Consider the following 72,089-nt stretch of genomic DNA (forward strand, 5'->3'; position numbering starts at 1 on the left):
TCTGGATGCATCACAGTAAACCTGGAAGTCTTTCGTTTGATCTGGCAAAATCAACACGGGTGCTGACACCAACCTTTGCTTGAGCTCTTCAAAACTCTTATCGCACTCAATTGACCATCTGAACTTTGTTACTGACTCCACAGTGCTGGGCTCTACTGCTACACCTTGAGCATTGATCACATGACCGAGTAACTTCACTACACGAAGCCAAAAATCACACTTGCTGAACTTGGCATACAACTGGTGTTCTCTTAGCTTCTCTAGCACAATCCGCAAATGTTGCTCGTGCTCTTCTTCTGACTTGGAGTAGATAAGAATGTCATCAATGAAGACAACCACAAACTTATCCAGGTATTCCATGAACACCTTATTCATGAGATTCATGAAGAATGCCGGGGCATTAGTAAGTCCAAACGACATTACCGTACATTCATACAAGCCGTAGCGAATAGTGAATGCCGTCTTGGGAATATCTTCTTCCCGAATTCTCAGCTGATGATACCCTGATCTCAAATCAATCTTGGAGAAAACTTTGGCTCCCTTCAACTGATCAAACAGATCATCAATCCTTGGCAGAGGATACTTATTCTTGATGGTGACATCATTCAAAGCACGATAGTCTACACATATTCTCTTAGTTTTGTCCTTCTTCTCAACAAAGATAACCGGGACACCCCAAGGCGAGGTACTCGGTCGGATGTAACATTTCTGAAGCTGTTCATCCACTTGCTTCTTCACTTCTGCCATCTCATTAACTGCCATCCTGTAGGGTCTCTTATAGATCGGTGCAGTTCCTGGTACCAAGTCGATACGGAACTCGATCTCTCTTTCTGGCGGTATCGTTGTGAGATCATCTGGAAACACCTCCGAATACTCACAAACCACTGGTATGTCTTCCAACTACTTCGGATCTTTGACTGTTTCCGAGGGTTGCTCTTCAGCTTCCATCTGGTTCAAACAAGTCCTAATTATCACTGACTCCGGCGACTGATATGTCACAACTTCACCACCTTTACTAGTTAGGGTGACGCTACGCTTGGCACAATCAATCACTCCTTGATACTTGGTAAGCCAGTCCATTCCCAAAATAACATCTAGGTCTTTGGATTCGAGAAGGATGAGATTGGCTAGAAAAGATGTCCCTTAGATCTCTATGGGCACATTAGGGCTATTGTCACACCCGGAGTTTTGTCCCAAGCCTAAGTTCGTAAAAGAAATCCGTAAATAACAATTGGCTTATTTAACTCAGGAAAAATCCCTCTAAAAGAACTTAATTGATTTAAATCGAGGTTCGCAAATCGACTAACTAAATTTAAACTCAAATTGCAGAAGTATAAAATTTGGCCAAACAAATTAAGTTAAAACTCGGCAAAAGTGGGGCTTTCCTTTTTCCTTCCTTTTTCCTTTCTTTTTTCCTTTCTTCTCAAATTGGGCCGAAGTCCAATTTTCCTCCTCCCTCCTTTTCTTTTTCCTTTCTCTTTTCCCCTCTCCCTTCCCGGGCCGGCCCAACCGAGCCGGCCCACCACTCCCTCCAGGCCGGCCCAGCCGAGACGCCCTCTCCCGCGCGTGCCTCCTCCCTCCCCCTGGGCCGCCGCTCGGCCCAGCTCGCCCGCGCCGCGCCGCCGAAGTCTGCGTCGCCTCCCCGTGCCGGCCAAGTCCGACTCCATCGCGCCGTCGCGCCGCCGCCGACTCCAACTCCTCCGCCGCAACCGCCGCCGACGAAACCGGGTCGTTGCTGACCCGGTCGCCTCTCTAACCACCGCCTCCGCCCTAGCCGGCGCCGACACCCTATAAATTCCCCTCTCCCATGCCGCCTCGCCGATTTTCGCCCGCCACTCAAGCCGCCGCTCCTCGCCGTGGCCGATCGATCTCCGCAGCCATCGCCGATCGACCGCGCCCACCACCGTCACCACCTCCGCCTCGACCTCGCCGACTCACCCGCACCGTCGCCACCACCGGTGAGCGCCTCCTTCCTCCTCCCCTCTCTCTTTTCCTACCCGGCCGACCGCCACCGAGCCGCACGCCGTCGCCGGACGTGTGCGGCGCTCGTCGTCGTCGCCGCCCGTCACCATCGTCGTCACGTTCGCGACGCCGTCGTCAAGCCGCCACCATCCGGGCCCGTACACGCCCACGCTTATCGCTCCTCGTCGTCGCCACGCCAATCCGTCGCCGCCGCTTTGCCCGGCTGCGCCGCGTGCGCTGCCGTCTCGGTCGTGCGCCGTGCGCCGTCGCCGGACGTCGGTTGTCGCCATCGCGCCGTCGCCGCCATGCCGCGCGCCGTCGCCGCCCGCCGGTTGCCACTGTTGGCCGAGCACACCCCTCCCCACTCCCCAGTTCTCTCTCTCTGACCGACGTGCCCCAACCGTCGGCCACCCCTCCTCCTCCTTTCCCCTCTCCCCCTCTCACTGCCAGGCGGGCCCGGGTTGTCAGCCGCCGGTCGCCCCCTTCCTCCCTCTCTCCTCCCGTGGGGCCCAGCCGTCAGCCTCTTCTCTCCCCTCTCTCCCACCGACAGGTGGCCCCCACCCGTCAGCGCCGCCTCCTCTCTCCTCGCTGACGTCAGCAGCCCTATTAATTGCGCAATTATTGATTTAGGACTTTTCTGTTTAGTTAAAAAACCCAGAAAACTTCTAAAATTCATAAGTAATTCATCTAGTCTCCGTTTAGGTCCATTCAAATTTCATTAAACTCAAAAAATTGTCAAGAATCCATTAAAAATACTTTCTTTTGCTGTTTTAGTAGGGTTTGTGCCTGTTTTATTTATTTTTGTGCTTTGTTGCTTAGATTCGGACCCCGCCGAAGAGCCGGTTTACTTCGAGATCGTCGCCGAAGTACCCCAGGGGCCAGAGCAAGGCAAGTGGCACTCATCTTTGATCATATTGAACCCATTATTGCAAATTCCCCGCTTTGTTTATTCAAATATGCATTGTTGTAATTAAAGTATTTACTGTATTTATTTTCTTCGGGTAATCCTTATTATTATGCCGTTGATAATCCAACTTTATTCATGATGGACCAGGGGTAACTTGATTAGAGTTAGGCCTAGGTTAATGCTTAGCCGTGCTTAGAACAAGTAGCTCATGGGATCACATTTAATCATGCTTAGTTCTGAATAGCTGTAATAATGATTCATCACCCGGTTTGGGTTAATGTCCACTAAAATATTGATAACGATGGGCTGTGGGTGCATGGTTTTGAGAGTCGCACCCATGGCAATTAAGGACCGGTTCACGGGAAACCCTGGAAGTAATTAAGTGCTAACCACATGCCAAAATGGGTAAGGTGGGATTTGAAGCATGGCTTCGAACTATTTGATGTACCAAGGCAAGGGTAGGCATGATGGAGTATGGACGGGTAATCATGGTGTAACGAAAGCCTCTGCTGTTTCCGGATCTACCAAGGCACAAGAGGGGACTGCCCCGACTTGGTGTAAAGGAGGGGGTGAAACCTGAAGTACGGTGCGATTAAATAGGGAGGGTTATGTGACGGGTCCTATCCCGGTGTGATTAAATATTGTCTTTTTGTGTAGCCTGGCTAGTCCTAGACAGGGATTTTAATACACAATTAAGTTCAGAAATTCGTGTGAGGAATTTCTGGGCGTGACAGCTACAAAGGTCCGAAATCATACTATGCCCTAGAGTACTAACCCGCATCGGGTTTCTTAACTCTTCCCTTCTTAACCCAAGCAATCCCACAAACTTTTTTGAAATAAAAGTGTGTAGCACCAGAATCAAAAAGTACTGTAACAGGTAACGTACCCAGTATTACTCCTAGCGCAGCCTGTGCTTCTTCTGCGGTGACGTGGTTCACACGAGCTTGCACGAACCTCTGCCCGCTGCACTTCGGCTTCGGGCACTTGTCGGCAAAGTGACTTGGGTCGCCACAGTTGTAGCGTTAGAACCTGTATCCTTCCTAGCGGGAGGAGGCTGAGCTATTGGTGGAGGTGCATTCTGTTGCCGAGGAGCGGGTGCAGGGAGAGCACACTGAGGTGGAGCACGATGGGACGAGCCACCACTGTAGAAGTTGTTGGGGTTGTAGGGACAGTGTTGGTGGACAATAAAGGTCAATTGCCCATGCTGCTGATTCTGAGGATGGGGGCCGGTGTGGAACCAGGGCTTCAGCGAGTGCGGCTGGTTGGACCTGAATTGGGAGGCCTTCCTCTTCTTATCCATCTGGAGATGCTGGTCCTCCTGACGGATGGCCTTGTCGACCAGCCTCTCACAGTCAGCATAATCACCCGAAAGCAACTGCTTCTTCAACTCATCATCCAAACCTCCGAGGAACTTCTCCTGTCTTTCGGCGTCAGTGCGGACATTCTCGGGGGCATATCGCGCTAGGCGATTGAACTCATGAAGGTACTCTGTCACTGTCTTGGTACCTTGTTGCAAAGCGTGGAACTCACGCTTCTTCTGTGTGACTATCCCGTCAGGGATATGAGCTTTACGGAAGTTGAGACAGAACTCCGCCGATATCACTTCTGTGGTAGCGGTGCGGGTAACCAGGAAGTTATCCCACCAAGCAGAGGCTTGACCGATCAGTTGATGCGTAGCAAATGAGACTTTCTCTTGGTCAGTGCACTGCAGTAAGTTGAGCTTCTTCTCAATGACATGGAGCCAATCATTTGCCTCCATGGGGTTGGTAGTGCTTGAGAAGGTTGGGGGACGGACGCGGAGGAACTCTAGTAACTTTGACTGCACAGGGGGTGGTCCATGCTGCTGTTGGTTGTTCTGGTGCTGGTTCAGAAGCTGCTGTAGCACCTATTGATTCTGTTGTTGCTGCTATTGCATCTGCTGCATCATGAGGGTGAGCATTTGTGTTTGGCCAGCGAGGATCTGAGCAACTGACGGGTTCTCTGGTGGAGGAGGTGGAGGTCCTCCGGTGCTGGACTGGTCGGTGTCGTGGTTACGTTGCGAGTGTTCACCATCTGCAGGAGCGGGAGGGAACAGAAAGGGAAAGAAGAAAAAGAAACGACTAAGCAAACAGGGGCTTTATTTAATTAATGAACTGTAATTGTCTTGCTTAAGAAATACGCTTAAAAACCACACAACTCCTGGCGGTACAACCATAACCCCACTACTGCTATGGTTCACCACTAGCCCCAAGCGAAGCAAACCTAACACACCAAAACTAGCACACAACGACTAAGAACGAATCTAAAGGTGACGTCTAGTGCGTGGAGGGAGAGCGACGGTCGACGGCAAGACACGGATCTTCTTCCTCGCCTTCGGATCGGCTCCTAGAGTTGTTGGGGAGACCGTCTTCATCTTCACCAGAGGTGGACTCACTGCTACTAGAGACTGAGACGGCACCATTGCGGTTCCTCGCAGTGTTGAAGGGGGAGACACCTTCCTCGGGCACTGGAGTTGGGGACGTCGACATCATCTGCATCAGTGGTCTTGGTTCATCCGGGGCACCGGGGTAAGACTGAACTCTTGGTGACCCACGGGTTCGCTTCCTTGCCGTGGTGCGAAGCCTTGCACCACCGGGCTCTAGGAGTCCTTTGAGCCTGGCGTTCTCCTTCTTCAAATGGTCGATCTAATCCTGCAGACGGACGATCTGAGTGAGCTTGGCGTCGTTCAAGGCCTTGGACGCTTCATGGAGGTCGTGATGCATCTGGTTGAGGCCTTGCAGCACCGTGCACATCCTATCGAAGGTAGGGTCTTGCTCACTCCGGGCAGACCGAAACCTACTGACCACGGAATTGGGTCCACGACCAGGGTGATACCGGTATGCCGAATGCCGAAATGTCAGGTCATGCCTGGCGCTGAGCGTTGTCATCAGACTGTAGGCGGCCTCTTGGCAGGCATGCTCATGCGAGCCTCTGGCTCCTTCTGCTTCCAAGTTAGGGAGGTAACCGGGGATTCCGTGTAGCTCCAACCTGACATGGTGGGGAAACTCGCCTTCGAGAGGATGGATCGTGGTGTACTCTGGCTCATAGGGGTATCCTGCCGTGAAGGACACTCTTGTCAACTCTGCCACAAATCCAGCCATTCCAAGTCCACGATGATACAAGGGGTGGTTGGCCATCTAAAGAACACAAGGATTTGGAATCAATGGATGCAAAATTTTGTTTCAAGATAAATAAATCATAAAAGAAACAAAGTAAATAAAGTTTTACCCATAAATCAATTTACTCACGCTTTTCAACCAAAGGGGTTTTGTCTTTTTAAATGACTCACGCTTTTGAAAAGCACTAACCCCTTTTCAAATCAACTCTAACTTTCACAAACTATGCACAAACATGAAAAGCAGAGGGCTCTTAGGGTTTCCATTGGGCTAATCCTTCAGTCAAAGGTGGCTCTGATACCAACTTGTCACGCACAGAAATTCCTCACACGAATTTCTGAATTAATTGTGTATTAAAATCCCTGTCCAGGACCAGCCAGGGTACACAAAAAGACAATGTTGATTACATAATCATCGTTCTTAGAAACAACTGAAAATAACACTTATTCTAACGAAAATGCAGCGGAAAAAAAAGTAGACTAGCTCCAGTATTTACGACTCCAGTCCACAGGCAAAGCTTCGACGGCAGACCAGCTCACTCCTAAGAGTCATCTCCATCGGACTCAACTTCTAGCTCTGGAGGGGGAAATTGGGCAAGGCTGAGTACAAACCACCGTACTCAACAAGTAGCACGGAAAAGAGGGTAATAAATGATGCATAAGGACTATCAAGGACATGCTTATGGTTAGTTGCAATAAAGCAGCACTTAAATAAATAATAGAGAATAAACCGAATAAAGGTAATCAAATACATTAAAGGATAAATAAATAACAGTTGTAAAATACCACAAGATTGTCCAACGTTATACCATGTTGCAACAGGCCCGACCACTACTCAATGTTACACCACGTTGCAGTAGTCCTAAGTGAAAACCAATTTACTCAGGTCATTAAAGGTTCACTAATCACAGTGAAGCTGGGAGTTCGCCCGTAGCCGTGGGCACGGCAATTCGAATAGGTTATACTCTAATCAGAGGTGTACTACTGTACCCACAAGACACGACTCCACTACACTTGAACGTGCGCCGACATACCACCATGGTATACCGGAAAGGAGACCATGATAGGACCCGTCACATAACCCTCCGTATTTAATCGCACCGCACTTCAGGTTTCCCCCCCTCCTTTACACCAAGTCGAGCAGTCCCCTCTTGTGCCTTGGTAGATCCGGAAGCAGTAGACGCTTTCGTTACACCACGATTGCCTGTCCATACTCCATCACACCTACCCTTGCCTTGGTACATCAAATAGTTCAAAGCCATGCTTCAAATCCCACCTTACCCATTCGGCATGTGGTTAGCACTAACTTACTTCTACGGTTTCTGTGAACTGGTCCTTAATTGCCTTGGTTGCGACTCTCAAAACCATGCACCCACAGCCCCACCATTATCAATATTTTAGTTGACATTAGCCCGAACCGGGTAATGAATCATTATTACAGCTATTCAGAGCTAATCATGATTAAATGTGATCCCATGAGCTACTTGTTCTAAGCACGGCTAAGCATTAACCTAGGCCTAACTCTAATCAAGTTACCCCTGGTCCATCATGAATAAAGTTGGATAATCAACGGCATAATAATAAGGATTACCCGAAAAATAAATACAGTAAATACTTTAATTAAAACAATGCATATTTGAATAAACAAAGTGGGGAATTTGCAATAATGGGTTCAATATGATCAAAGATGAGTGCCACTTGCCTTGCTCTGGCCCCTGGGGTACTTCGGCGATGATCTCGAAGTAAACCGGCTCTTCAGCGGAGTCCGAATATAAGCGACAAAGCACAAAAATAAATAAAACAGGCACAAACTCTACTGAAATAGTAAAAGAAAGTATTTTTAATGGAGTCTTGACAATTTTATGAATTTAATAAAATTTGAATGGACCTAAACGGAGACTAGATGAATTACTTATGAATTTTAGAAGTTTTCTGGGTTTTTTAACTAAACAGAAAAGTCCTAAATCAATTATTGCGCAATTAATGGGGCGGCTGACGTCAGCGAGGAGAGAGGAGGCGCGCCGATAGGTGGGGGCCACCTGTCGATGGGAGAGAGGGAGAGAGAGGCTGGCAAGCGGGCCCGGGGGAGGAGAGAGAGGGAGAGAGGGGCGAGCGGCTGCCAGGTGGGCCACGGGGCGAGGGAGAGAGGGTGAGGCCGACGGGTGGGGCCCGTCGATCAGAGAGGAGAGCAGGGGAGCGGGGAGCGGCTGCTCGGCCGACGGCGGCAACCGGCGGCAGTGACAGCGGCGGCGCACAGCGCGACGGCACGACAACCACGCGGCGACGGTGAGGCGAAGGCGAGGCGGAGGCGGACTCAGGCGCGGCTGGCGCAGTGGGGTGCCGTCACTGACAGGCGGGCCTCACCTGTCAGTGGCGTGAGGAAGGAGGGAGGAGGCGCGCGCGGGAGAGCTACCGGCTCGGCTGGGCCGGCCTGGAGGTGCGGAGGGATGGGCCGGCCCGGGAAGGAAGAGGGGAAAAAGAAAAAGAGAGAGGAGGAAAATTGGACTTCGGCCCAATTTGAGGAGGAAGGGAAAAAGAAAGGAAAAAGAAGGCAAAAAGGAAAACCCCACTTTTGCCGAATTTTAAATTAATTTGTTTGGCCAAATTTTATACTTCTTCAATTTGAGTTTAAATCCAGTTAATCGATTTGCGAACCTCGATTTAATTAAATTAAGTTCTTTTAGGGGGATTTTTCCTGATTTAATTAAGCCAAATATTATTTACGGATTTTTTTTTACGAATTTAGGCTTGGGACAAAACTCCGGGTGTGACATACATCGTCCATTAATGTTTGTGTGTTGCTAATTGCTTGCTTACCATAATATTTGGCATGATGTTTTAAATTTGAATCATACCGATTTGTTGCACATATTACTGGATTATTGCTTGTTTATAGAGGGCATGGCTGGCATTACCTGAGGCCAGTCAAATTTTAGATTTTCTTTTTTTTAATAAATAGATATCCGTAACGGGTATAAACAACTAGCCATGACAGATGGGAGAGTATCGGTCACGATTCTAGATGTACAGACCGTGACAGATACTCTCCTATCGGTAACGGTCCGCAATCTACAACAGTAATAGATAGGAGAGTATCTGTCACGGTTCTAGATGTACAGACCATGACAGATACTTTTATATCGGTCACGGTTCTAAATTTTGGGCCGTTACAGCTAACTATTGGTCACGGGTATTCTCCGCATACCATGGTGTCCTATATCATTATCGGTAACTGTTCAAATTGATGAACCGTTACGGGAATTGTTTATCCATAACGGTCCGTTGACCCGTGAGTGAAACATTTGGGTTTCAGTAACCTTTTGTCCGTCACGGCCCACGTACCTGTGAGTGAAACCTGTTGCTGCCCGTTATGGATAGAGGGTTCCGTAGTAGTGAGTAATGTTTAGCCAATAGGTTGAACAATTGGCTCTTGAATACTTGGATCTGCTAAGAGTCCGATACAAATAATCTCAGGTAATCAAATAAACAGCGAATCATATGCTACGATTGGCTAAAACCAACTAAAATGTAATACTCATAAGTGGATGTGACATAAATAAGTACTAATCTAGATAAAGCCAATTAGTGTAAAGGTAATACTGTAAGACAATCGACTACTCTATTGATAGAAGTATAATGAGTATGTAGATTGGCAAAGGTCATCTAGGCTACCTATCTTAGAATAATCATAGAAGACCGGACCAAACCAAGACAATTCAAGACTATTCATAGAAGCCACCATAGTATAGCAGCTCCCAATTAATATATATAGATTACAGTGTACTGTCAACAGAACTATTCGGGACAATATTGCCAAACCATATATTTTATTGGTAAGTAAAGGCCATAAAAAATTATACCTTTGCTCTTATTCATGAACTTTTAATCTATATTATTCTCTATTTGGTTACCAAAATATTTTCTCATTTCCTTAACTGTAATTGGTAAATGTTGTTATCGCCATAGCTTTAGCATGAGCACGTTATTATTTTTTTTTTTTGCAAATATGTCTGTGTTTGGCTTTCTTGTAATAAAAGCCAAAAAGATGACCTATGAGAATTTAACACAACTAAGGCAATCTCATCTCCCTCCGATTATTAATCCGTACCCTCTACCTTCTTCAAATTCCCATGCTCATAGGTTGTCATTTTTATATTTTTTAAATCCCCTCTTGTTCTGTAAATTAATTCCCCGCTGGTTGTTGAGAAGGTTCTCTTTACCTTTTGGATGGTGGACGTAAGACCATTTGGTGATCTGCACGGGTGAACACTATATCCACCTAGAGCTTTTTCTAGTCGTCGTCAAGGTTCTCTTCCCTCTGGCTGCTGCCTTGGAATTAACTAATAGTTGTTCTGTTCCTAGTCCTCATATTTTCCCAAAACTATATATATAGAACGTTGGTTTCAATCTGACTGATCCTCTGTATGCCTTTACATATCGTAGTCCTTTGAATTTTCCTCCTATATATATTTTTCTCATTAATATGTGAATTCTATATTTCATGTACATATCAAATGTGTGAATTCTATATTATCCTATAAAATTAAAGACACATTATGTTGTTAAATACTCCATAAAAGTTTTTTATTTGACCCTGTTTACTTTGTATCTAATGATAGCTTGCCTTATTCAAATGTTTTGTACAAATATGTAAAAATATTAATCATCTTGAAGTAACTTTGGTAACGGATCAAATGATAACACATGTGGTCAAACATAAATCCAAAAAAGAAAAAGAAAATGCGAACGGAGCACTATTAAAGTGCCCGAGGCCATGCTAATATTTTTATAAATCACACATCGGGTAGTACACTTACTTATGGTTATGTTATTTGTTGTTGCTACGGCAAATAAAAGTCACTAGATTTATCAACAAGATGTCTCTATAGGACGAGAAAAGTCACAGCAAATCCTTATGGAGTAAAAATTACATAGAGGGGCACATGCCCCATTACAACACAAACTTCAATCAACTGTCTCCATCAACCCTCCCATATATTTGTGAATTTGATAATAATTGAAGACAAACAAAGTTTTTGTCATTCGTGATCTAGATAGAACATTTGGATTTGTGCAATGTACGGTGATGTCATTGCAAGTACATGCATGTTTTGCATCAGCCAAACTTTTAAGGACAATGTTTATGTAAACACTATAACAACCATCAATGTTGATTTCATACTAGTTGTCAATGAGGAATTTGAGTTGGTAATTGCCGTTTTCATTGATGCCATGTTCAAATGCACTAAAAAATCGCCAAGAAAGCTTGCTAGTGGTGAGGTGGAGATTGATACAGATCTTGAAGAATAAATGTTTTATGAACTTGTGCACTGTTTGGTGGACATTGCTATTATATCATGTCACATTTGCATTTATGACTTATTCCCAACACAATGATTCACTGGATTGATACGGGAAAAAAGATCTTCTATGTATTGCAACTATAGATACCGGACATACCATTTCGTCAAATGTGATCCTTGTTGAAGCTAGCAGGATCAACTCTTGAAGGTAAGTTAAAAGGGAATTTGTATATATGTTTTTTCAGTTGCATGTCCTACTATTCATGTACATAGGTCAGGGCATGCATGAAACCATCAAAATAGAAGGCATCACATAAGATAAATAGTTGTTTTGTAGGTTCGACTATTGACTGCGAGTGTGATCACAATATTAGTAGTTACTCCTTTTTATGGGAGAAAATAGAAAACCCCAAAATGTTCCACTAGGACCATCACGACTGTTGTCGGAGAAAAGACCAAGGGAGCTATTGAAAACCATAATAGAAAATAAATAATTGACTACAAAGTATGAATTTTTTCTGTATTTTCACTCGATACAAACGCATCAAATTTTTTCATTGCATCTTTAAAAAAGCTGTATACTCACTCTACTCATAAATATCTAGTATTTCAGATAAGATGTGATATCTAAATCTAACAAATATTTTCTATTAAAATAATTTTGCAAATCAAATACTTTATCGTATTCTTTTGAATATAGCAAATCACTCGTATGCACAAGGCCACACTAGCTAAAATATAAGAGCAACTCCAAGAGTTCCATATCCCAACTTGACATCTCTATTTTTTTTGACAAATTGAAAAAAAAAACTGCCTCCAACAGTCTGTCCTCCGGCTTCCCAAAATTTAGCAATTTTCCATATCCTCTCATTTGCACGCATATTTTCGGAGTCAGCATTTCACTTGGCATCTAGAAAAGTATGACGCAGGATTTCTCTCACTCGTCCGCCAGGAACTTTCATTGTCCTGGCGATCTCTACCTCCTACAGAAAAGTGCGATCTCTACCTCCTGCCGACGCCAACCCCTCGCCGCCTGGTGCTGCGCCGCCACCACCCGGCCTCGCGCCCGCTGCTGTGCCCCGGCCACGCGTGCCTCGCTGCCGGCGCCTGGCGCCGTGGCCCACCCCCAACCCTCGCCCTCGCGTGCCCCACGCCCGCCCTGGCTTTGCACGCCCGCATGCCTCGCCGACGTCGCACGGCACCGTGTCGCGCCCCCGGGCTTAGTGGATGCGAGGAAGAAGACAACATGGCTCCAGGCTTAGTGGATGCGAGCTCTCTCTCGTCACGACATCAGCTACCAATAGTTTTGAGGCCTATTTCTGTTTTTGGCAAGTGGATTATCCCAAACTGTTGAAGATAAAACTAATTTTCCTTTCCCATATTGTTTACAAGCTTGCCAAAATACAGGATTTGGAAAATGGAAATTGGGAAACTCTTGGAGTTGCTCTAACTACCTATAAATGTGAGAATCCATTTTATATCGTGATAAATTTTCAAATATTTGATATCATTATTTGTGCAAGTGGTATAAATGCAGCAGGGAAAATACACTTCTCTGTATTATAATCTTTCACAATATAGAACATTTTGGAACTTTCACAAGTATAACTGTGAGTCACCATGTTATTTAGTAAGATATTCACAAATATATTGTGCAATATTTTTTCCCAATATCACCTAACTGTAGTGATTTCTCAAATTTGTTCTGTATTCACTAAAAGCACATGAGAAATTCACATACACAGACAATATTGTTCTTGTCGGTCATAAGTATGTGAATTCTATAGTTGCTTGTACAGATCAAATGTGTGAATTCTATATAATAATATAAAATAAAGGACATGCTGTTAAATACTCCTTTTAGGTTTTTTATTTGACCCTTTGACTTTTTTTCTAATGATAGTTCGTCTTATTAAAATATTTTATGCAAATATGTAAAACTATAAGTCATCTGAAAGTAACCTTGCTAATAAATCAAATAACATCAAAATAACTAGTACTTATGTAATTTTTTTGAATAAGACATATGGTCAAACATAAATCCAAAGTCGGTGTCAAATAAGAAAAAGCGGAGGTAGCAATATTTAACCTCCTAAAGCTTTTCTAATATTCAAATTAATCACTCATTGGATAATACAATTACTTGTGCTTATGTTATTTTTTATTGACCCAAGTAAAACACAATAGATTTATCTACAAGATTTCGCTATAGGATGAGAAAAGATCATAGCATTTGCTTGTGGAGTCAAAATTTAGAGACGGACACATGTGCCCTGACAGCCCACACTTCAGTCAATTGTCTACATCAACCCACCAAATAATTGTCCATGTGCTAATAATTAACGACAAAAAAAGTTTGTGTCGTTGGTGGTCTCGGTAGTACATTTGGACTTATGCGCAATTACATTTCGGGGGGATGTTATTGGAAGTATTTGTATGCATTCCATAAATTTTTTTGTGCATTATGGAATGAGGTTTAGTATGTCACGGTATTTGCAGCATCTGGTCATGCATCAAAAAGGAACACATTTTCGAACACAATGTTCATATAAAGAGTATCACAACCATTAAGGCTGACTTCCTAATAGTTAACAATAGGAAATTTGGTTAGGTAATTAGTGTATTCATTCATACCATATTCAATTGCACAATAAAATCATCAATAAAGTTTGTTAACAGTGTGGTGGAGATTGATATAGATGTTGAAAAATAAATGCTTTATGGACTTGTGCAACCTTTGGTAGACATTGCTACTATAGCATGCCACATATGCATTAATGACTTATTGCCAACACAAATATTCAGTGAATTGGTAGGGGAAGATCTCATACGCATTAATGACTTATTACCAGATATGGGTTTAGGCTAGTCACGGATGATCCGCTCCATAGTAGTGAATATAGAATTGCCTAACTCAGGTCAGGAGCACTAGATCCACCACCATAAACACTACATAAAAACATTATATAGAAGATGAAAAAAAAGGAGATACTGACTACATGGCAAATCTACAAAGACAATACCCATGGCACGCATGCACTTATCTCAATTGATCAATCAACTTTAATTGACCAGTGTGGGTGCCACGTGGGTGGTGGGCTTGAGCCCTCTTACCTGCTGGATCCCTGTGAAGAACAAGAGGGGTGTATGGGAGAAAAGGAGGGGAAACAAGAAGAGTGGAGGATTTAAGGAGAAACAAGACAATTAGTGCCCCTCCCCCCCCCCCCCCGTCATTCACATATCTACATCGTCCTATATATTTCCAACTATATACAGACGGAAAATAATTGAATTATTCACCATACATTTTTTTCCAAACGTTGAGATCAGATCACATATATGTTTAATTAAATTTCTCTCCTTCCAGCTGTCATGTACTACCTGACCAGTTATGCAACTATTACTCAGATAGTCAGAAAGTATAAGATAATAACTTGGTAAATTAAATAATTAAGGAATGACTTGGTGTAGTAAAGCAGAATCAAGTGGTTACAAGGCTATACAAACATCAAATTGTAAGGTTAGTGCAACCTAAGGAATCAAAATTTTTTTATGACTATTTGTATAACATGCAAGAAAGGGGTGGGTATCCACTCGAGGAATCAAAATCCATTTCCATGACGCATGCCATATTTTATTCTCCACTTGCATATATCATCCATCAATAAGACACAATAGAGAGATCAAATAAATTCTAATGAAACCTGAAGTAAAACACATCAACTACATATGGATATTAGCTCAGCTAGAACGGTGGTTGGAATGGAGGGCCGCCAAACCTAACGTATACAGCTGAGGATCAAACGGAAAAATCATTTATTAATGATTATAAAATAATTTGTGACTAATTTTTTTATATGGGTATTCTTAGCAGTCTCAAAGTAACGGTTGGACAATAACCTATGGTGAAAACCCAAAAAAAATGCAAATTTAAGTCTTAAAATTCAAATTCTATCTTATAAGCACAAGTATAAGCGAAAACGATAAGGGTAGAGAGGAAAGGCTAACATATACTAATTTCTGATTAAGAGATGTCATCTAATAAAGCAAAAAAAATATTTAGTCATGATATTGGATTTGTTAGTTGCTTCAACTAATTTCCACAATGCTTCCAAAATATATTCCCTGTAAAGGGCTTTTTCCTCTATTGTGTTATGACAACTGCAAATTACTAGATAACCAGATTCTTCGCTGATTGATCTACTTAACTATCTATCCAGAAATAATTCCAACATCAATATGTACTCACAAACTAACTAGAAAGCATTAGGCTATATGTAGTAGAAGGCATAGCAGGAGCAGATCTAGGAGGGTGAAGAAGGGGTGTTAATTGCCTTCTTACTCCTTCAGCCCCCTCCATACTCTTCTTCCTTCCGGTCTTTCTCCTGTACCTCCCTTTTATTTTCTATCGGGATGTCCATACCCCCCCCCAACCAAAAAAACAATCTAACACGTAGGGGGCTCGAGCCCCCCTCCAGTCCAATTGGTAGGGGGCTTGAGCCCCCCCCCCCCCAAAGCACCCACGATGAGACATAGTGCAATTCAATACTAAGATAAAATATCTACTATATACTTATTGCTACCAAACTCTTAAATATCAAAATAGCAACTTTGTTGGTTATGCTCTTCTCTCTGCTATTAGTTGGATATGCCACAGGATTATCAAATGATTTTTGGAATTTTCAATGTGAAGGGGAAAACTACACGGCAAAGAACATATACAAAGTTAACATGAATTCATTTACAAGGACATTGTCACTTAAGGTCTCCTCAACCCTAGATTTTTATGCTAGGCTAATGATCAGCAAAGCAAAGGAGGTGATGTATGCGGCTGGATCTTGTTGTGGTGACATTAATAGAACTATATGCAAGAGTTGTATTGACAAGACAATACATGACGCATTGATTGTTTGTGCTTTAAATATGGAAGTTAGCTACCATCTTTTATAAATTTTGTACCCTTACAATACTTATCAAAATATTCAATTTAATATTTCTGATGGCACAGACAAGATAACAATACTTTGCGACCCATCCGCTGTTCAGAACCAATCATATAACAAGTTTGTTCTGTCACTTGCTTCTATCATCATAATCAATCAGCAAACTTATCTACAAAGTTTGCGACACGATCGGTGAATTTCAAAACAAATGGCTTCAACTAGACCATAAACAGTCTTATAGTGTGCTCATCTGAGTTTGCACGTTTGGAATGCCAGATTTACTTGGAGAATCATGTTCAACTATCAGGGATTAAAAGGCAAAAAAATATCAACAATATGGTGTGGTTCTCACTATAAGTCATATCCTTTCTTCACTATTCTTACTTACTGAAAATAGTGGTGCCAAGTCAAATGATCAAACGTAAAAAAAAAGTAGGATTAGATTTGTAGTTAGGCTTCAAAAAAGATCAAATAAGCAATCCTCCCTAGTGGAAATAGTGGAGCCAAGTGTCGTGGTTATGACAGTAATCCTAGCATTACTTTCCTATAGGCTTGACAATGGATGGGTCGGGGCTAGGTTGAACTAGAACTGCCTCGACCATGGCTCCAAATTGAGGCCCTGGCCCAAACGGGGCCTCGATGGACATAGGATCGACGAGATGCAGAATCAACAAAAAACGAGATGCAAACAATCATATTTCGTGGTCTGGTGGTGGCGGGTGGTGCTGGGTGGGGGTGCGATGATTGTGGCTGCCTCTCTTGCCCTCTATTGTGTGTATGTGACTCCAAGTGTGTGTGGCTGGCAGCCCTGGTGGGGTGAGTGAACTGTTTCTACTTTCTAGGGTTTACTTTCTAACTAGGTCAAAGGTTGAAAAAAATTACTATCAATGGGCTGTTTGTTCACTAGTATATACAAAATCCCCTTTGACTTCACACTGGTGAATGGCGGCCCTGGCTAGCGACAGTGCGTAACAACAGAATATCCAAATGAAAAGGGTAGCTTTGTCCTTGAGATTTATCATTGTTGAGCCTAATTATGTCTAAAGAAAATAGCAAAAATATCCATGGATATATATGGTCTCCGACAGCACAACATATTAACAAACACCGATACTACATACATTAGGTAAAGTTATAAACAGTGCTATTACCAAAAATAAAAGGTGTTCCTCGATTGAGGAACCAATTCAAGCTGTTAACCACTTTGATATTTCCCTGTTGTAGCATAACATAGTTAACCCCGTCCAACCAATGTCATGCCTGAAGAACCCTTTTGGCAATCGACAATGTCGAGTGCATCATGTGCTTTTGCCCTTGCTTCTTCAATATCCTTGTGGCCCAATTTCTATAAAATGAAGCATATATATATAGTTGTTTCTTTTGCTCCAATTGTTTCCCATGCATATATGCCTTTTAACTACTCACATCTACAAATATATCATATTGGACAATTGTGCTATTGTCTATGCCTCAATGGACATCTGCCCTCGAGATATAGTAAGGAGAGAGAAAAAACAATAAATGGATATCATCGCAAGATGAGGTGGGCCGTGATATTATCAGTAATCAATTTCAAATAAAAATATCAATTATGCTGGCAATTTTTGCTTTAGATAGAGAATAATCATGTTGGCAATTTTTGCCCTCTAAAGAGCATATTTCAAAACATATACATATAGCACTACAGGCTGGTGTTTCCTCAAATAAATATTATTTTTAATGTTTATTTTTTTAACCATTTAGAGCTTACTTGAAGTTGTGTTTTTAGTCTAGCAACTCATGCCCAAGAATCTTCACACAAACTGCTTGCCCATTTTGTCCTCCCCAATACAACAGTAATTTCTCTCACAAGACATATTTCTGATCATGTTCCCTGTGCTGTTAAAATTGATACAAAGATACCAAAGTCTCCCATATTTAGGTTTGAAAATTTCTGGGTGTAAGTGGATGGTTTTTTTTTTACATTGTGCCTCAGATTTGGTCCTTGGACCCTAGGTTTGATGATCCGGCAAAATGTATCTCGTATAAGCTGAAGTTACTTAGGAAAAAGCTTATACATTGGAGTAGAGGTCGCTCTAGGAAATCAGGCATTTGACAGTTCAGGAATGGAACTTTACAGAAATTATTAAAATTTAGATTCAGAAGCTTTTGGAATATAGGAAAAAAAATGGAAAAAATGTATACAAATAGATGGATGCAATTAGCGGATGAATACACGAAGTTCTTTCAGTCCATTGCTATTGAAAGATTCAGAGCAAACTCAGTTCCTCAAATTAAAGACCTAAATGGTCAAATGGTTTCTCTGCATGAACAAAGGCTGCACTTTTTTCAGAAGTTTTAAAAGAAGAATTGGAGTTTCGGCATTACCCACAATGGCTTTTGAATTAGAACAACTTTTCTTTGTGGAACATAATCTGGATAGTCTCGTAGACCCTTTTTCCCCCACAAGAAATTGATAATCTTGTTAAAATAATCCTGGCAGATAAAGCACCTAGACCTCATGGCCTTAATGGTTTCTTTTTTGAAAAGATGTTGGTCTATCTTGCACAGGATTACTATAGACTTGCTACACACTTCCATGCTAGGTGTACTAATCTGCAGGGTTTGAATCACTCATTCATAACTTTGGTTCCAAAGAAAGCTACCCCTAACTATGTGAATGATTTCAGACCCATCTCACTTATGGGAATCAGCTTGAAGATCATAACAAAACTTATGTCAGATAGATTACAGGGAGTGATCTTAAAGTTAATCAATCAAAACCAATATGGCTTTATCAAGGGTAGAACAAATGAACAATACAGTATTGTTTAGCCTGGTATTTTGAGTACATACATCAATGTTAGCAATCAAAGAGAGAAATTATCATTCTCAAGCTGGATTTTAAAAAGGCTTTTGATACAATACAGCATTCTGCTATAATTTCAGTAATGAAGTATATGGGTTTTCCTGACAAATAGCTCCGGTGGGTTCAAATAGTTTTCTTAACGGCTAACACTGTAGTGTTACTCAATGGTGTTCCTGGAAAATCTTTTAGCTGCAAACGAGGGGTAGGACAAGGGGACCTTCTCTTCCCTCTACTATTTGTTTTGGGAGTGGAGCTCCTCCAAAAAATTGTGAATAAAGCTTTTCAGTTGGGCCTTGTGTCTAAACCTATACATGAAAATGATGGCACTAGTTTTCCTGTCATTCAATATGCTGATGATACCCTGGTATTGCTAAAGGCATCACATATATAAGTATCTTGCTTCAAAGCCATCTTGAACTCTTTCTCTCAATCCACTGGTCTCAGAGTGAACTTCAAACAGTCCAGCATGTATCCTCTAAATCTTGCCCCTGATAAATATGAATTAATGGCTTATTTGTTCGGTTGTACTATTGGAACCCTCCCTTTCACCTTCCTGGGGTTACCCATGGGAACCGCCAGACCCAAAGTGATTGATTTTGCACCCCTGGTTAACAGAGTGGAAAGAAGAATCTCAACTGGCTCAATGTTCCTCCCCGAAGGTCGCAGATTAACCTTAATTAACTCAGTGCTATCAACTATAACTACCTACTATATGTGCACTCTGCAGTTGCCACTTTCAGTTATAAAGGCCCTTGATACAGCAAGGAAAAATTGCCTTTTGAGAGGAAACAACCCCAATTCTATGGAATAATTAAGTCTATAAGAAAATCCTTAGCTTCATGGGATCAAGTCTGCAGACCAAAGGAGAAGGAAGGATTGAGTATAATCAATCTCAAAGTAACATTGCTTTGTTGCTAAAGCATCTGGTCAAACTCTACAAAGGAGAAAATTTGCCATGATATGGAATTCTTATTTCACAAATAAAGTGCCCCACATGGTTTCTAATAAAGGAACTTTCTGGCTAAGGGATATTTTAGCCCACTCGGACTTATTTAGGGGAATTGCAAAATCACTACTAGAGATTGGATTTTTCCATGCGGTCAAAATGCATTTTCCTGTGGGAGGTCCCACCCGTCTGCACCCAAGGGTCTTGGAAAATCAATATTTTCTCGTGCAGGTAGCCCAACCGCCCAGGATAATCCATTATCCCGTGCGGTCGACATAAGAGAACCGCACAGGATAATCGATTATCCCGTGCAGTCCCATTAAGTCGACCGCACGGGATAATGGATTATCCCATTTGGCTAGCATGTTCTATCCCATGCGTTCGGCCTAGCACATGCTAGCCATTCCACATATCACCCAAAGTCCCAAGTTTCATATGTCACAACTTTTGCATATAGCAAATACAATATCTCACAATTTGTAAAAATATGAACATTTCTAATAACACTTCTCACAATTTGCCCAAATATCAAATAGCACATCACACAATTTGCATACATATCAAATAGGCTAATGCGATCGGTGCCAGTAGTGGCTTGGTGGCTGGCGGCGCTGATGGGGAGGAGGTCGGCGACTTGGGGGGGGAGGCCGGCAGCTTGGGGAAGGAGGCCGGAGACGTCGTGGAACCCGACACCAAGGGGGAGGAGGCTGGTGACTTCTTGGTGGAGGGGATCGGCGGTGGCTTGGTGGAGGCCGGCGTCTTGGGGGAGGAGGCGTCGTGGAGCCCGGCGTCGAGGGAGAGGAGGTCGGCTGCTTCTTGGTGGAGGAGATCGACGACGGCTTCGTCGGGGAGGCCGGCGGCATCTGCTATCGGCGAGGGGGAGGAGGAGAGGCGTCTTGGGGTGTAGAGGAGAAGTCATGGCGACGGATCTAGGCGTCGGCAGTGGTAAGGGCGAGGAGGAGAGGAGGCGGCGGCAACGAGGGCGAGAAGGAAAGGTTCCAGTCGAGTTGGAATTTATATAGGCGTGCATCATCGCGTGTGGGCGTCTTAAAATGACCGCACGGGAAGATGCATTTTCCCGTGCAGTCGTTTTAAGAAGCCCGCAACGAAAATGCATCTTCTGTGCGAGTAACGGCCCGATGCCGGTCTGCCGATTTTTCCAGGCGGCGCCACTTACGGCCCGCCTAGAAAAAAAGGGGTCGGTGTCCTGAAAAATCATTCCTGTAGTAGTGAATGCTCCATTGAGAGTGGAAAGTCAGCTCCTTTTTGGGATGACCTATGGAATGATGAATTGCTCAATCATAAATTCCCTGCTCTGTATTCTTTAGCTTTATATAAGGAAGATTCAGTCCACAGAATGTGCAATAGATGTTTAGAGGATTGTTTCTTGTTACCTTTGTCTACCCAGGCTTATGAGTATCTGGAGCTTCAAAATCTCTTGACCACTCTAAATCTTTATGGTTTGACTGGTGATAGCTGGAATTTTATGTGGAATTCTTAGATTTACACCTCCAAGTGGTTTTACAAGCTTAACTTCAAATCCTTGAACCCATGAAGGCCTCTTATTTGGATATGGAAGACAAAATGTATCATGCGAATCAAAGTTTTTGCTTGGCTGCTATTCTCTGACAGGTTGAATACAAAGGATATGCTTGATAGAAGGCACTGTGCAAAGGATGATGATGACCTAACATGTTCTTTATGCTGTGGAGGACAAAGAGAAACGAGACTATTTTTTTTTCACCTGCCCATCCAGTGTGTCATGTTGGCAATATTTAGGAATTGTTTGGAACCATAATCTGGAATTCTTTCAGATGATATTCCTTGCAAGATGGAGGTTTAGTAAATGGTACAAAGGGATTTTTGGATATTTTCTTCTTATCATCATGGCACATATGGAAGCAGAGAACCAAGTTTATCTTTGATGACATTAACCCATCATTTGATTCATGGAAGACCTTGTTTACCAAAGAAATTCTTCTATATCTCTGTAGAATGAAGGATCCCTTGAAACAGTCTATTTTTGATTGGGTACAAAACTTATAGATTTATCTGTGTGTTGTACATAAACTTTTGTTACTTTTATAATTCTTATTAATGAAAATCACACTGCTGGACAAAGCCCTGACAGTCTCACACGTCAAAAGAATTACTTGCTCATTTTTACAATTTTGTTATTTGGTAACAGCTCATAGTACTTACTAATTAAACTCATCTATGTTAGCTCCTGGACACAATAAGATCAGTATTCACATAAGGTTGTTTGGGCGCAAGCATCTCCTACTTATTTACTCGTGGCTAAGTTTTTTAGAGTACGAGCTATAGTATTTCCAGCCTTCAGGCTTCCTGTGTTTTGGAACTTAATAGTACTGTACGGATTATTTTACTCATAAACTCTATTTTTCATTTTGATGGTTCGTGCTTTTCTAAAATATATATTCGTATTGTGGGGCCGACTCCAGTGCATTCTACTGCTAGTAGAATTTAATCCATATTATTCATCTATTTTTATCGAACGGTTCTGATTAAATTATACTACCAACAACATTAGGTGCAGTAGAAATTTGAAAGGGTAATATCGTCCTTTTTATTGTGATCTTTATTGCAAAAAAAAAACAAAATTACAAAATACTGCTAATCAAGTAATTAACAAAGTAAAAAATATTATTTTTCTACTTATAGTATAATACTACCAATAAAATGCACCGGCGAGTTGCCACGTTTCATCTTGTCCGGGTACGGCATATTTGTAGAGGTATTTTTCACTCCTACGTACATTAGCTTACCTTTGCTGTCCGAGGCCTCCTACTTTGCGCTTCCTAAAAACTTCCTCCTATGTTTCACAAGACTGATCTATAATAAACCCATAATTCTCGACAAAGTCTGGTGCAAATTGATTGTTCATCACCATTTATCTCTACTTGCTAGCAGAGTGGCCATGTAATTTCGTATTGAAAATGTTGTCCTCTAGGTCCATAGAGAAGTTAACTGTTTGTGTACATCCCCATTGATTGGGATTGAATGCTACTGATCGATAGTATCTTAAACTGTAAGCTACTTTTTCATATTCTTTTCTGTTAGATTGTTGAGAATTTTGATATGTTGATATATTTATAGTCAAATATATATGGAAGCACACATTTTGATACATGCAGTTGTTGGGTGCAGCTAGCATACTGTTTAACTGCATGTTACCACATTAAGGCCATATTTTATGTTTTATGGACGTATTTTGCCTTCCAAATTTTTAGTGCAGTTTTGCTAGGCTGCTTGGAGAGTACCATATTCAGATCCTTAGACAATTGAGTCTGCCTTTTTCTCTCAACAACCAAGGAGTATGGCCAGACTATCATATTAATGTTGAGTGGCTTTTGCAGGATAGCCTATTGCTGTAGATTACGCACTTGTCTGTCTTGACAAACAGTAGATGAGTTTCTACTTCTAAGATAGGTCTTCATTACTGCTATTTTTTTTCCTATGAGCGATAAATGGTTTTGTCACTCCTTGTCACATTCTATTGCGGTATATTTAACATGGTCAGTCTCAATTTTGTTGCATTTTTCTTCCCTGCAAATTGATAAAGTGTGCTTTGGGTTGGTTCACTACAACCAATATTTTTTGTCAATTATTTTTATGAGTTTTTGATGTGGACAATTAACTTTGGATCAGATTAAATTACACATCATATATACTATCTAAGTTTTATACTGGTTAATTATGATAGATATGTACTCGGAGATACGGAGATACATATGTACGTCGCACATGCACGATTAGTAGTAATTTGGAAAAAGTTCATCTACATAGAGATTACACTCTCGTTCTCCATCCCATTCTTACTACGGTAGGCGAGCAAAGTGATAATGGCAGGAGACCAATCTTTTGATGAAAAGTCATGTTGACCCGACATCATAAAGATAAGCAAATAGCAGTAGGGGTGGCAATGGAGCGGCATGGACGGGTTTCCCTGGAACGGCCCCCGCCCTGACCCGACTTCGCTACCCGAACCCGACCCCAATTTGCATTTCAGAGCTAAATCCTGCCTCGGGCCTGAGCCTGCCAGGGACCCGACCCTCGACCGGGGCCCTGATTTGAGACACCAGGTCCATGCTCGCTGGCTCGCCGTGCCATCGCTGCCCTGCTGCACATCCGCCAGCCTGCCGCGCCTGTGCGGTTGCCGGCCTACCGCAAGCCCACGGCCCTGCGCCGTCGTCGGTGTGCCGCAAGCCCGCGCACGGCTCCACGCCGTCGTCAGTCTGTCGCAAGCCCGCGCGCGGCCCCGCGACGTTGCCTCTGCGCCCCCCGCCTGCCGGCACGCCGCCCACCCACCGCGGCGCCGCCTTGCCCACCTCCCCGGCTCCCTGCAGTCCAGCACCTCCACCGCCCTCCCGCAAGGCGCCCCTACTGCCTGCTGCCGCACGGAGGGAAGAGTGAGACCAGCGAGAGAGGCTGTCACGCCCAGAAATTCCTCACACGAATTTCTGAACTTAATTGTGTATTAAATCCCTGTCCAGGACCAGCCAGGGTACACAAAAAGACAATGTTGATTACATAACCATCGTTCTTAGAAACAACTGAAAATTACACTTATTCTAGCGGAAATGCAGCGGAAAGAAAAACAAAGGGGTAGACTAGCTCCAGCGGGTACGGCTCCAGTCCACAGGCAACACTTCGACGGCGGAACAGCTCACTCCTGGGAGGCACCTCCATCGGACTCTGCTTCTAGCTCTGGGTTGGGAAAGTTAAGCAAGGCTAAGTACAAACCACCGTACTCAACAAGTAACACGGACAAGGGGAAAATAAATGATGCAACGGGATTTGCAAGGACAGGCTAGGGTTAGTTGCAATAAAGCAGCAGTTTAAATAAATAACAGAGCTTAAAGAATAAAGGTAATTAAGAACAGTAAAGCGTAAATAAAATAAGCAGTTGTAAAGTACCACAACACTGTCCAACGTTACACCACGTTGCAACAGGCCCAACCACTACTCAACGTTACACCACGTTGCAGTAGTCCCGAGAGATAACCAATTTACTCAAGTTATTAGATGTTCACTAATCACAGTGAAGCTGGGAGCTCGCCCGTAACCGTGGGCACGGCTATTCGAATAGTTTATACTCTGATCAGAGGTGTACTACTGTACCCACAAGACACGACTCCACTACACTTGAACGTGCGCCGACATACCACCACGGTATACCGGAAAGGAGACCGTGATAGGACCCGTTACACAACCCTCCCTATTTAATCGTACCACACTTCAGGTTTCACCCTCTCCTTTACACCAAGTCGGGCAGTCCCCTCTTGTGCCTTGGTAGATCCGGAAGCAGGAGAAGCTTTCGTTACACCACGATTGCCCGTCCATACTCCATCACGCCTACCCTTGCCTGGGTACGTCAAATAGTTCGAAGTCATGCTCCAAATCCCACCTCACCCATTTCGGCATGTGGTTAGCACTTATTTACTTCCAGGGTTTCCCGTGAACCGGTCCTTAATCGCCATGGGTGCGACTCTCAAAACCATGCACCCACAGCCCACCATTATCAATATTTTAGTTGACATTAACCCGAACCGGGTAGTGAATCAATGTCTCAGCTAAACAGAACTAAGCATAATTAAATGTGATCCCATGAGCTATTTGTTCTAAGCATGGCTAAGCATTAACCTAGGCCTGACTCTAATCAAGTTACCCCTGGTCCAGCAATAAATAAAGTTGGATAAACAACGGCGTAATAATAAGGTTTACCCGAAAATAGCATAAAGTAAGTACTTTAATTAAAACAATGCATATTTGAAATAAATAAGCAGGGAATTTGCAATAATGGGTTCAATATGTTCAAGGATGAGTGTCACTTGCCTTGCTCTGGCCCTTGGGGAACTTCGGCGACGATCTCGAAGTAAACCGGCTCTTCGGCGGGGTCCGAATGTAAGCGACAAAGCACAAAAATAAATAAAACAAGCACAAACTCTACTGAAACAGCAAAAGAACCTATTTTTAATGGATTCTTGATAATTTTATGAATTTAATGAAATTTGAATGGACCTAAACGGAGACTAGATGAATTACTTATGAATTTTAGAAGTTTTCTGGGTTCTTAGCTAAACAGAAAAGTCCTAAATCAATTATTGCGCAATTAATGGGGCTGCTGACGTCAGCGAGGAGAGAGCAAACTGACGGCTGACAGGTGGGGACCACCTGTCGGTGAGAGAGAGGGGGAGAAAGAGACTGACACGCGGGTCCCACGGGAGGAGAGAGGAAGGAGGGGCGCAGGGTGACTGACGGGTGGGGCCCACTCGTCAGCGAGAGGGAACAGAGAGGAGGGGAGCAGAGCGCGGCTCGGGCGGACGGCGGCGGCCGGTGGGAGCTGCGGGTGACGCGGCGGCAGCGGCGCACGACGACGGTGACGGCGACGCGACAGCGACGCCGCGACGACAACGACCGGTGTCCGGCGACGGTGACGGCGACGACGGCCGAGGCGGCGATGCACGGCGACAATGGAAGAACAGCGGCGACGGCGACTGGCGAGCGGCGACGGCACGGCACGCGCGGGCGCAAGCAACGGTGGCCAGACGTCGGCGACGCGGAGGCGACGACGACCACGGCGGCCGGCGGGAGCGGCGAGCTTCGGTCTCGTCCGGCGACGGCGCGCGACTCGGCGGCGGTCGGCCGGAAATGGGAGAGAGAGGGGAGGAGGATGGGGATGCTCACCGGCGGCGGCGAGAGCGCGGACGGGTCGGCGAGATCGAGGCGAAGGTGGCGACGCGGGTTGGAGCGGGAGATCGGCAGCGGCGGCGGAGATCGACGGGCGGCGGCGAGGGGGCGAGACGCGGTGGCGGAGAGGTTGGAGGAGCTGCGGCGGGCGCGAGGCGTCCACCAGCGATGACGAGAGCCCGGGAGAGGTTGGCGACACCGAGGCGGAGGCGATGACGCGGCTAGGCGGCGACGACCGGCGACTGGTAGAGAGATTGCGCGGCGGCGGCGAACGGCGGCAGCGCGGCGGCGACTCGAGCGACGACGGAAAGTGAGCGACGGCGCGCGGCGGCTCGGGATTTATAGGGTGGCGGCACCGGCTAGGGCGGGCGGAGGTTGGAGACCGAGTCGGCGACGACGCAGTCTGGGCGGCGGCGGTTGCGGCGACGGCGCGGAGTCTGGCTCGGACGCGGCGCGGCGCGGCGCGGGCGCGCGAGCTGGCGGAGAGGCGGCGAAACGGTCACTGACAGGTGGGCCCCACCTGTCAGTGGCGCGAGAGAGGAGGGAGGCGGCGCAGACTCGCGGCGCGGGCGCGAGCGCGGGAGCTGGGCCGAACGGCGGCCCAGGCGGGGGTGCGCGCGGGCGGAGGGAAGCGGCCGGCGCTGCTGGGCCGGCCGAGGAGGAGTGGGCCGGCTCGGCTGGGCCAGCCCGGGAAGGAAAAGAAAAAGAAAAAGAAAAGGAAAAAGAGAGAGGGAGGAAAATTGGACTTCGGCCCAATTTGAGAAGGAAGGGAAAAAAAGAAAGGAAAAAGGAGGGAAAAAGGAAGACCCCACTTTTGCCGAGTTTTAAATTAATTTGTTTGGCCAAATTTTATACTTCTGCAATCTGAATTTAAATCATGTTAGTCGATTTGCGAGCCTCGATTTAATTGAATTAATTCCTTTTAGAGGGATTTTTCCTGAGTTAATTAAACCAATTGTTATTTACGGATTTCTTTTTACGATTTAGGCTTAGGACGAAACTCCGGGTGTGACAGAGGCAGAGACCGTGAGGGGGTGAGGAAACAAAGGGTTAGGGTTTTAGCTTTTTTAATTTATATATGAGGGGTGAAATGGGCTTGGCTCCTTAAAATTTACTCCCCTAAGTCTAATGTACCTCCCCCGGGACCCCACGGGTTATATGCTTTCCCCGCCCCCGCTCCCGCCCTAGTCCAGAACCGGGCCCCAGCCCCAACTCCCCGCCGGTACAAAACCCACCCTATCCCCGTAGGGTCCCTGGCCCTGCGGGGGAAATTGCCACCCCTAAATAGCAGAGGTATGTATAGGCTGGATAGTCTAAACTAAAACTGGTGTAAGTGGACAATTGTTTAGGTTGGCAATGGAGTTGAATGGACCGAATAGTCTGGAGATTGTATCGGATACAGTCTAATAGTGACCAGACAGTTTAGCTCTTTATAGCCTAACGCCTAGTTATATGTACTGGCCATTGAAAATGTGTAACAACCGATTAGTTGGATGAGTTACTAGCTATAGATGAGTGGTGGTATGGACTCATTTTAAGACTTTTGGACCGGCCTTCAACTTGGGACACTCGATTGAATGTCCAAGAGCACTATGAGCAAATTGAAGATATTTTGAGCTCGAATTTATTTGTGAGTGTTGTACCACTGCTTAATAAGGTTCGTGTTGGAAGAATTTTGATAAACTCCACCTTCATTTTCCATCGGGGTATGAACTTTCTGAATTAATATATATGGGCATTAGCCCATATAAAGATTAATTATTTAGAAAATCACAAAAGTCCACCTCATAAAATGGCATGTGAGGAAATTTAGTACCACCATGCTTATTTTAGGAGATGGAGAATAAGAGAATCACACACGTGCGCTCGCCCCCTGGCTAGGGACGTGCGTATGCAATATGCACGAGAATGGTCCGTCAAAATTAGATACTCATTAGACACAACTATCTTTTGTAATCTCGTTTTGCTGTAATTTGGTGGCGATTCAGTTTTGTTTTATCCAAATATCCCGGTACATGCAACAACACGGTGTGGAGTCCGAATAAGGTACACGTGACTTATCTGTTCGATTACGTGAAATAGAGATAAGATAGGCATCCTGATCACGCGACCTATTACCCCTATATATATTGAGTCACCGCCTCGTTGCAAAACTCAAAAATGAAAAAGAAATAACCTAGGTTTTGCCTTTCCTCTTCCTCTGTATTGTGTCGCCGCTCTTAGTCTACTCCGTACCTCTTGCCGACATGCACCGGCGATCAGGAAAGCAGGTCTCCGCAACCTTTGCCTTTGACGTCCTGCACAAGAAGAAGGTGGCAATAAGGTGGGTAGCATTGCGGAACTGCTCGCTGATCTTTTATGACAGCTCGTCTACCTCTAGACTCGAAAGTTGCGCACTGTTGACAACATCCGATACCACGCGTTGTTCCTCTGTTAAGCAGTTCCTCCTGAATGTGATCAATAACAAGATAAACGGCTTTGGAAATAAGCGCGATTCCTCGTGATGGTTCTATCTTAATTTGGTTTTTTTTTCTCCGGGTTGGAGGGAGTACAAGCAGTTTTGGCATGTTCTCAGGTACCATAATATGATAATGGTAGGCAGCATAAACATTTTGTTCTGAAAGATTTTTCTTATAAGAAAAGGATCAACCATCCTATAATTCTAAACAATTCATCACCACTCGCAACTAGTCAATTTGCAAATCATGAAACCATGCTAATTTGCAATTAGAAAGCATTTGTAAACCCTAAATAAATCAAGAAAAAAATTTGGGAAACTGACACTAACTAATATATTTTCTAAGGTAAAACTGCACAATGCACCACTTATTTCTATTCAGGTTTATGCCCAATATATACACTAGGTAAATGCAAATATTAGCGACTTTCAACCATAATTTCAACATAAATCTGCATCTGGCGAAGTTTAACCATAATTTCCTGACACAACATTAGTGATTTGTATCCATCCTTTTGTTATTGGCCCACCACTCACTAACTTAGCTTCAACTTTTATTCCCATGAAACCAATTAAATTCACATTTCAAATAATATTTAGCTTCAACATTAGTGATTTGCAATGCGGACTTCACATTTATTTTCCAAATCAAATCACAGCTGTGATGGGGAGATACGTGAGGTCAAAACTCCAGATTCCTCGATGTCATCATAAGCAAACTATAGCCAATCCACTCTCATCATTTGCTTTTAGCTTATAAGCTGCAGTCAAAATTTAAACTTCAAGTTTTACTCAGTTGTAGGCAAAAAATGGGAGTGACCAAAATTCAAAATCAGTAAGGCCCCAAATGAAAAAAAAAAGGCATCTTAGAAAGGTTTCCCCATTGAAAAATGTGCAAGGAATGTTTTCTTCTTCCATTAGGAAGCCATGAGCCAAAACGCATTCCAGAATTCAGATTTGAAGTCATACAAAGTAAACATTCTATATAAAGAGGCTTCCATTCTACGGTTTTTGCTGGCTACATCGAACAACACTGGTTGACACTGAAGCTGCAGATAATCACATCCAAGTCACAGCTTTGCATTTTTTTTATCATAAAGGCATAATTTTGTAACGTTTGTGATCAACTCTCCACGGCCTGAACTGGTCTTCTTGCCCAACATTCTACAGACAAACAGACAGTCAAGACAACTGACAAACTAGAGTAAACGTTAAAAAAGAAATTGTGCTATACTGCTATTGTGCAAGCATGTAATCAAATGGTATTCAACTGCATGCTAGTAAGAACTAGAATAATTGCAAAGTGCTAACTATGTCCCATATACAGCCACTGAGCTAGACAAATTGTAAACCTACATTGAAAAAATATGGTTCTTTAATTCTACCAAAAAGAAATATTCTGTTATGGTTGGGGGTAGTTTGGGCAAGTAAACACAAACTATACTAAGAACTTAACACGGGATGGAACTGTGAACATTAGCAGCAAGAGCAAGACACTATGCACTTCTCCAACATCACAACTACTAGCATTGCACAAGAGATATGAAGTTACCTCCAACCAGAAGAAAAACCCACGCAACAGCGCCAAGCGATTGGGATAGTTGGCTTCTTTAACTTTTTTCCCAAGATCTGGAGAAAAATAAAGGGATTTAATTTCTGTTATAGCTCTGAAACACTATGCAAACCAGATTAATGCACTTTTCCTGATTTCGTGAGGTACCAAGGTCAGCTTTATTGTCTATTTGAGGGTAAAAGGGCATCTAAAACAAAAGAAAATAGCAATTACACTAAATGGGATAAATCCACTGCTTCTCGTTTTACTATTCTGATCATGGCAGTGACATCTGCATACATGCTGAAAATTTTAAATGAAACAATTGTAGCTGACATAAGATCAGTATGAAATTCAAAACAGAAATATTCTGGGTTTTCACAATGTCACACAAAATGAATAATTGATCCAACATTCCATATATCTTGAGCACAGATGACAACATCATACATGTTATGGACTCATATTTGGTTTGTAGCATAGGCATTGCCCTCTGCACAAGACTTGAATAAGGCCAGCACGAGGAGATGCACCACCAAGTGGAGGCAAGGTAGTTCACGATTAGTTGTTGCTTTCCTTTTAACTAGAGACACTTTCCACATAGTACTTATCATCTATTTAAGGGTTAGCCTCATATTGGAGAAACTAATCAATTAGCACATCGCTCTCTCTCTCTCTCTCTCCCTCTCCCCATGTAAACCATACATATGTCTGTCCGGGCTGCCATGGTTTCCTGCTGTCAGCAACCAGGTAGGAACCCCTGCGTCTTGCCCTAATTTCCACTACCGCAAAATTATTACACATTGGATTTCAACATTCCAGAATGCAGATGAGTCCATGCAATGGAAATTACTCAGATAAAAAAAGGCCATTCCCTTCTAAACATAATGCTAGATCTGAAGGACTAAAAGACATATAAACACTTATTCAAGCAAACCAGGAAAAAGTTATTTTTGGCATATACAAATCTATAAAGGCTATAAAAACTCCAAGAACAGTATATATTCAACAACAATGAGATAACAATTGTGAACAAAGCAAAGCCTTTTAGTAATACATGGCAGAATAGCAAAATAACAAAAAGTATCTGTCATACTCATACTAAATGAATGTGAATGATACATGGGCAAGCATACCTGGGTAAGAGTCAAAATATGATTTTCCCCTCTCATGTTGAGAGTAGTAATACTTCACACCACAGCGTGTCCGACGTTCCTTTGTCAAAGGATTGCGAATAGTAGCCATACCAAATAGTTTGTCATACTCTCCCTGACTAAACGGTTTGTTGAGAACATGTATCAATCTTTGTTTGAAGTCTGACTCTGCCCTATCATTTATATGTGTTGGCCATATAACTCCATGTGGTCCCTGGAAGAATGAATTAGTTTGAAACAAGAGAAATGTGTCACAATTTAAAAAGAAAATATGTTATGGCATCCCAACAACTTCTGAGGTTAAAAAGATGACTAACAGGGTTATGAAAAATAAAATGAAATCTAGCATAAAGTTGATCAGAAATGAGAAAAACAAAACACATGACCACAATCAAACAAAAGAATTATGAAATGTGGTCCACCGGTAAGTGTTGCCATCTAACAATATAGAATAAGGAAACAAAATGTGTGGCAAAGCAGAAAAAAAATGATAGGAAAAGACTAGCGTTCAAACAAAAGCAATCCAACTCAAAATTCATCTCACTAATCCATACCACCTAGTGTTTATACTGCCACATATTAACCCACTTCATGTAAGTGCTTTAGTGTGAGATATCCCTTTGGTTCTCACATATTTGCATGCACCGCATTTGACATTTGTTGACCAAATTGATAAGACAACAAAAATGAATGTGGGTTTTGTATTTATTTCTTGTTTGGCTACACTCGTATCTCTATATTAGTTTCTTGTTTCTTTTAGAGTCTCCAATCAGGGAAGTGAACTAATGCAAAACTGTGCTCACTCAGGCATGCAGATGGTGTCTCACACGAACCAATGGATTCCGTGCAAACAGAAGATACCTTTCATATTTGTTTTCCTTTTTTAGCTTTGGAAATGAGTATGAATCATATTCTAATATAGTTGAAATTATTCCCCCAGATAAGGACAAATAATTAATAGTTCTGAAACTACAAGGATATCAATAAGGAAGGGGGCTATATGCCAAAAAGATATACAACATTGTATAATCAAAAAGTGCTGGAATGCATAATCGTTAAGGTCAAGTAATGCTGTAAAAATATGTAACATGCCCCAGCAATGAAGATTTCTCAAGGAAACGCCATTGGTGTGGTGGTGGGATCACACTTTGCAAGACTCCACCTACTAGTGTTCAAATCGTAGTGGCCAGAATTAAAAGGTTGTGTGTATCCTTAGCTGCTGCAGGAATCAAAAGTAGTGCTTTTTTTTTCTTTTTTAGTGATGATTACCAAATCAGACGATTAGTGATCAAGAGGCACCTTGCACGTGCTCCTTCTCACTACCAGCTCGCTACAGGCTGTAGCAGGACTTATAACCTTGCATGGCCTCGCCAACGTAGCCAACACATCACAATTTGCCAAGGTACCCGCCAAATCAGTCCACTGTTTGGACGAGAGGGCTGATCGGAAGCTCCGATGATAATGATCAGAAGTTCCGATCAAGGCTCTCTGCCGGACAGAAGTTCCTATGATCTCAATCAAAAGTTCTGATCTAGCTGTCTGAGAGTTTTCGTAAACGTTGATTTGAAGTTCCGATGTTTGAATCTGTGAGTAACGGCTAGTTCCTAAGGCGTGCGAGTATTTAACTCACATAGGCTTTCCATCCCTCTCCCTCTTGGTTCTAAAGCCACTTGTGCATAAGTGAGAGTTTTGGGGGATTTAGAGAGCTTGTGAAAGTAAACTTGGTTGAGCACTTGGAGATCGACCTCAGGACTACATCAAGGAGCTTATTGCTCATGGAGACCATCCTCTTAACCGACTAGGCGTCGCCCGCGAACACCCAATCGTATGGATAGCCCAAGAGTGTTTGTACGACTCTTCTTCAACTCTGCAAGGAAATTAGGTAAATTTAGTGTATACTGAGCTCGATCCTGGAGGTTTCTTGGTAGAGCAAGCTCCATCGGAGTAGTGGCTGTTTGCCCTTGTGTTAACCTAGGTGGTCGCTCAGAAACAGAATCTTGCCATGGTGGTATCTTGGATATCTAGTCTTCTTCCACGGTGTGAGCTTGGTGAGGCTAGGGTCGAGAAAGATCCAACTCCTTGGAGCCCCTCAAGTAGGATTTCTCTTGCATCATATTTGTAATTTCCTTGCTTGATTCATATTCCTGATTGTACTCTGCTGTTTACCTACATTAGCCTTTTCTCGATGTGCGAGAGTACCCTGGTTGCATCCCTCTTGAGGGACTTGACCCAAGGATAGGATGTTCCAATCAGCCTTATCTACGAAACAGATAAGGCTGATCAGAAGTTCTGACCATTCTGATCAGAAATTTCGGTGAGTAATTTGACTCCGCTGCTATATTTTCTCAGCAAGCAATGTCCCCCCCCCCCCCCAACACCCCTCTCAACCCTAGACTGAATAGTCATTTCAGCATTAACACCAACAACAGAATTATTGAAAAAATCAAGTTACCAACCACGAAAAACTACATGGACTAAATGGCTGACATCGTCAACCATTTGTTACCAAAGGGTGATAAGCCATCACATGTAGCGTAGTGCTAAATCAAGAAATCTGATAACAGGAAATGATCAATAAACAAACCAATTGGTGTTGGATCGTGGGTCCTTTGTAGAGGAAATAACAGGGTGAAGGTTTTTTGTTTCATGGCTCGACTTTATTCAAAACAAAGCAAACAGCTATCAGGATTGTTCACTGCAAAAATCTAAATTTCAGAATATAAAGTTGACTATTATGCCCATACTTCATATAGAATTACATATGTACAAGGCTGGTAGGATATTTTGTCATGTTGTAGCCAAAATTGAGAATGAGCAGGACTCAAAAGGGCAAGTTGTGCAAGCCACAGTTGATTATGCATGCTTAAAGTGGACCATAAGTAGCCAATGTGGGTCATCTTTGACAGTAATGTACTTACTAATGTGAATTCAAATATGGTTTTTCTATACATGCTGTACAATTCATATATACTCTTGAGAAAAGGTGAAAGACACATGCTCAGCAGATTAAACATATCTATAGTTTACAAAGTCCAAACTGAAAGCACCCATGACACATGTGAAACTTATCTTTTGACCAAGAACACAAGCTTGTAAAAATAATAAGCATAAGAAATTCTCACGGAAGCGGAAGCAGAAGCGATATGAGGCTCGCTTTCATGGCAATGGCCTGAATTTGGCAGGCTACTTGTAGCCCATCGTTTCTCCACAGCCGGCAAAATCTGCAGTTGCTCATGTCCCTCTTCTTCTTCCACCTTGATAACCTGCCCAGGGCAGCAGTCATGATACAAAAATGGTTATTATCACACACACATTACATCACCAGACTCTGACATACAGTAACCAACATCAGGCCATGAGAACCCACCTTCCCCATATCAGCAGGAACAACGACTTCTTTCTTCCCAGAATTCTTCTTATCCTTCAGATTTTCCGCTGCCATTGTACTATCTTCCCCCTTAGAATGAAAGGCAACCGCTTTCTTGGGCTTCTTCTCAACCTCTTCCGCCGCCATGGCACCACCTTCCCCCTTACAAGTAACAGCAACCACTTTCTTCCCCTTCTTCTCCTTCTTCCTTTGATCCTCCGCTTTCCCATCCTCCTCCACATCTCTCCCCTCCCTCCCATTATCTGCCATGCCAGCAACCTTGTCTCGAGGCGCACGGCGGCCAGTCCGATTGGTCTCCGGAGCCCTCACCAGAGGCTCATCGGAGCTGGTCACCGCCGCCTCCTTCCCCATTACCGAAGCCTCGCTACTACCTTGATGATCCACCGCATCTCCTCCATACCTGATCACTTCGTCCCCAAGCTCCAGCACAAAGTCGTCCTTCCCAACGACGCGTATGTTATCCAAGAATTCGCGGTAGTCCTCCTCGATGTTGGGGTCGGCACAGTGCAATGCGGGTTCCCGGCACGAGCTCTCGTCCTCCTCCATCCGGCGGCGCTTGCATCCCCCCTGGCCTGGGGAGGAGGTGGAGGCGCCGGCTTTGGTGGGTGGGCGGCTCCCGTCGCGGGGCTTCTCGTACTGGAGGTAGTAGGAAGGGTTGGCGCCGTCGGCAGGGGCAAGGACGCTGTAGGAGCCGCGTTCCTCGCGGACATTGTCGAGGAAGTACTGCCACTCGGCGTCGATCGGGCCGCCGGCGACGGTGTCGGCGGCGGAGGAGGGCGTGCGCTGCTTCGGCTTCCGCATTGCTGTGGAGTGGGGGAATGGGGATTTGTGCCAACTGCTAAATTCAATAGTATAGCTCCAATTCCTCAAAGATCAATCTAATATAATAGTCATTTCATATCATAATTACATACAAAGTATTAATATATAGTCATACATATCATACACATACGGTGTCTTAGAGCCCATGCTAGCTACAAATTAGAGCCCATGCTAGCTACAAATCAGTAGTGCATTATTCTTCTCTCTTTCCTCTTATCTTTTTAAAATATGTTTGCAATTAGTTTAGGTCATTCCCAACCCAATGACTAGGATGATGTCTATAACATCAAATAAGTTGTCACCTAAAATGAAAAATGACGTGGTAAGTGAATAAATGAGAAAAGAGAACAAAACATGTTTTGCATGAGACATAGTTTCTACACAACATTTAAAATATCATGTGAGATAAGTAGTATTAAATTAAAGTATAAAATAGTGGTGTTTGGATTGAAAGAGTAATGTCTAGTACTAGCTTCTCGGTGATGGAGAGTTTATGAAACCTATAGTGTTATAGGTTGGGAATGGCCTTATAGCCTGCTTGGGAATGGCCTTATAGCCTGCTATTGTACCTGCCCTACAGACCTAAAGTGCCGGTGAGCAACTGCAACTTACAGCTTGGAGTTGAGAAAAATGAAAAACAAGAGGGTGTTTAGTTGGAAAAATGGAAATTTTTGGATGTCACATCAGACGTTTGACCCAATGTTGGAAGGGTTTTTGGACACGATTGAAAAAAACAAATTTCACGGCTCGCATACAAACCGCGAGACGAATCTTTTGAGCCTAATTAATCCGTCATTAGGGCATGTGGGTTATTGTAGCGCTTATGGCTAATCATGGATTAATTAGGCTAAACAGATTCGTCTCACGATTTCTCACGTAACTGTACAATTAGTTTTTCGTTTTATGTATGTGTAATGCTCTATTTAGATTTCCAAAGATTCGATTTGATGTTTTTGAGGGAATATTTTTGGAACTAAACAGGGCCTAAGTGGGTTTAGTTTGGTTTTATGCAAGAGATACCTCTACATATACTCCAAAATAAATATGTTAAATACATAAATAAAAGAAAGAGATGCGGAAAAATATTATAGCCAATCATGTAGCTAAACTATTATACATGTTATCTCTATTATAAACTTATAGCTAATAGTTAGCTCTACAGTTAAATTTGCTCTAAGCCACTCAATTGACATATTTTTTGTTACATCAAGTTTAACAATAGAACCAACTGCTAGCTATAGGTTTATATTAAAGCTAACATGCATAATAACATTAGCTATAAAATTGACTATTGTTTTTCCTATATCTTTGTCTCTCATATACATTTAATGTATCTATGTTAAAAATATGCGTAGAGTCAATGCTCATCCTTTTTCCTTTATTATATGTATTCGAGGTGTGAATTTCTCATTTCATACCATTATTGTCAGTTGTTATATCAAGTACTAGGTCCTCTGAGCCAGAAACAAATGACGTGTTGTTATTGTTTGGTGTTCATAACCCTGTCCGTTCGCCACTCGGTGATGAGGTCACCCCTCGGTGACAATGATTATGGTCAGCATGGCGAGGAAGTCACCAATCGGTGGCAGTGAAGGTGTTTAGCGTGGTAACGTGGTTGTTACTCGATGGCGGCAAAGAAGATTGGTCGTGGAGATGACGAAGTTTCATGGTGGTGGCAGCTGACGTGGTGCCATTGGATGTTCGACGGCGGCAATGGATGCCCACTTGACAACAATGAAAGCGGATCTTTGTTGGGCGGTAGAAGTCAGATGATGAATATGATCAGTGTGGTGATGAGATCGCCACTCGGCGGCGACGAAGGTATTAGATGCTCGGCAATTGCGATCTACGTGATTTGGACAAAATTACACTTGTTTGCAGCGAAGGCCGCCAACATGGTGACGATGGATGCAGTGAAGGTGGACGGTGTGATTGGGACGAAATCGATCACCACTTGTTGGTAACGAAGCCGCCAACAAGGTGATGAGGTTGCCATTCGGTGGCAGCGAGCGATACGATGAAGGTTAATGGTAATGACGGATGCAGCCAACATGGCGATGACAAATGTGACTAGTGTGGAGACTAAGATCACCACTCGGCAGCATTAGAGCCAAAGATGAAGGCGAGCGCCCGTGAAGACTCTAAGGCTTGATAGTGGAGATAGTAGGCACCACACGTGAAGACAATGAAGTTCAATAGTGGTGATAGATGCAGCGAGTATGGGGACAAGACTGTAGGATCGAACAAGATCAAACAAACCTACCAGAGGGGGGGTGAATGGTAGGGAAAAATAAAACCCAAAAATCTTTCGCGGAATAAAGGATTACCTCTGTCGAAGAAATTGACGAAGGCTTGCTACCTTGATCGCGTCGCTTCTGTGTCGCCGCTACCTTGATCGCGCTGCTCATGTGCCGCCAAACAGATCATCGAATCGCGCCACTCCTATAACGTCGATCGGATCGTCGGAATCTAAAAAATCACCAGTAGATGAAAGCCGAAACCGTAGATTGAATGATCTTGACTTTATTACATCAACTGGTATTTACAAAGTGCACCAACAGCACTCCTATCAAAATCGTCGATCTAGAATCAACAACTAAATCACACAAAAAGCACACCGGGGGCATACCCATCGGTCTCTATTTATATCGAAAAGTCTATCACCAAATAGGAGTAGGACTCCTTATACTAATACGACTCATCCTCGAAAAGTATTTCCAATTAGAATCCAGTTTCCCAAACCGCGAACGCGCGCTACAGTACCCGCGTGCTACAGTGGCCGGACATGAACAGTACGCGGTCGCTACAGTAATCCGGCTCGCTACAGTAACATCCCGATTCCGCTACAGTAACCCGTGGCTTGCTACAGTAGTACTGTAGCAAATTCCTTTCCTTTTCTCATCCAGTTTTGATCCGATTTACTTCCCGATTTTTCCGGCGCTTACACATACAACATGTGAAGCCCGTTACGATTTCATCCCACACTGTGTTCCTTCACCATGTGCCAACTCGTATTCAATATCGTCACCTGGCATCCTCGATCGTCCGGACCTCAGCTCATCCCTGAGCCTAGTCACGATCCCACTACCGTTGACTGATATTGACATCAAGTCACCTGCACAACTAAAGACAAACCAACCGTTTCCGAGCACAGATATCGCAACCTGACTTACATTAGTTACACACACTCACACCAACACCTTAATTGTTTCCAAACCAAATTCAATTTATAAACCAAATCGCAAGCCAATTATTCATCAGAAAATATTAATCATGCTTATGATCGTACAAAGACCACCACTCGGTGACGAATGTAACCTATGTGAGGACAAGGTCACCATTTAGCAGCTGTGACAGAGGTACCCCACCGTAGATGCAATGGAGCCTAGCGACGGCGACAAACACAGTCAATTTGGCGAAAAGGTCGTCAATCAACAGTGACAAATGAGTCTTGTGTGAGTAGAAGGTTACCACTTTGTGGTGGTGAAGGATATGGATGACATGGTGATGAAATCACCACCCAACGGCAATGATTCATGTGGTTGGCATGGTGACAAGATCACCACTCGACGACGATGCTCTCGGTGGTGAAGGTGGATGCAACCGGCATGGTGATGAGATCACCACTCAATGGTGACAATCTCGGTAACGACAATAGATTTGGCCATCATGAGGACAAACCTATCCATCGGAGATGAAAGAGGTGCCAGCAGTGTCAGTGATAGTGCCATCTACTCGAGATTGTTCTCAGCGCGTCCCCTACTTGACGATGTTTTGTATCGGCTAATGTTTTGTATCGGCAATAATCTTAGGGGTAACCCATGTGACCAAAAGTATGAGGGTGCGTAGGAGACAAGGATTACGCAGGTTCAGTTTTGATGGAGAGACTCTCCCATTGTGCACATAACATTTTTGTTCTTGTTACTGCTACATAACATTTGTTCGTTCTTCTTATCTTTGATGGAGAGACTCTCCCATTGTGCACATGTGAGCAACAAATGCTCACCCTCTGGTTTGTAGCAGCAACCCTTGAGGATTCCTCGAATGCCTCAAACACCCAATTGCCTCCGTCATAAACATCTTCGACACCTCACCCCATTGCTTGATGGTGCTAACGATGTGAAGAAACTTGTTAGAAACAACACTAAACAATTTCTCCACAACAATTCTATCCTTTACATTGGCACCGAGAGAATGCATCTCCCCAATAATGCGGTGAGCTTTGTTGATAATTCTATGATAGTTTCAGAATCCTCCATGACCAAGTAATCAAATTGTCTCTTCAATGCTTGTAGTCGCGTCTTCTTGACTCGATCCTTGCATGGGTTCATCTTCTATATGGCCTCCCAAGCCTCATTCGCTGTGTCCTTGTCTGTGATGGTCATCATCATGACATCCGATATAGCTTGAGAGATAATGAAAAGAGCTTTAATGTCATTCTCTTCTCTGGCCGACGAACCGTCACAACAACTACAGCCCGCACGCCAAAATGATGTAGGATTATTTTCATCTTTATGGCCCACATGACGTAGTTTGTGCCGCATAGCATTAGATAATGCATGGAGACAAACTTGCCTTTTGGCCGAGATGCCACCACGGCACCATCATGAGTGCCGAAACCATTGTTGCTGCCAAATGTTAGCTTTGGCCAAGGATGCAACGAACTCACGGAGAAGCAAACTCACGCGATGTATGAACACAACAGACAATAGCAAATTTGAGTCACACATACAAGAGATTTTCGGCGACGAACACTGGCGACGACGCGCGTCTGGCTATCTATATTGTGACACAATAAAAGGCGGCAAAAAAAAAAATACTCGCCGTTGCCGGGGATCGAACCCGGGTCACCCGCGTGACAGGCGGGAATACTCACCACTATACTACAACGACATTATACTTCTATTTTTCTCCTTTTTTAAATATTCAATCATTAAGGAAAAATTAATATTTAGGCCCCACGTCCCAAGAATTAAGCTCTACGAAAGACTGTTTTCTAAAGTTTGGTTTTTGAGGGTGGATATATTATATATAAAGAGAGAAGAAAGATGGAAGAGTTGACATATGGGTGTATTTTTTATTGCACATGATTTCTCTTTTTTAATAAAAAAATATATTTTAATAGGTCATGAAATAGTTGTGTGGACCCATCATGTTAGAAAAGGAAAAATGAGAACATGCAATGTGGGTTTTCAACCTATCAAACTCAACAATGTGTACAGATGTTAATAAACACCATTTGAGAAAATAAATACATGGTTAGTCTGAGAAATACAACGGATGGGAGCCTTCCAACAACGATAACCTAGTTGAGCTCGGGTATTGTGTACTATACACTATCAGAAAACAAAACGACGTGCAGCAAAATATTATATCATCAACTCTTTGCTGTTGGCTATAATTGGTCTGAGGATTGTGTTTCCATTGACAACCTTTGTGGTTGCAACAAGGAAGTCGTAGCCCATTCCCTCCTGCAAAAGATATGAACTCAAAATAAGGACCTTTTTTGGGATTCTAATCAGGAGCCTATTCATTAATCAGAAGGGGCAGTACAACTAGACAATTGAAAAGAAAACCATGAATGCTGTGACCAAGATACTGTGAACTCCCAGGAGCACAAGTGGAACAGAAGTTAATGAATTTTAGAACATCAAAATATGTCAACTTGATAATACCTTGGTGTTGACTTGTGGAGAACATCAGAAAAGAGGTCTCTTTTGCAGGAAAGGAAAATATTTTTGGCAGACATATACCTGGGCGCTAAGGAATCGAAGCGCAGCAATCTCTGCAAATGTTACCCCACCAATAAAGACAACCAAAACCAAGGAGCGATGTCCAACCCTACAATAAGTATACGTTATTACAAAAACATATGAAAATAAACATGTTACAGATATTAGGAATTTAACCAGTGATATTTTTTCCCATGTGAAGACAAAAATAAAACAGAATTTAATTGAAATCATTATGTACTATTCTAAAATATTAGACTTCTCTAAAGTTTTCTAACAGAGCTTTGAGGAAAATCCATGTATTTCTAGGGGTGATCTGTGGCTAGGGGTGACAGGCCAACCAAGATTTAGACATGGCTCATAGTTGATTTTCAATGAAATCAATTTCAGTGAAGCAGATAATATCAAACAGCCAATGACCCACAGTAGAACATTACATTAATTAATCCAGAAATATCGAAAGATGCTTCAGAGGTTCAGTCATCCCTTCATTTTTGAAACTGGACATCAGCAAAACTTCATAGAAGAGCTATGGATCAATATAGAAATGCTATCCAATATCATTTTTCTTGATAAGACTCTGAAGTAGTTGTAGGCAGGCAAGTTGGCATTAGGCAAGATAGTGTGAAGTGACAAAATAAAGTTGCCGTCATATGATCCATGAACTATCTACAATACCTAGAATTTCTACCGTGTATCCTCTACATATGATTTTAATACACACATACAATAAAGCTTAGATCCCAGATCCCACTTCTTGTTTTCTCATAAGTTTGTATCTCTCATAAACCCCTCTTTGTCACACCATTGAGAGCAAACCATCTTAAATAGAGGAAAACAGCAGCAAAATGATAACACAGATACCCATCAACACGGCATAGATTATACAAATTTCTCTACTACTTATAAAAAATAAAAGCTGCTTCCAACCACCCCTTTGTTCGTCCGTCATCCACGTCACACGTATCCTGTGCTCTGGCCTCTAATGCTTCCGGTTCTGTCCAAACAAACTGTTTTGATTCTGTTTCCAGAAAACCGAAAGAAATACAAAAGGAGTCTACACATTCCCAACTAAAAGGTCCCACGTACTCGATGACATCTCGTATCCCGCGTCTATCACTAATTCACTTACTGCACAAGCTGCACTGGAAGATTGAAGCGAGACACCATGATTCTTCCCACCGCTGTTGAAGCTGCATCGAGCGCCATTGTTAACGTCTTCACCAAACCAGTGGAACCAGTGGGCGATAAGGAGATGGCCGTATCGTTGGAGCCAACCCTGGAACATTTGACGAACACCTCATGAGCACACTGGCCCCTCCACTCTGTTCCACCACCATCGTCATGCACACTGGCTGATCTCTGTCATCCCTCCATTCCATAGTAACCCCTCCACCATAGGACCAACCATCTCAGTGCTGGCCGCTGTGGATGGAGCGGATAGGATCAGAGCCACAAAGACAAGGAATTGGCTTCCAAAATTGAGGAGATTGCACCCAAAGGTTCGAGTGGAAATCCACACTAGTGAACTACCACCCACTGGTTATGTATGCCTCACTGATTCGGCCACCATGCGAGCAGTCTCTCCACCCATCTGCCGTTATCCATGATCTCTGGAGTGCCCCGCGAGACCTCTCACCATCTGTCCTACCCTGGCCACCACCCTGCCCTGGCAAGCGCCACCGCTCACTCGGCTGCATGCGCAGCAGAAGAAAAGAATAGAACAAAGAGAGAAAAAGAGGAAAGGTACCGACTTATATGGGTCCTACAAGTCCGATCATTAGCTTAACAAGATGCACAGTAAAATTACAGTTCCATAATGCCGACGGCTTATTCTGTGTAGTTAGATGTGCTCCCCACTCTCCCTAGTACTCCACAAAAGAAACATGAAGGAGGCCTCTCCCAAAAAGTAGCCAATCCCATATGTACCAACTGGAACCCTAAACAGGACACTGAAGAAAGGATTTTGTGGCTGTGGCTGACAAAATCGTTGGTTGGAATTTGGGTACTCGACATAATTGTACGTTTATGAGTTTAGGGCAATTGAGTGGAAAATCCATATACTAGAACCCACCTCACCCACAACTCATCTCAACGTAGCAAGGAGCTGTGCTGTATCAACTAGAAACTTATAGCTACTAAATAACAAGAGAAATCATGAAATATAATACAGAATATTGGTAATCAAATCACAAATATAAACAATAAGGTTGTCTTTTTTGCAAACTTTAAACAAACCAACACAGTTGTGGTAACCTACCCGTTCTATCGTTTCTGGAATGTCAAAAAACAATTACATATAACTAGAAAGAAATTTTACCTGTCAATACTCTGTTGAAGCCCCAAACCCTGCTGCACTTCCAAAGAATTCATGGCCGAACTACCCTACATTAATTAAATATCTTCTTTGAAAAATATTTTTCTTCCCTCCAAAAGAAATTTTAATTAAGACAGTATACACTCACTCTTTTCAATTCCAGATGAGGACCTGGCAATAGTTTCAACAGCTCTTCAATAGATCGCCTGCATGACAAGAAAAGAAAGGTCATTCAAGCAAATCATTTGCTTACTGCAACTATATCGCTTTTACATAAGAAAATGCACCAGGACTCCAGAGTTATGCAGGGGGCTCAATAACAGGCTAATCAATATACAGAAATACATTTTCCTCAGCAATAATGCTAACAGACAACCAATAAGGACCCCTAAATGTGCAGTCCATATGGAAGGCCAGAAGGGAAAGGCAACATAGAAAAAAAATGAAGTCCATATGGAACTTCCATGTCAATGAACACCACCATCATATGAACAGAAACTGCCATGGAATAGCGTTTCATGTGTTATTTGACTGGTTATCAAAGTCGAGAGTGAAAAGTAACTGGTTTTTTAGTTAAAGGTGAAAATTAGACTCCAATAAAAGTTCGAAAGATAAGAAAAATAGGCTTCACTCTTTCTCATTTTCTCTGCAGACCACTGGGAAAGAAACAAGAAAACAGCATTCTCAATGAAAAAGGAATATATGGACGATAAACTTACCATCCAGATCTCACAGCATGTTGAACAAGGCGAATACTGAGGGGAGCATATCCAGAAAATATGTATGATATATCACTAGGGCTGAGATTGGAAACAAGAAAAGTAAGTAGTAGTTGTTATCGCAACCAAGATGACTAAGTATTATAAACAACAGGCAAATTAGTCACTAAAGAACGCCCAGCAAGCAGTAGGAATGATCCTAGCTATGTTTCAGATACTAATATTGAAGAATAATATAGCAGGGCAAAATGCAGTGTTTTCTGAACAATCCAAGCCCAGCACTCAAGTTGCTTTCTGTAAGAGTGACTTCTGCAGTCTTGAGTTTTCAACAAGTCTTATTACCTCCAGCTCATGTATATTAAACAACCTACCCCAATTTCAGCACGTAGTTCCCACTGCCCACCAGAAAAACAACTGGTTGATTACTTGGAGTAAATTTGAAACCAAAATTTGTGCTACCAAAATGTTGGCATTTCTAACAGTACTTTGACAATGCTTGGTTTTCTAGCGAAACTTACAACGCACACATATGTTGCCAACATAGTGGTAATTCAAAATTTTTCTTGGTTTTCTCATTGCCAATATTTTGGTAGGGTAGCAAACCAAACCAACATTATTTTTGCTGCTGTAACAGTTGTTCATAATGTTATCAAGACACCTTAAGCTCAGGACAAGGATTGGCAGTGATCTTTTTCTTTATTAAATATGTGACAAAAATTTTTGACACCGAGCATGCAAATTTCAAACCAAATAGCAACAACATTAGCAAATGAAACATAAGGAAATGAATGCATAGGAAATGTAAAGTCCCAGAAGTTAATACTTTGCAGTATCATTTACGTCAACTATAAGCTGCAGAGCTCTTGTAATACCAATCCAATTGCTTCTTGATTCCTGCAAAGCAGAACAGTGTGTTGGAGAAAGTTAGAGAATGAAAATACGAAACTACAACGAATATCACAATAAAACATCATTTAAAGGGTTGCAAAGGCCTAAAACAAGAAATTTTATTTAGGAGACAATCTGAGTATCTGACTAACCTGCCGCTTAAATATGCCAGCTTTTTCCAGATTGTATAACAATGGCATGTGCTCAAAGCCATAACTATGCAGAATTTCCCGCCTGGCCAGAGGCCAAAAACAGATAGAAGACAATGAGGAAGATTTGGGGTAAGATTGGCACTGCTGGCATAGCACAAATAAATTCCAAGAAATTCACAGATACAGTGTCCTAATCACATATTTCAAATAACATTTAATAAAGATCATCAATAATTTGATATGCACAGAAATAGTAGTTCTGGTAAGGTGGGCACCAAAAAAGCAGTAAATCTTCTTTTTCTGCATGCATAAAATATACCATATTTGGTGCAGGGCAGATATTGACCTAATAATGACAGAAATGTTATGGCATACTATAAGCATACCACGATTTGCCGACTGGATAAAAAACAGTTACTTAAAAAGCATTTGACCCAGTAATTGAAAGAGTTGTGTATAATTTCCATGCTTGAAGCAGCAGTATTGCACTTGAGTAGAAAAATGAAACATGCAGTGTTTGGCAAAACCAGATAGTTAAAAGTTTTCAGCACCCTACCTATGATCTCTATTTTATATGGGAAATTTTGTACTTGACTACTAGTAAAATGCACACATGAAAAATAATACCACATATGAATTTTATTGTAGATCAAACATGTTTTTGGCTTCTAGTTAACTAGTAAATAATATAAATGCGTGATAATCTGGTCATCTTCAAAACATCCACGTTGAATTAAAAATTTGATGCAAGGGAAAATTTGGCCCTGTTTAGTTACCAAAAATTGTTTCCAAAAACATCACACCAAATCTTTGGGCATCTAAATAAAGCATTAAATATAGATAAATATCAAAACTAATTACACAGTTATAGAGGAAATCGTGAGACGAATCTTTTAAGCCTAATTAGGATATGATTAGTTATAAGTGCTACAGTAACCAACATGTGCTAATGACATATTAATTAGACTCAAAAGATTCGTCTCGCGATTTCCAAGCGGAATCTAAAATTTATTTTATAATTAGACTACGTTTAATACTTCAAATGTGTGACCGTACACGTCGATGTGACTATCCTCCCAAAAAATTTTGGGATCTAAACGGTGCCTTAGGGAAAAAGAGTAAATAGACCATTGTGCAATATTGAGAAACTTGAGGGGGCAAAAGTGCAGTGTAGTCAAGGTGGGGTAGTAGTTCGAGCGAAATCTATTAATGGATGCTGTACATATTTCACATACAAAATTGTTTAAAAATCTGTATTAAAGGATACGGATACAAGAATTGCCAGCACAAAAACTGTCCTTCCGATAAGAATGCATCATACTACTGAATTTAAAATTACAATATATTAATTCAAACAATAGTCTAGGATTATTATCTTATTCTACATGATTCACGCATGAAATAGATAAATTATCATTAGGAACATGAGAAAATTCCAATGTTCCCAAAGGGACTTCAAATAAGTGACCATGTTATATTACAAATACTGGCAGACAATGAAAACAATATATTAAAAAAATAGTTCCATGTGTTTTGAGTTTTCTTATATTATAAAGACAAATAAGGATGCAAGTGGCCACCTGCTAGACACATAAGTGCCCATGTACTAGTTCATTTTTCAGCCATTAGTAAAAAAAGTTGATACAAAAATAAAACTAATATTGTTACTAAGTGGGCATCAAAGCTCCGCAAACTTGTCCTACTGCATCCATAAAAAAAAATCATCTTGGTCATTAGGACTGGCATTGTGGAAATAAGTTGGAAATATAGCTCTGCTTTGTTATAAAATAAGATTATATATATTAGCTTGTCAATTGTGTATGTCTGGCTACCAAAAACAACATATTATTGCCAATAGTTAGCTACATAGTAGACAATGCTGGGTAAATCTTCAGTTGCTTTCAGTGGTGGATCTACAGTGTAACGAGTGGGGTCTGCAGACCCCACTCAAATTTGATACTTAGTGTATTATTAATATATAATTAAGTAAAAAATTTTCAGTACACTAACAATTCTAATAAGATGCCCCCACTCAATTTTTGGGCTAGATCCGCCCTGGTTGCTTTCTAACAGTTTAGTAGATAGGTGGAAGAGAAAACACAGCCACGGAAATATACTCAAGGCCAAATGATCTGCTAAACCATTTATGCACATGCTCCAAGAGCAAAAATATGATCTGACAATGTTCATTGAATTTAATACGAAAGAAATACAGGAAAAGCAACATAGAATACCTCAAGTAATCAAAATTCTTCTTTGGCAGCCCAGCATTTGTAAGTGAAAGTAATACTAGAAGCCGAAGCACATTTTCAATAGATTCCTGCTTATGTATCATCTCTTCAATGTATTCAAAACATCTGGGGATGCATTGGGTTTGTTATTACATAAATTCAGAGAAAAGAACTCATAAAATTGATGGTAATTATGTTCTATTAAATGCCATAAACAAAGTGCTAAATAAAAAGTACCATCATTGATCACCACAAGGAGCAGAGTAACTAGGAAATGGTATGCAGAGACCTATGGATGGATGTTAATTCCTTGTTACGCATGGTGGGGTGCATGGGAAAATGATTCCAGGAGAGAGCAATGTGTAAGCAACATTGTGGAAGAGTACCATTGGGTGCATAAAGAAGTAGAGTACTGCCAGGACACAACACAGGATGGTACGAAGTGGTGGATAAAATCTTAAAGCAATTGCTCACTGTCACATTTACTGATGGCTACTGCTGTCCATATTATAGTGGTGTGGAACTGCTACTGATGTTTTGAATGGTGATTACAAAATAAAACAAAGGGCAATCTCTGCGCTTTGAAATAAAACAGATTGGATTAATAGATATTCATTATTAAGTAAACAAATATGAACTACAGAGAAGTGCCAAGATAAACTTACATTTCAAAGTTTTGCACCTCCAGTATTGTTTGTTCAATGTCTAATCGGGCATGAAATGAAGGTTTTCCTGTAAATGATTGCAAGTGTTGTGCCAAATGGACATGCCTCTGCATCAATGCATGATGTTAGTTAATTGACATAAAACAAGTGACCAAATGAAAGCGTTTAATTAACTCACAGCTATCTCTGGCAGTGAGTGCAACCTCTTCACAAAGTCTTTCAGCTCCGAAACCGATTGAGTCTGTTTAAAATAACAAAATTATTTACATAAGGTTTCACAGATTCTTCTAAACAAAAAGACAGCCGACTGGTCGAATGAAAAGGAGAGATTTAAACAAATTGGAACAAAAATGCACATACTTAAAGTTGAGCACAATAAATTAGTTAGGGTGATAAAGAACATGTATTCTTCTGAAAAGGCAAACTGATGATTTTATCCAACAATAGTGAGCATTTTACCGAAATGGCCTTACCAAACACCTACAACCCCATATCCAGCAATCATATTCTGACCAATATAATTAACTATTGTTGTCCTAACAGGCAAACACTTATGTGTTATGTCAAAGACACTGACAGATATTCCCCTTAAATTGACAGATCAAATAATTGACCTTTGATTCAGTAAGTAGTATAACAGTTCATTCTCTTGTAAATGTTAAAACTACAGACATTCAGTAACACCATTTTCAGACCTGCTGCATCAGATAATTCAATTCATGTCTGTGTTCAACAGCTAAATGCATACTAACTGGTGTTCATTCAGATAGTTCAATTAATGTCAGTTTTCAAACCAGTAACTACACCTATTCTAGGTTAGGATAGTTACACTATAAGAAATATAATTGGCTCCACGCAAGAAAAGGGAATATAATTGTCTAACAAATGGATACTGACCAATAGTTCTCATTGTGGATATGATATGGATGTATTTCCAAGGGAAGTAGATGTCGTGTCAGTAATGTGTCAACACTCGGACCCAGCATTTAGGTAGGCCCTGGGCCAGCCCATAGGAAGTCTGGGCCATACATCTAATACATGGTGAAATTAGGTCAGGTTACATGGGCCTTCGCAACCATCCACCAGGCGATGGCCTGCATGGCCCGGGACCTGGGTCTGACCCTGCTAACAAGAACATGGCCGACCTTCTAGTCTCTTGACTACAATAAAAATGACTCTAGATGGTCCCAGTAGTGCCCAAAAGGACAAACAATTGAATCAAGAGTTTTATTTTCAAAATTAATTTAAAAAGGGGTATTCATAAAAGTTTGTTAGTAAAATAGCTGAAAAAGCTCCCTCAGTTGTATATGACCATACTATGATCTTTTTCATTAATAATATTAAAAGAACAATACATACTAAAGAACAAACAGAATTATATATATCTTACATTGGTGGATTTTACTTCTGCATAATCTTGCTGAATAGATGTTGCCTTTTGACGCAAGACCTGCAGAACAGTATGCAATTAAAAAAAACTTAATACTAAATGGTGGCTTCTATAGAAGCAAACTTCAATTCAAATTATTTGTAAGCTATAATGATATTGGATAATAAACAGAACCAAAACAGATTAGTGCAAAGCTTCTCTACAAAATATTAAAAAAAAAGATAGCAAGATATGTAGATTAAACCTGAACAACAACTTCAAAATTGAGATCTCGAATCTCCTTGTACAATTTATCACTGAAAGGGAGAGAACACAAACATAAAGTATAGCTCTATATTTGCAAATATTCCATAAAGAAACTGATAGTAAAGAGTGAATACCATACTGTAAAATGTGAGTTAAAAACAAAATTTACAGGACTTGACAAGGAAAATAAAGAAATAAAAATATACTTTCAGAAAAAAAAAAACAGAGCAACTGCATACTGCATAGTGTATACTACTACCACTACCCAACCTTCTACGGTACATAAATCAAGATATTGCTTCCTTAGTGGATTCCTGTAAGAAATGTTCATAGATAATTCCAGTGACAATAAAATTAGCCCAGAGTTGTACCAAGATGATCTCCAGTGCGGAAAAATCGGTACAAAGACTTTAAGTTGTTAAAGTAAGATATTCAAATTTTGAACAGATTGACTGTCCAAAGTCAATGAAATTAGGACACCATGTTTTTTTCCTTAAATAATTATGACATGCAAATGACATGGTTACTAAGACATACATTTTCCTACCATCTTCTATCAAAATGAATTTACAAGCATGTTTATAAAAGCAGCAAGGCAACATAAGGCACCAGTAAGAATATGGCAGATATTTGAGGTAGAAAATCACTACATTATCAGAAATCATGCAAAAATAGGAAGGAGGGGTTAGTTTCAAACAAGTGAATACTAGTAGTTATCCATAAGTGCCACAAAAGAGTTTTATGGGGGAATCAAACTAATTGTGTACATCCAGGTGGGTATAGAAATTTTGACAAATTTTCATGCATGTGTAATCATTTTTGCCTACACTCCTACAGAGGGTGGACGATAAGAAACTATGTAACATTTTTCCTGAAACAAAATATACAACTCCTGCATCTAAAGAATAAATTCCCTAAGATGGAAAAGAATGCCAATAGTAGTAGTGTAACAGGTTTCAAAATATGTGCAAAGCATGAAAGCATACACTCTTACAGGAAATGCATGCAGCGACACAACACAATAGTAACATGAACTTTTCTTTTTCTTAAAAAAAAAAAAAGAGGTCTCCCCCCATCCTAGCAATGCGTTATACGATCCACCACTTGAAAGCAAAAGATGTAAGGCAGCTGAATTTATCAGAGCAAAAGGGAAAATCCTGACTCACTCAATACTTATACATCCAAGGACAAGAGAAACTCAGGAGCAAATCCAAAGATGAATTTTCAATCCTACCACCAATTGTGGGATCAGTTTTAGCCCCTTACAGAAGCGGTACCTTCCATGTAGTGGGAGGTATAATACCTCCCAAAGATGGGAGAAACCTTAAAAAGTACTATCTCCATATTTTAATAGATGACGCAGTTGACTTTGTGACACGTGTTTGACCATTCGTCTTATTCAAAAAATTTACATATTTATCATTTATTTTGTTGTGATTGAATTTATTACTAGGTATATTTTAATTATAACTAATATTTTTGCATATTTTGCACAATTTTTTTAAATAAGATAAATGGTCAAACGTATGTAAAAAAGTCAACGGCATCATCTATTAAAATACGCATGGAGTATATAGATATATTGTTAGACTGGAAAATATGCATTAAACTAAGGACGCTTGCCTTGAATTCAGTGGAACTTTAACCTTTTTTCCATCTTGTTGGGCTCCCATAATACTGGCATCAACCTCCACAGATCCATTGTTTATTTGCAACATCTGTAGAATAAAACAGATCAAATGATTCATTTGATATACTGCAGATTTTAGAACCATGGGGATGGAGCATTGGAATATCAGACATTCTATTGATTTGGATTGGATTTACTTAGGGCATATCACACACCTACCATACATGCAGAGACAATATGGAACATCATCAAAGCAGACACAATATGGAATTGGGTGCATGTTCCTATCTAATGATATACTCTAATTATTGAGAGATGTTTGCAACAGACTAACATCAAACCATTCTTAAAACAGGAAATATTACATATATTGTCCTTTCACATTTCCTACTTGGGATAACAAAGAAAATCAGCTAACCACTACCATAGTTCATGAACATGGAGTATGAAACATTCTGCGTACAACAGAAGGGTGGGATTTAAATCTCTTTTGTGTTTTGTAACTTTATTTACACACTAGTTAAATACCCGTGCTTTAACGGATTTTATGATGTGTTATCAAATTTTCTTATATGAAAGTCACCTTAATTTGAATTTATATGTAGATATCAATCTATATTTAACTGCTTTTTAATATCAAGAAATTTGAGGGCTAAATTGTAAAACTGTAATGAGGGTAGGTGGTGGTGGTGGCTGCCACCACTACTCTTTATAGGAGTATAGAAAAAAATAGCAGGCGAAGTAGTCTGGTGTGCAATGGTATAAAAATACAATATAAGAGAACTCATACCCAAGAAGAGAGTTTGCTCACTATTAACAAAAAGGGAACTTTAAGTGTTGTTTGAATGTAATATTCATGCTTGATTGTAAATTTGTATGATGAGAACCATAATGGCATGTAATCATCCAATATAAAAAGGCTAATAAATCAGATACTCATGAATCTCCACCCAGTATGGCAAATTGGCAATATTTAGACTACCTCATCCAATAAACCTTCATATGTTAACTGAGAGCACATTGGTGTCACTAAATCCACCTGGGTAGAAAAAAAATGGATAAGTTACAAATCTGTAAAAAATCAAGGAGTATCATACCAGAGCAATGTAGTTTGAGCTGCTATTTGGTAAATACAAGAACCAGGAATGCAAAGGCTCATAAATGCCAAAAGGAATAAAGAAATCAAAATAGCAGTTGTCAAAACTTAAAATGTCATGTACCTCTCTATCTAACAAAATAACAGTGTTTATCTCTGGAGTCCCCATCTAGATCACCATAAAGAAAGAAATGATCAGCAAAACTGAAAGATCTGAGCCACAAAAGCTTATCAGTCAGCATTACATCATCCATGTTGACAGGATCTTCCTGTTGCATACTATTCAGCAACTCTGCAGCTTTGGTTGATGCAACACCCTTGGCCCGAACATTGGGGATCACTCCAAAGGCAAACTGGGAAAAGATGGTGAGTTGCATAAGTGCATAATGCAAAAATTCTATAGTCAGTAATGAATGATGGAACTAAAGGATTATAAATTTGCAGATCTGTAGCACTGAAAAGTACTCTAAAAACTACAGTGTAGTAGTGGATAATAACTTAAGTCTGTCCATATAACGGTCTGCTAACAATTCTATCTTGAATAAGTCAATCCTAAAATTGATCTTTTGAAGTACTTCGTCTGGTCTTTTGTATTTGTCATCCTAGAGCATGGGCATTAATAAAGAAAGTAAGGAATTCACATGAAAAATGGTACAGCTAGATTTTTCACTATAATACTTTGATATGATTATGTTATTAGAAAGACTAAAGAAAAGAAAGGATATATGCCAAAATACATGAAGGAAGGACACATACCTCTAACTTGTGGATAGCTTTCGCAACATGCCAAACAGAACTGGTATCACCTTCAATAAGGCATTCCTGAAAATCATAAATGCTCCAATTAGATTTATATAAAAATATGCATACGTGCATTAGTTTAGATTGGTACCTGCAGCGAATGGTCAAGTTCAAAAGAAATCACATCCTCATCCAATGGAACAAGATATAAGGGGTACTCTCCGACTGTCAACCTCTGATGAACTTTCTCCTCCTCAAGAATCTGAACATGAAGAAGAAAATACAGATTATAATTCCAGTTCTAATCATAGTTCAACTAAGAGTGAGAGAAGCATCTATGAAATCATCTGTATCATAAGTTTTAGAAGGAGGTATTGGGGTACACCCAGCTTCACGTCAAATGATGCTCTTTGGTTGCATATAACCAGATAGGTATCCATTGCTTGCAATTTTGTAATAAAAAAGGTGTTCTTTGCTAATGTAGGTGGCTAATTTTCTTATGCATTTCAGAATAATTATCCATTTATTTTATTTTGCACATTTATATGATCTGTCGCAAAACTTGAGGATTTAGTAACATACAAAGCAGAATTCATGAAGGGAATTTTTAGGAAGTCTTGTGCCAACAATTCAGCTGTTCAAATAGGAGGTGATTACTCACAAAGTACAGGTGCAATACTAAGCCTATATAGAGGAAGAAACATCACCAAATAAAACAACAAATCCACATATGTCAGCAAGAAAAACACAATGTAATCAGGCTCTAGTTGTTCTAAAAACAAAAAGGAAACCATTAAGTTCTCTGTAATGACAGAACAGCTGATGTTGATCCCTAATTCATCCCTCCATTGTCATAATAAAGCAAACAGCATTGCCAATTTTTGGCACATGAGCATGAATATTGCAGAAACATTGCACATGGTCTGTTGCTCGTAGAGTAATCTACTTTGCATATTAGTAGAGACATAAAGGAACATATTGTGATGTACAAGATGAAAATCTCGGTTGGGCCGATTTTACCGTTTTCATTCAAAAACCAATACAGAAGATCATTCTTATGGTGAGTTTTGTATACATCAATCAAATCAGAAATCTTATATAATAATTGAAGCAACAATATGTCATTTCTAGAATATTCACACTGTAACTAGACATATTTTGTAAATATGCAAAAATATTAAGCCTTTCTTGGATCTTCAATTGTCTATCACATCAGATATTTTCTCCTCAATATCAGCATCCAGTATATGCCATTAAGACCAAGAAAATCTAACAAAAGACAGGTAGGTCTATCCCACAGATTCATATATAACACTATGAGCTATTATAAAAACTGTGGAAATGCCTCATGTTTCCCGAGTTTGGATTGTCAAATTAGCTCAGCCAAAGGACCATGGAGTTACTGAAAAGGACTTTTAGCTTATTTTTAGTCAAGTGGCAGGAATTACTGGAAGTTGATATCCTATAAAAGGGTTGTTCAGAATATGAAGAACATATTAATATGAATTATCTGAGATGCAAGTTTTCAGCTTACATTGACTACCACACATGTCAGTTGTGTAGGTGTAAAGAGAGCCAAGATCTTTCTTAGATAATTCACAATTGTATCAAAGATGGCAAGCATCATCATTGATGAAAGGATCATATAAATCGTTACATTGATAAACAGGTCATTGTCTAAGCATATATTATGGGGTCAGGCATACACAGGACTCATTCCAGCTTTGCCAGACGTCTCAAAATTAGTCAACCCAATGTTAACTAGAAACATGAATTCATAGATTATCTCATCCCGATTTAAAGGCTGAAAACTAGAATTTCATTCTCTCCGCACAGTATCTTTTTAACATGTAACAATAGACTCTACTGCTCAGATTTACATGTATGTTCAAAGTAGTTATTGCATGAGTTGTCATTCTTACTGCAATCAGACTAAGAATGGTTGAATTTCGTTGAGCATTGCAAATCTTTCTAACATATTTGAGTGCCCAAATAGAACAACAGAACCAGCAAAATAAAATAGTCTGAACATACAAAAAAACAAATAGATACCTTCTCACAGGCAACTGTACGTCGTGGCACCAAGTAGAGAAAGAATTCCCTCTGGTGTCCTTTAGGTTCATCGTTCTTAATTTGATTTGCAATTAACTTCATGAAACTCAATTGAGAGCGTACGAGGTACAGGATTTTAGGGCACTCTGTTTGGAGGGGTTCCGCAGAGAGAAGTCGCAATTCCGCACCATATTCCTGGAAAAGCATAAAAAACTGAGTTGTGCAAGTCCAAAAGTCTATATATATGTAAAATGCAGTGCGAAAATACTCTTGATACAGCACCAACGTTTACCGTATCTCCTAGAAACAGTTGACTACATTTCAAAATTGTATCGTCAGTTCATCGCACCTTTAGCAGCGAGGTCTGCAGGATCAGAGACAGGGTACCCGCGAGCTTGGGATCGATAACCACACACTTCTTCCCCCTAATCTGATACACATGCAAAAGAATTCAAACATTTAACTGCTATTAACACGATTACAGAAAATTGCAAATGGGAAGTCGAGAAACCCACACTCTTGAGGATGTTTAGCAGGTCCTTCTGCGACTGCTCCCTGCAGGCCAAAGTCGAAGCAGATTACAAACACCGGTCACAATTGACATGAACAAACACAAGGTGAGCAAATGAGCGGGATCAGGACGAGATACCTGAGGGCGGCTAGATTGAGAGGGGCGTTGTCGAGATTGGGTATCTGAGCCATAATCCCCAATCAGCTCCCCGTTCTCGGATTCAGGATCCTGCTCACTCGCCCAGCGGCGGACCTAACGTAGGGCATGCGGTTCGGGTAAAAGGTTAAGGCAAAGAGAAGATGGGAGGGTAGAGGGGGGTTGCGGAAAAGGAGGCACGTATGGGTGCTCACCGGTGAGGACACGGCGGAAGCAGCAGGCCGCCGGCGATGGTGCCCGCGGGATTGAGATCGGCGATGGTCGGGCCAGGCGGCGGGCGAATCGGCAGGAGAAAAGAGCCGGAACTCGGAGCTCAAAGGGAGCCTAAAGCAAGAGTGTCAAATAATTGAGGGGATAATTGCAAATTTACCACGGTTTAAAATATAAAAATACCATTAGAACTGTCATTGACATACTTGCAATTTAGAAAAAACTAGTAGCAAATTTGTAAAAATCCCAGTAACTAAATATTCCTAGAGAGCCTACTTTCTCTGTTTCAAACGAAGACTCCCTTTGTTTGTGTCCCCATAGACTTCTGTTACAAACTATTATGTTCGAGCTTGATGGTCGTGTTATTTTGATTATTAATGATAAAATTTTATCTGATTTTTAATAGCTATTTAGTGCTATAAACGATAAAATTAAAAATCTACTCTAAAAATATGAGATAATAAAATTTACATAGAACTTTGAAAAAAATGCATTGTTTCGTAGTTAAGGAAATGTACGCGTAAAAGTTGGAAAAATATATGAGAGTAATATGGATAAAAGAGCAGCCATGTAGTGTGGCAAACAAATACATTATGATTTGTAAGAACTCTTCCTTCATGGCGGAACGCTAAAGGGATTCCGCGAGGGCTGATCGATATGTCTTGGCGATAGGAGACGGCCGGGCGACACGAAGGTGTTAACGAGGAAAATTGGATTTTTAGCCGTTAGGGGTAGAGAGCTGAAATGAAAGTCGAATCTCAATCGGACTGGTGGTTAGAAGCTGAATTGGACTGAGTCCGAGTAATAATTGAATTGGACAAAGGGAAAAGAGTCTGATTGGGATATAGACTAGATGAGAACGATTCGGGAAAGAGATAAGAGTCCGCACAAAGATAAATACATGTAAATAATAGTATTATTTTTGGTATTTATTCTATTAGGAAAGATAGAGTTTATATTTGTTTAAGATTAGTTAAGAGATACATGTTCATATATGTTTGAGTCGGTTATAGGGGTATAAATACAACACCCATAGTTTGTAATAGACATCAATTACAGATCAATAAACTCGTTTGGATCGTCGCCACCTATTTCGTTGGAGCAAGCTCTCGGCGCAAGGTTAATCGACTTTGCAATGTAAGTTCGTATTTTTCGGTTTGGTCCGATATTCTATCTAATTTATTCGATGTTTTATATGAGGTTTTGTGATTGTTTCGATCTACAATTTGGTTTAGAACAATGACTTATCCTCAATCATGTTTCATCCTTGAATTGATTTGGTTTATTAGTATGAATTGAGTATGTGCAATTCTGGCACGGTTTAGTCCGATCAATTGTGTTCATCTGAGTTCATGTTTATAGATTAGATCAAATGCTTATGTATTCCTTTTGCTGGAGCTGTAGCCAGTGTTATCTTATTGTTTCATCGGTTAATTTATTAAGCTTACATATCGTTGTTTCGTCGATTATCATATCGGATTCGATTGCATGCTGTCTCGGTTAGGTCCGATCTATGTTAATTTAATCCGATCTAATTTTAGAAGCACACCTGATCTGATAGTTTTAATAAAACGGGTTGATGAACCACGCTGGATTAATAATTAACTATCAATACCATGGAATGTTATGTTGAGTTTATGTATAGACATGTTTAAACCTGAACTACCTTCGTTTAGTCCGATCTTCTAAGTTTAATTTGAATATATATGAACTTACTTTATATTGTTTAGTGTTGGTTATTAAGTTAATAATTCAGTCTATCATGTTTGTGCCCCCATAGACTTCTGCTACAAATTATTATGTTGGACTTTGATGGTTGTGTTATTTTGATGATTAATGATAAAATTTTATCTAATTTTTAATAGCTATTTAGTGCTATAAAAGATAAAATTTAAAATCTACTCTATAAATATGAGATGATGAAATTTACATAGAACTTTGCAAAAAAAAATGCATGGTTTCGTAGTTCAGGAAATGTACGCAGAAAAGCTGGGAAAATATATGAGAGTAATATGGACAGAAGAATTGCCATGTAGGGTGGCAAATAAATATGTTATGATTTGTACGAACTCTTTCTCCATGGCGGGACGCCAAAGGGAATCCATGAGGGCCGCTCAATATGTCTTGGGGATAGGAGACGACGGGGCGGTACGAAGGTGTTAACGATGAAAAATTGGATTTTTGGCCGTTAGTGGTAGAGACCTGAAATGGAAGCCGAATCAGACTATTAGCTCAAGTTCATCCAATTTGGCCTTCTTGGCCACGGCTCGCTTCCGATCGGCTTGAAGCTTCGCTTTGGCTAGTATTTCGGAGGCCCTATCAGCAATTTGCTGGCGAGCCCGAAGCACTGGGAGCCGATGAGACTCAATATTGCCGGCTGGTGCGATGGCATCGATCAGGTCGTCTGGCAGCTAATCTTGTGCTTCTTCAATCTTGGACCTGATCGGACCGACATCATTAATGAAGGTATCGATGGGATAGTCTAACCTTGCCAATAAATCGGTGAGTTGCTCTTTAAGGTTGCTCAACAAGGCGGTGGAAGCCTGAGCATGGGCGTCGGTTGGATCTAAATATTGGCCGATGTCAAAGGTGAACAAATCACCGAGCGACTACAGATAAAAGGAAGGAAGGTTAGACTCAAATCTGATCGCCCTAGGAACATGGACCAGTTGAAGAGTACTTGCCTGTAAAGACGAAGCAGTCACATGTAGATCAGCGGGTGTGGCTGCAGGCATTGTGGTTGATGTGGCAACTTCCTCAGCGGCGGTTGTAAACATAGGGGTAGGATTGGCCGAAGGAGCTGGCATGGTGGTCGACAAAGGCGCCATGGGAGGTTGTAATAATATAAAGGGCAAGTATTAGCTATGAGCACAGGAGCAGGAGTTTTATCAGGCAATTAGCTTAGCCAGAGAAGCTTTTCGTCGAGAGGGCCGATAGGTTATCACCTTTTTCTTCGTGCTGGCTCCAGACGTGGTATCGGCCACTGTAGAAGTAGGATCTGGATTGGCCGGTATAGTTGTCACGTCGATAGTAGGAGTTGGATCAACGGCTTGAACCGGCATTGTCGTGCTATCGTCTAGCTGCACAACAGGTGACTGACCAAGGGAATAAAGTTAACAGGGCAGTCAGTTAAAGGAAAAAAAGCAAAACTATTTTGAAGGGCGATTACCTGCTTGAAAGAAAAAAATGAGTTATCACCTTTTGCCTGACTTCGGTGTCGGAGTCCTCCTCGGCGGCAGCGTCAATGGCAGCATCCAATTCAGCCGATGAGGTTGGAATCGGCAGAGCTACTGCCATGGTCTTGGCTTTCTTCTTCTTCAGGGCTAAGGTGACCTTTTTGCTCCTCTTGGGTCTTCTCAAGGGACTTGGTGGGCCCGAGAATTTCTTGATGTAATCACTTGGAGATGGCGCACCATGACCTAGAGCTAGGAGAGTCGATGTTGAGTACTCGATCGGCTTGCCACTTCTGCTGGTGGCAGGAATTGCAAGAGTGAGCTGTAAAGTAAAGTAATGTTAGTCATTGCTTCGAAGTTGAAATAATGATTAAAATATAGAGAGACAGGTTAAGAAGTTACCTCGGAATCCGATTATAGAAGAAGCCGACGATAGCTGAAAATAAGTGATGATGTAGCTCTTCCCACCAGTTCGTATAGGACTCTAAGACTGTGATCCCGAAGGAGAATGAGGTCATTGATCCAAAGGGGATTGCTTCGGCCATTTTGCTAATTCTGTTGAACTTCAGGGCCGAAGTCACCTGACCCCTCATCTCGATCTTGCCAAAGAAGAATAGATCGGCTGGCACTTGACCACATCCAAACTGTCGGGCTGCTATAGCTGGGTGGTAGTATTCGTAGGATGGCATAGCTAATCGTCCAGAGTGAAAACTAACTGGCAGCAGGCATGGGGTGAGAGCAAAAGCGAAATTCTCTTATGAACATTTATCAACCAACACCTCTTCCAGTCTGAGTATGCTTGGCACTTCGAAATCTCTAGAGTCCGTGTATGCAAACCAAGTACAAGCATTAGGCTCTGGTCCAAGATAGCATAGCTTGAAAATATGAGCTAATCGGACTGTAGACATCCGATGACCTGGGAAGGAGGAAATTACTTCACCATATGACATGCATCTCTCTAGCTCTGACTACAAATAAGATAAAGAGGGATAGCTGCACTAGTTGAAAGCTGATAGCTCTAAAACTCTAGAAAAGTACAATCGAAGCCACAATTAAAGAACCACCAGGGTCCTGCAATGTGTCCAACTGGCTAGCCGATGGACAATTTAGAGGATACTTTATGCAACGGTTGATACACTGCTCCAAGCAGGTACTGTCTAAGAGGAACATTATTGCCATCGGCTAGCTATTCTGCTATGTTTTCCATGTTGGTGGTTGGGCCTAGAGTCTGCCCGCAGAACACGAACCTCTTTAGCCTGAGGTTAAGGAAAGCATTGTACTCCCTGTGATCGGCTGGCCCAGAATCTTTGCAGTGCGCTTCAATGTATTTCGACCAGCTTCTGATGCTCTTGGTCTACAGCCGATGTTGGAAGGTTCCTCTTAAGTGGAAAGGATTTACAGGAGCCATAATGTTCAGTCCGGCCAACATCACCACATCCATGAGTGTGGGAGTTAGTGCCCCATGGCCGAAAAGGAAGGTATTTAAAGCATCGGACCAGAAATATGATGCAGCAGCAAGAAGGGGCTCGTCCTTTTCCATCTCAAATAAGCTTAGCCCTATGTAGTGGCCAATGTCGAATTCCTCCCACTGGGTACCATATGACTTGTATAGCCAATTGTACCAGTTCCTCCAGCCAGTCAGAAGGGTAGGAAAGGAACGAAAGGACTGGTTCCAATCAGAGGTGTTCAACCTGGCGTTTTATTGGCCTCTAATCATATAATATTTATTGGATCGGAACTACCCATGGGACCGAGGAAGTAAAATCTAGGGTTTGGACTGGGAATCATGATCTGGTTTTTGAATTGTTGGAAAAGGAGAGTGACATAATGGTTAAGCATTGATGGGCCGATAGCACATCAAGTCAATATGGAACAGAATGGAAATTAGGTGGTAAAAATGCTAAACAGTAAAACCCTAGACAGAAAAAATAGAGCACGCAATAGCGAGAAGCGAAAATGGAGTAGGGATAAAGGTTTACCTTTGGGACTTCATAGGGCGTATCGGCAGATAAGGTGGATGAAGCCATTAGTGCCAATGAAAGCTTGATGTGGGAACAGAGTCGAGGAAGAAAGCAACGAAGTCCTGGGCGGTGAAGTCGTCTAGCGCAGGACGGAAATGCACTCCGGCGGGAATCTCAGGCAAGGGAAGATGGGTGCAGCAGGTGCAAGGAATGCACGAGAAGAGTATCACAAGAGCTTAGGAAAGAAAATGGAAGAGATTGCGAGAATGCCTAAGTCTGGAAAAGGGTAGAAGCTTATAAAGCAAGCCAACGGCAAACCACCGTTAGCACAGTGCGCTGAAATAGGGAGGCCGTTAACTGTACCATTGGAACAGCTGATTGAGTCGATGACGGAAGGCTGTTGAAACAAAAAAAGAGCCGATGGTGGAAATCGGTTACAAAAGAGGAAATTTTAGAACAATAAATTATTCCGAAATTGGGGGCATGTGTTAACGCCAGATTTTGGAAATCAATGTTATGGATTAATGCACGATTAAAGACCAAATTGGTCAGGAAAAGGAGGATCGGCTGGAATAATAGATTGAAGACAATACGAATTCAACCGATAGAGTTTGAATCGGACAAGGATTGGAGTCCGATTGAGCCCGCAAGCTTAGAGATAGATTCGGTATTAATCACAGTTCATGTAAGTTAGGTTTGTTTTTATCTTAGAGTTTGTTCAGTATTTTATATCTAATTAGAGTCCGAGTGTAATAGGTTAGTTGTTAATACGGATCCATATCGGTTATGTTAGTTAGATTTAGAGATATAAATAGGTGATCCCACAGCTTTATAAAAACAACAATCAGTTCATCAATTCAACTTCGGCGCATCACCAATGTATCAGCCTTAGGTTCATAACCAGGTATTTAGAAGTGCATGTGTTGTCCTTTAGATTGCATATTTACTATATTGCAATTTGATCATATGTAATAACAAAATTAACTCTAATCGGTAAAATTGAAACCACTTCTACCTGAGCAATAACTTGAACAGAAGTTACATGTTTAATATTTTATTCAAATATTAGTTTATTTATCATCAACAAATATAAATTTTGTGGAATTTTTACTCTCTAGTTAGGTCTCTTTAAAATTTAAACCAACTTTCAACCTAACAAATTTCATCTTTTAACCAGATTTAAAATACTTGGAATTTATGTGTGAAACTTTGAAAAATGGAACCTACAAACCAACCCCTATCACCACACCAAATTACTGATTTTTTGAACAAGTTTTACCTAGTCAAATTGAATTTACCAAGAGAGGGAAAGAAAATAAATCCTAAAAACTGAAAAATCAATCTATACTCAGTTTTTCACCCACCTCTGTCACCCTCATAGACAACCACGACTTGGACCCACTTGTCACTGACCTTGGGTGCCTCTTTAGCCCCACAACACCCACTTCGGTGTGCTCCCACCTCAGGACTTAAGAGGGAGGGGTAGAGAAAATCACTTCATCTCCCTCCCATTCCTTTCTTGTGTTGTTGTTTTCTGTTCTTCCATGAGCTGAGCTCCCTCCTTATTTTCCCCTCCCCAAATCTTCATAAAAATGGAAGAATCAAGCCCTGCATGTCACACCACAAGACCCCCACGATTCTAAGCTTTCCATCCTTCCAAATAGCTTGCACATGCATAGATTGCGGAGGGAGATCGAGAAGAAAAGAGAAAAAGCTTGTTGCTTGATGAAAGGCAGCAGTAGCAGTTGTTTTCCTCTATTTTGGTGAGCTTTCTTGCCATCCATGGTGTCTATTTTTGAGTTCCCTCCGTGTTGAACATCTATAGTAATGTTCTATGGGTTGTCCACTCCATTGCTGCAGCTAGAAGGTGGCTGCAACTCACCCCGAGTTTATCTCTTTTGTTTTCGGTTGAAACAGCCCTAGGTAACATCTCTAACCGTTAGCTCGAGGCCTTGCTCCGTCTTTTGCCATCAGCCTGAGGCCTTAGCCTTGCACAACCCTCCATCCACGTTGCTACCATGTGAGTGAAGTCCGGTGGAAGTTGGAGAAAAGGGGAGTGAAAATAGAAACCGATTTCTGAGTTAGCTATTGAGCTGAAAGAGGTATGAAGTTCAAAAATCCATAACTAATTCATATGAACTCTGAATTCAGTGAACCAAATTCCTATGGATAATAAAATAGAGCTCTTTAATGTTGTGAAATAAAAAGTTCTAACTTCTAGACTAATAATACCTCTAAAAATGGGAATAGCTCTATGTACACTATTAAAAACACTCATGATGTTTGAACTTGGAAAATTCATAACTAAAGCATACCAACACATATGGTTGTGAAATAATTTTTCTTAGGACCAGTGAGCAGTGTACTTTCATCTAAAAATAATCTCCTTGGTAAAATATTTGTTTGGTTTGCAAGTTGGTTCTAATGCACTAGGTGGTACTAGTTTAATTGCTGAAAACTGCACTTTTTAGCTTATAGGATTTACTTTTTAGCTCCCAAACCATACATGTTATTGTGATGATTCTTTCACCTAAATTCAATTAACTTGTGCTCTACCTATTGTATTTATTTCGTGATTTATTGATCATTTTGCATGTGCATGTTTATTTGGCTCTTATTCGCATATTGCTTCTTTTCCGTAGATTCGGAGAATCCGGAGAGTAACAAGACGTATCCAGAGGAGGATAGTGACTACCCTCAGCAGCAAGGCAAGCACCTAAGCATATAGAACCTATGCTTTCTCTATAAATATTTTGGTTGCAAAACTATACCTATATATATGCATGTGTCGTCTAGATGTTAAAACGCCGATTTGGGTGAATGGGTAGATCCTATTTATGCATTTATTCCTATTATATTTCTGACCTTATATCTTGTCACCACTGTATATGAGTGTTAGGGTTGTTTACTTCATTCATGCTTAGCCATGCTTAGTGCTAATAGAGTTATAATGATGGGTAGTACTATTATTTGTGGTATATAGACAACTTGTAGTAATGGGCATAAAATTTGATCACTTACACTAAATAATGGTTGATGAAATATGTTAGACTTGGACGGGTGGTAGGGCGATGAAGGGAGGTTGGTTTCCCCTGATACAAGTAGCCCCGTCTAGGTCGTTAAGGACCGAACATTTTGACATCTATTCAAGCACCCTTCGTACTTACGACATGCCTTATTTGGGCCCGACTTGTTCTTTACTAGTTCTACCATAATCATTTATACCACGTTGGAGAGACGTGAGGGCAGGTAGCCCTTTGGAGGGCCTCGGGTGCCTATGTTGGCTGGGGGTGCCTCCCGTGTGGCGCGCCCGCCTTCGTGACACCACACACGCACATGACTGGGTCGTCGGGAACCCCAGCGTGGTATAGGTGGTTGGGGTGGGATTAGGAAAGACATGTAATGAGCTTGTATCACTCGCGTACCGCACTCGATGGAGTGTGTAGCTTTTGATGCTTGTTCATTTTGTGTGGGTACAGTTGTACACCTCTGATCAGAGTATAATCTATTTGAATAGCCACGTCCTCGGTTATGGACATTGCTTGATGTGTTAGTCAGTTATGTTAGCATCAAATGTGGATTAATATGGATGGGTTTATGTTAGATGGTGATGTTGGCATGTTGTGCCCTGTTGGTGTGGACTTTGCTAGTCCCTTGTTGTTGGTGAGAGCGTCGTTTGGGCTTCTTTGCTTATGCATTTCAGAATTATATACTTGCTGTCCATAAGTTAAAATGATGCTATATTTACTATTACTTAACTGCTTTACCTATTATTTGCTCAATAAAATTATTTACCTAATATTTACTTTATGCTTTACCTAATATTTACAATCTTGTACTTAACCCGGTGTCTGCACTTTTTCAGGAAAGGATTCTGGGTATGAGTTGTGCTTCTTGTGTGGTCACTGTTCTACCGGGGGTGACGAGGGCAGTGAGTGATCCCTTCTCTTGCAGCTTGGCTCTTGCCTGGTTGATTTTCCCTTGTGGGGGTTGTGGCACCACCGACTTTTTGTTTTATGCTTATGAGATTTATTTGAGACTTTCAATGCTACTTATTTTGTGTATGTTGGGACCTCGAACCCTATGTTGTATCATATACCTTGCCACTTATTATCCATGATATGGTATTGTTATGACTATTAATTGCTTACGATGAAAGTGTGAGGCTAGTCGCATTCCTAAGGACTAGCTAAGTATGAGTAATGGGTTTTGATCGCTTGAGATAATCAGGGATAGTGCTTTGGATCGAGTCACTGGGGTATGCTTTTGGTCGCCACCTTCGAGTGGTTGACGGGCATATGACGGAGTAGACTAGCAAACTATCTTACGGTTATGTCTTGTCACTACTCAGTATTTCGGTTATTATAACAGAAGGTTGTCAACCGTGATCATGGACATATTGAGGACGAGTGGCTATTTATGTGTGTATGGATCCCACTCCTCCAATAGTATGTGGTGGTCACGTTGGATATTGGATGTTATAATACTTGGGTGTTCACAACCAACCTTTTTGACAGAGCGAGCTCTCGGTGCGAGGTTTGTCAGCTTCGCAATGTAAGTTCGTGTTCATCAAACCCATCGATCAGCTAGAACAGGACTGTCTCGATTAAGTTTAATCTTCTTCCTAGCTAATCGACGGTCTATCTAAGATCTGCTGTTGCTTTAATCTATTCAAAGAAGTAGTGATAGGTTCTAGATCAAGTCCTCACGAGTTGCTCCGATTTGTCAATGTGAATTTGTCCAACTTGATTCTGTCTCGGTTTAGTTCGATCAGTCTAGTTGACTGGGTTTGTATTGTTAGATTGGATGAAGTACTCGAGAGGGCTTATTGCTGGAGTTATAACCAGCATTATCTCAAGTAATTCGTCAGTTTATTTATTAAACTTACCGATCTTCGTGTTTCCTATAGTTATATCGTGCTTGACTGCATACTGTCTCGATTAGGTCCGATCTATGTACATTTTATTCGATCTGGCTATAGGAACTTGTCCGATCGACTAAGATTAGTGGGTGAATTGATGGATTACGCTGGTTTGGTATCCGATTACTCATATGCTTCAATGCTTCACTGATTTCATGCATGATTACATCTAGATCTAAACTGTCTTGGTTTAGTCCGATCTTCTAGGTCTAGCGTGAGCATGCGTGTGTTTAGTTACTATTGTTTCGTATGAGTAATTTCTATAGGAATCCAATTTACCTTAAATTCCATGTTTAGTCTCCTATCGGCTACTGATTGTGCGTGCAATAAACACCAGATTGGTCTGATCAGCTGATTAATCTTAAGACTATCTTGGTTGAGTTTGATCTTTTAAGATTGGTTAGTTGATTGAGTTATTTGGTGATTATCCTACTCCTGATTCAGCCGATTGAGCATATTTCTGTTCATCATCATAAAATTGTTGTAAAGCCGATCGTCTAGCTCATCGACTAGGGTCCTGAAACGGTATCGAGTGTCTGGCTGATAGCGGTTTAGGTTTAACTGATTTTTCATGTTATATCTTGTTAGTTACAGGATCAAAACTGACTGGCACGCCCAACAATCTAAGAATTTAGGTCCTGCACTGGAGTGGTCTTAGAGTAACTTACAGGCCTTCATGTGTGACACGTTGTTGTTCTTTTCAGCGTCAATGCACAGACACACCATTGCCTTGAATAGGTGCAGCCTGACATGACACCTCTCCTCTTGAGATTGTTAATTTGTTAAGATATGAAGTGAGCAGAGAGAACATTTAAATATAGACATGACACCTTTCCTCTTGAGATTGTTAATTTGTTAAGATATGAAGTGAGCAGAGAGAACATCCAAATATAGAGTATAAATTTCTAATATAGATGATATTTTATTTTTAGAGTATGTGATGTAGTATCTGTTGGAGTAACATTTCCCCGACATAATATTTTCAATACTAAGGATGACACGTATTATCTGTTGGGAATGCTCTTATGTACGATATATCATTTAGCCTCATCTTTTAGTTATGCTTATGCTTATAAACTAAAAATTAAATTTTGAATCTTAAATTTAGAGTTGATTATTAGGGTTTTTTCATCGTAGTTTATTGTCTAGCCCTAACTTTTAGATTGCTAACAACACATTATTCATAAAGTATTTATTGCTGCCTCACGGATCTGGGCGACCTATGTTGCATCTTCTCAAAACCAACTCGAGCAAGCCAGGTTGGAATTTGACATGAACTGGACCAACTAATTTAATAAACTAGTGAGTGTGCACGTGCAAGGCACATTGACATGTATTGGATGGAGCTTATTAAATAAAATCATGTATCATTTGTGTCATGCTCAAAGATGGTTCTTTATTATAATTGTATTACAATGTAACAGATTAAAAAAATACACACATTTTATTCCTTCATCATGTCATGTCATGTGAACTGGCCGATCAATTCCTTTCAGCAGATGAAGTGAAGTAGTGTTTTTCTATTTGGAGCATCCTACATATGATGCCATTCTTCACATAATCATGGATTTGAATGTTGTTCAATAGGTTGTCTCGAACATCTGGATGCACACATACATTACATATTAGAGATTCTCTAAATATTATATTGATCAATTTACTGGAGGGAAAACAAATAAAACGTGTGCATGTACCTTCAAGAGGAGCATTTGGACACAGCGGAAGGCTACTGGTTGTATTGTTGGCACTGATGAGACTTTCTGTAAATTTGATATAGTTGGTTTGTTAAGGCATTTATTAGATAAAAATATAATTAATTTTTATGTGTGAATATAATTGTGTATGCACTCATCTCATGGTTAACTTCTAAAAACCTTGCAACTATAATTGACCTATCTAATTCCTCTTGCATTAGCATTTGTTGACGGTGATCGCCTTGATCACCAAGCATTAGAATAAAACCAATATTCTCCTTGCAAAGTACAAGGGTTTAGTAAGTCTAATATAAAAATTTTAAAATACCCAAATTAAATAATGTTCAAGCATTTTTAGTACCATACATCTAACAACGCTACGTCTCTTCCTCCTGATGGCCAAGCCGGACTGAAGTCCCTTCGCCCTACATTAGCTACCACCCCAATAAAGTCTTCATCAATACAATAATGTTAGCTTAAGCATTGTGCAATAATTAATTATTTAGGACAACCAGCAGAAACACACCTATAATCGTCCCATGGGGCAACGTCATTAGGTTGTTGTATGTCTCAATCCTTGTTGAGATTGTCTAAATAGATTGGCACCTACTTGTTGAGATTGTCTAAATAGATCGGCACCTAGAAATAATACAATCCTCGTTTTTTGCGCGCATGTTTCCCGAACTACTAAATGATATATTTTTTATAAAAAATTTCTATAGGCAAGTTGCTTTAAAAATCATATTAATATATTTTATATTTTTTATAATTAATAATTAATTAATCATGTGTTAATCTATTAATATGTTTCTACGCCGAATAACTAACCCCACTTTTGCTCCAAACAAACGCGGCCCTCTCTAATGGCTCCATTTGTGAATGAGATGGATGTTGCAACCCTATATATTCGTCATATCGGCGCACATTCATATTGCTGTTTTCATTTTCTCTTGTTGAGGTTGCTGTTTCTTTGTCTTGTTGAGGACTCACTTGGCATTTCACTTTCTTGCAGCCTGGATTTGCAAGGCAAAGAGCGATCCATTGAGAAAACGCTTGAGAGAAGATTGCTTAAAGCAGATATAGATGTTCATACAATTTTTCTGGCCTTATTCAACTGTGTTAATTGGAGTCAGTTCAAACATGTATCCTAGTTTGAGTTCAGTTTGTCTGAGCAAACTGAATCTCCATAGTGTTTTTCTTAGCTATTCTTAACCCATTTAAATTTTAATTATTCAACTTGTAGAACATTTGATCAGGAGAGAGTGTGTGTGAGCTGATTTTTAAATTAATAATAATGAATACCCCAATTTCCTTACTGTAAAAGTCATTTCTGTAGCTTAACATTTTCCATTCTAATGTTCCTTCAAATTCAGCAAAACAAGTGCTATCCTCTGCAGCCTTATGAACTTGTGCAGCTGGACCATAAAATAAAAACAACACAAGGCATTGTTAAGAGCAGATGTGCTGCACATAATCAACGGAGTTTAATTCATTCATCAATGGAGCTCTCCATCATAACAACTTCCTAACGAAGAGATAGCCTTAACCATAACAAGCAAATCTTAAACGAAAACTAATCCATTATCTAAATCAACAAGGAAATCTAATAATTGAACTGACCCTGACGAAACTGAAACCACGAAGTTGTTGGCGCCGTTGGGAGGTGCTTCAGTTATTTGAAAGGAAAAGTTCGCCTCCTCTTCAGTGTTCTCTTGTCAGGCGCACTATCACGATGCATGGTCTCCATCAGATATTCCTCCTTTTGTGGTAGTGTGCTGCTACGTCTCAGCATCACAAAATATACTGGATTCGTAGAAATCTGGCATGTAGATTTGACATCAGGTGTGTATTGATCTTGAATTTGCTCCGCTGTATTTGCAGAGTAAGAAGGTCCAGCCTCTTCTGAGGACTGAGTTTGTGCACAACCTCTCATCATCTCCAGAGCTACTGTCACTGTAACTCTCGCTGACCGTATTGAAGATCATAATGCTCTCATTCTGTGAGTTGTGAAATGAATGGGTCCTGTACTTTCTACTACCTCCGTTTCATAACGTAAGATGTTTGAATTTTTTGGATATAGCATTTGACCATTCGTCTTATTTAAAAATTTAGTACAAATATAAAAAATAATAAGTCGTGCTTAAAGTTCTTGTGATAATAAAGTAAGTCACAAGCAAAATAAATGATATTTTCATAATTTTTTGAATATGACAAATGGTTAAACATTTCAAACCAAAAAGTCAAACATTTTACATTATGAAACGGAGGGAGAATTATTGTACAAAGGCAGGATGGTATCAGGCTTCAGGCCTAGCATAACCCTGCCAAGGCTGTATGATGTGCATGGCTTTCTATCAATACATTGCTTAGCCTTTACCATATCACCCAATTGCTCGAAAGCTTAGTTCGAGGAGGCGTCGTGGACAGTCTTCTGCTCTAGCTCTGATATATTATTGCACATGATTTTCCTCTTACTGCGAAGAGAGCGCTAGCTATATTCCAGAAGACAGAGGTGACCTGGAGTTTAGTAAAAACTAATCTGAACAATGTAAAAGTGACAAATAAATTCAGCATCCGATTCACTTACCCTCTTCTCCAGGAACTTTTGCAGGTCATTGTTCTGAAGCTTTTTCTTCCTCCAAAATATGGAGCAAAAGCAGATAGCTATCACTTGTATCACTATGACAATGGGAATGAAGGAGAAGACAACAAAAATGTTGGGTTCGCCTAATGGACGCAAGTAAATTCAGTCGGTAGTGATGCATTCCTAGCTAAACAACAGAAGGGGGCAAAAATATGGGGAAAACTACACCTGAATCATTTCTAAAGTTGGCTTTTACTTTTCTGTAAGTCCAAGGAATCCTTTGCCCTTGCATAACAAGTCTCACTCAGTACAATAACTACAGCTTCAATTGAGGAAACAATGAGATACCTGAGAAAAGAAACATACTTGCCATGTAGCACTGAATAATGCTGCCAGTTCCTGCATCAAGAAATTTCCGAGGAAAAGGCTTTATAAATTAGTTGACATCATGTACCGTGTAATTTACAAATTTGTAGCATATAATTGCTTTTTTGTAAAAGCGTAGTAATTGTTAAGAACTCTAGAGCTAAACAAGACTTACTGGCTGCAGAAAGAACAGTCAAAACAATGGTCTCATCTAGAACAAAACTGTTCAGGTCAGTACTGGACAGAAAAATTGATAATTCTCCTGCAAGAAGATGATTTGTCATATGATAGTCATTTAACTCACTATTTGGTGTGAAAAATAATCACATTTGACCATACAAGGATAATTCAGTAAAAGACAGAAACAAACCTGAATAGTTTCCAATCCAGTGGATTCTTCCATTTGCCAATGTCAACAAACTAAATAAAACACTTGACGACTTCATCACAGATACATAGGTATAATCACCAAGGGTTCGGCTTAATTTTGCCTCCATTATGATCTGGCTGATGTATACTGAAAACCC

General features: G+C 41.1%; 3 protein-coding genes and 1 non-coding gene across 6 annotated transcripts in view; all 4 read right to left on the reverse strand.

The window, feature by feature from the left end:
* Positions 1 to 29,991: 29,991 nt before the first annotated feature.
* On the reverse strand, positions 29,992 to 36,130 carry LOC102702648. The gene is made up of 5 exons (XM_006652055.3): positions 35,285 to 36,130; positions 35,040 to 35,180; positions 31,900 to 32,131; positions 30,764 to 30,840; positions 29,992 to 30,375 (listed from the first exon to the last, which is right to left on the reverse strand). The coding sequence occupies exons 1-5, from the start codon at positions 36,104 to 36,106 to the stop codon at positions 30,304 to 30,306; spliced, it is 1,344 nt and encodes a 447-aa protein (XP_006652118.2). The 5' UTR covers positions 36,107 to 36,130; the 3' UTR covers positions 29,992 to 30,303.
* A 4,818-nt stretch (positions 36,131 to 40,948) lies between these two features.
* TRNAD-GUC lies at positions 40,949 to 41,020 on the reverse strand. Its single transcript has one exon. It is a non-coding gene; the product is annotated as a tRNA-Asp (tRNA).
* A 238-nt stretch (positions 41,021 to 41,258) lies between these two features.
* On the reverse strand, positions 41,259 to 56,948 carry LOC102702928 (vacuolar protein-sorting-associated protein 33 homolog). Its single transcript, XM_006652056.3, has 23 exons — positions 56,848 to 56,948; positions 56,636 to 56,749; positions 56,502 to 56,541; positions 56,336 to 56,416; positions 55,987 to 56,181; positions 54,086 to 54,196; positions 53,950 to 54,015; positions 53,439 to 53,546; positions 53,318 to 53,362; positions 53,080 to 53,136; positions 52,091 to 52,185; positions 50,466 to 50,517; positions 50,222 to 50,281; positions 49,010 to 49,072; positions 48,832 to 48,938; positions 48,170 to 48,292; positions 45,936 to 46,017; positions 45,719 to 45,789; positions 44,896 to 44,976; positions 44,325 to 44,382; positions 44,180 to 44,244; positions 41,881 to 41,968; positions 41,259 to 41,598 (listed from the first exon to the last, which is right to left on the reverse strand). The coding sequence occupies exons 2-23, from the start codon at positions 56,686 to 56,688 to the stop codon at positions 41,497 to 41,499; spliced, it is 1,803 nt and encodes a 600-aa protein (XP_006652119.1). The 5' UTR covers positions 56,689 to 56,749; positions 56,848 to 56,948; the 3' UTR covers positions 41,259 to 41,496.
* A 13,880-nt stretch (positions 56,949 to 70,828) lies between these two features.
* The window catches only part of LOC102712989 (protein GAMETE EXPRESSED 3-like), a 3,712-nt gene continuing 2,451 nt past the window's right edge, over positions 70,829 to 72,089 (reverse strand). Inside the window, exons 2-6 of one of the 3 annotated variants that reach the window (XR_005811602.1) lie at positions 71,933 to 72,089; positions 71,738 to 71,824; positions 71,563 to 71,595; positions 71,200 to 71,481; positions 70,829 to 71,104 (exon numbers count right to left, since the gene is read on the reverse strand). The exon at positions 71,933 to 72,089 is cut by the window's right edge and continues 121 nt beyond it. Coding sequence is in view for 1 of the 3 variants with exons in the window: in XM_040523158.1 (XP_040379092.1) it covers positions 71,384 to 71,481; positions 71,563 to 71,595; positions 71,738 to 71,824; positions 71,933 to 72,089 (375 nt within the window). In the remaining 2 variants the exon portion in view is untranslated. Of the gene's footprint in view, positions 71,596 to 71,737; positions 71,825 to 71,932 lie in introns of all 3 variants that reach the window. The other 2 variants (XR_001550187.2, XM_040523158.1) reach the window with 2 other exon arrangements.

This window comes from Oryza brachyantha, chromosome 4 (genome assembly GCF_000231095.2).
Source record: "Oryza brachyantha chromosome 4, ObraRS2, whole genome shotgun sequence".
NCBI lineage: Eukaryota > Viridiplantae > Streptophyta > Magnoliopsida > Poales > Poaceae > Oryza > Oryza brachyantha.

Coding starts and splice junctions, on each gene's coding strand:
- LOC102702928 (XM_006652056.3), bottom strand. CDS start 56,688: ATGGCTCAGATACCCAATCTCGACAACGCCCCTCTCAATCTAGCCGCC. Junction 49,073..50,221: donor CAGAAGTAAAATCCACCAAT/GTAAGATATATA, acceptor TATTTTAAACAG/ACTCAATCGGTTTCGGAGCT. Junction 48,293..48,831: donor GAGGTGCAAAACTTTGAAAT/GTAAGTTTATCT, acceptor ATGCATCCCCAG/ATGTTTTGAATACATTGAAG.
- LOC102702648 (XM_006652055.3), bottom strand. CDS start 36,106: ATGCGGAAGCCGAAGCAGCGCACGCCCTCCTCCGCCGCCGACACCGTC. Junction 35,181..35,284: donor TTCCTGCTGATATGGGGAAG/GTGGGTTCTCAT, acceptor TGCCCTGGGCAG/GTTATCAAGGTGGAAGAAGA. Junction 30,841..31,899: donor ATATTTTGACTCTTACCCAG/GTATGCTTGCCC, acceptor ATTTTTCTCCAG/ATCTTGGGAAAAAAGTTAAA.